Source organism: Chiloscyllium punctatum, chromosome 12, assembly GCF_047496795.1.
Source record: "Chiloscyllium punctatum isolate Juve2018m chromosome 12, sChiPun1.3, whole genome shotgun sequence".
NCBI lineage: Eukaryota > Metazoa > Chordata > Chondrichthyes > Orectolobiformes > Hemiscylliidae > Chiloscyllium > Chiloscyllium punctatum.
In genome coordinates, this window is record NC_092750.1 from 22032646 (window position 1) to 22092953 (window position 60308).

The window sequence follows — 60308 nt, forward strand, 5'->3', positions numbered from 1 at the left end:
TTTGTAACAGTTTATATTAATGGATACACGAGGGTGAATTTCAGTCAGTGTAATTAAGTTAAGCTTTATTTTACCTTTGTTTTATCTTTTCCCACTTGAACAGTTTACATTCTCCTCAATCACAAGCATGAAATGGATTATTTTGTGTCTGTGCCTGCACAGTCTGGCCCTGAGAGGAAGCATTTTGATTCATATTCTTCACTCACCAGTGACGGTGCAGTAAAATTGTATTGAGGTAGAAGATGAGCCATGATCTCTTTGAATGGCAAAGTACCTCCAAGAGCTGAGTGGCTTTCTTACATTCTTATTTCTTAGTACCATTCAGTCAGGGGAAAACTCTCCACAAGTTACAAAGCAACCAGATTAGTACACCCCACAGAATTAGCACTCCAGCTATCTCTTAACCATACTAAGTTCCACAAATTTGCTGACAACTGCAGATTGATTGATAAATTTAATTTCTTGCTTTTCAATTCTGTTATTTTCACTGTCTCACTTTACTTGGCAGTTTTACTCAGCTTTACACCCTTGTATTTGTCTTTCACATTCCTGATGGTGAATCTGCCTTCCCTGTCATTAGGCAAAAGTGAGGACTGCAGGTGCTGGAAATCAGAGTCTACATTAGAGTGGTGCTGAAAAAGCACAGCTGGTCTGGCAGCATCCAAGGAGCAGGAAAATTAGCGTTTCGGGCAAAAGCCCTTCATCAGGAATCATGTCATAACTTGATGAAAAACAGTTAAATAATGAGATTCTTTTTCCTGGAGCACTCACTGAACCCTTTGAATGTAATATCTTCATAAACTTCCCCAAAATCATTTCACCTGTGTTAGGCTTTACAATACTTGCTCAGGAGATACTTTTATTTCCTTTAAGTCTCCCCATTAGATTAGATTACCTACTGTGTGGAAACAGGCCATTTGGCCCAACAAGTCCACACTGACTCTCTGAACAGCAACCCACCCCCCCTCCTGTACATTTATCCCTGACTAATACACCTAACACTATGGGCAATTTTGCATGGCCAATTCACCTGACTTGCACATCTTTGGACTGTGGGAGGTAACTCACACAGACATGGGGAGAATGTGCAAACTCCACACAGACAGTTGATCAAGGCTGGAATCAAATCCAAGTCTCTGACGCTGTGAGGAAACAGCACTAACCACTGAGCCACCATGCCACCCTATATACCCTGGTTCCTACACTGTAAATCTATTTGACTTTAATCTTTAAATGTGCCTCTATCCATACCTAATTTTATTCTTTGTATCTATATTTTACCTAATTTTATCTAATAATAGCATCATGTTTTTACTCAGTAACTTGTAACAATTTGTGGGTGGCATGGTGGTACAGTGGTTAGCACTGCTGCCTCACAGCACCAGAGACCCGGGTTCAATTCCCACCTCAGGCGACTGACTGTGTGGAGTTTGCACATTCTTCCAGTGCCTGTGTGGGTTTCCTCCCACAGTCCAAAGATGTACAGGTCAGGTGAATTGGCCATACTAAATTGCCTGTAGTGTTAGGTAAGGGGCAAATATTCAAAGTTTGGGAAAGATTTGTAGCTCGGGTGCTCATTGTTGTGGTTCTGTTCGCTGAGCTGGGAATTTGTCTTGCAAACGTTTCGTCCCCTGTCGAGGTGACATCCTCAGTGCTTGGGAGCCTCCAGGTCGATGTGTTTGTTGATAGAGTCTGTGGATAAGTGCCATGCCTCTAGGAATTCCCTGGCTGTTCTCTGTTTGGCTTGCCCTATAATGGTAGTGTTGTCCCAGTCGAATTCATGTTGCTTGTCATCTGTGTGTGTGACTACTAAGGATAGCTGGTCGTGTCGTTTCGAACACCAACTAGCCACGAAACGACACTACCATTATAGGGCAAGCCAAACAGAGAACAGCCAGGGAATTCCTAGAGGCATGGCACTCATCCACAGAGTCTATCAACAAACACATCGACCTGGACCCAATATACCGGCCACTACAGCGGACAGCTGGAACTGACAACCAGAAGCGGCAGAGACAGGCCACTATAAATGCCGGAGGAAACAGCACAGAAGCGCTTCACAGAAGGCTCCCAAGCACTGAGGATATCACCTAGACAGGGGACGAAACGTTTGCAAGACAAATTCCCAGCTCGGCGAACAGAACCACAACAAGGGGTAAATATAAATGTAGGGTTAGGGGTATGGGTGGGTTGCACTTCGGCGGGTCGATGTGGACTTGTTGGGCTGAAGGGCCTGTTTCCACACTGTAATGTAATCTAATCTAAATCTAATATTCATTTGTGGGAATTGTATATTGCTGGCTGGACCAGCCTTCCCTCCTTGCCCATGAAAAGGTGGTGATGAGCTACTTCTTCAACCACATCAGTCTGAATGAGGACTAGGAATTGACACAGGCTTGGAATTTTCCTGTGTATTGTATTGCCGACTGTACAATAAATTCACCTTTGATCTGGTTTGAAAATGAATCTCTGCTGAGAGTCAAGGGGGGCTAAATTAGCTATTTCATTATAGTACGCTGTCTATGCTACAGACATGCCTTGTGACTGTGACAGGCATAAATGCATTCAGAGAATTTTCCAGCTGTCATAATGTTCTTGCGCCAATCCAATGCTATTTTATGCAGGATATGAGGACATCTGCTTCACATTGCTATCCATGAAAGATTATTCATCCTGGCCTAATGAGGATTCAGCTGTACACGTCTGTCTGCACATTAGCCTTTTCCCTCACTTGACTGAATAAATCTTTTTGGGTAGAAAAGATTAAGGCATATGATAGTCATGTAGCATGATGCTCTGGAAGCTACATCAATTAAGTTTATAGCAACAGATGGTGCCTAACATATGATAGAGTTGCATTAATCGCTCACTTGCACCCAATATTAACAATCTAATATTGTAAGGAACAACAAAAAGTGATACGGCAACCAAGTTTGGTAGAACAAGGGTATCCAAACTCTAGACCCAAATTTCTTTAAACACCATTGTATTAGTCCAATTTGAATTTTATGAGGTTGAAGCCATGGATGGAGGTGGACAGAGTACCTCCAAGGTGATATTGTGCCCTAAACCAGAGCCCCGAAATATTGTCAACAGCTCGAAATGGGTGGTAAATAAAAACCAAAAGAACTGCAGATGCTGTAAAACAGAAACAAAAGCAGAAATTGCTGGAAAAGCTCAGCAGGTTTAGCACAACTGAACTTTTGAGGAACAGTCAAATCACCCGAAATGTTAACTCTGATTTACCTCCACAGGTGCCTTCAGAACTGCTGAGCTTTGAAGATAAATCAGAGATAGCGTTTCGGGTCAAGTGACCATTCCTCAGAAATTCAGATATGCCAGGCCTGCTGAATTTTCCAGCGATTTCTTATTTTGAATGCTATTATGTGGAATTTGGATTCTTGTTTTATTTTCTATTAAGCTTCCTATTTTCCTATGAACATAAAAATAAATTTCTTGGGTATCAACTGGTAAAAATTACAATTAATAATGTTTCTATAAGACGAAGCGTTAAAACTCACTATTGAGTATATGCACCACCTGGATGATAAAGTGGTATTTATTCGAAAAAACACAAATTGCTTGAATATTGTTCCTGTCACATTTGACGCCCTACCAGCCTCGTGTCAAGATGTGCACGCCCTCTCCCCTCTTCTCACCCCAGACCACACCCCGAAGGCCTCGCGCCATTTTTGATACAGGTGGTTGGCCGAGGGCGTCGCTGGTTGTTCCGCCAGGCATTGCATTGCTAGTACGCATGCCCGCAATGCTCGGTCCAGAACAGGATCTCCGCCCCTCAGCACAGCCCCGCCCCTTCCCGCCCAAATATGATCTCCGCCCCGCCCCCTTGCTGCATCAAGCGCGTGGCCCAGCCCACATACTGGCCCCGCCCACATACGGACCCCGCTCCCGCCTCCTATTCTGCCTTCCCCGCCCCCGACTCTGCTTCACCCAACCCATCTCCAGGAATGTGGTAAACAAGCTGGTTCTGAAGATCCACAAGCAAAGGTCGACTGAGCGATGTCAACTTGTGTATTCGGCAACAAAGATAATTCGCTCACTCCTGACCTCTACCTACAAACCAGACTGCGGTGTGTGTCTCAAAGGAAATCTTCGCTTTCAACAATTTCCCTGTGTAGGGAAATTAGGTGTAGGGTCAATTAACAGAATTCAGAATAAAACTTAGTTCCTCATCGTTCCATTGTCAGAATAGCATCGTACAAAATGAAAATAATGCTGCTCTTTCTTTTTTTGATTTCTATCCCTGCGTTAATATCCTCTGATTACATAATAATGGAATCATACCGGCAGAAGGTAATCATTTATTACGAGTTTCTAAATCCGTTAATTTACTGCTTAAATGTAACGCTTCGAAATATTTGTAATAACTTTCTTAATTCGCTGCTTAATTTTGTTTTGATTTGAACAGAGGCATGCGAACTCTTTGTCAAATGATCAGAAACCAGCCGGAAGAACCCTGAAGGTTGTCAACCATCCGTGCATGTAAAAAGAAATGTGCATTTAATCAGTTGCGAAATGTTAACTCAGTAAAATACAACGAGCATATACTTTACATCGAGCTTTTAAGAGTTATTCTCACCCACTGTGATTTACAAGCTTCACACGCTTTTACTGAAACTATGTTGTGACCAATGCAAATAACAAAGAAATAAAATGCTAAATGAAATCCCGGACTAGATTAAACCGAGAGCGATATAAATGAATCCTCGTTAGGTTTCAGTTATGTAACCACTGTCTTGAATCGAATTTGATTTAAGGTTGGGTACTACTTCTATTCGCTGAGAGTTGTTATGTACTCGATTGATCAGCTGTCAATGCATAGAGGTCGATCTTTCCACTAAAGGATGAATTATTATGGTGTCTCTGTTGCAGGTTTAACACTAAATGCTTTGATTATCAATTGTCCAAGATTAATTTGACAAAGGAGCATCAAGAAACTGATAATGGAATGTAAACTAGCATTCTCGTGTTTGGCCAAGTGTTTCATAAATGGATTTCATAGAAGGTTTCGCTCCTTGAACGTTAATAACTTTTCTCACGCGATTCTCTGCTGCTTTCCTCATTAATTATATATCCGGTCTCCAGAGTGTAGCTCAGCACAATCTTCTGGTCAGCAGTAGTATAACGGCTCATTGGTTCGAGGACCCTCTGGTGCTCAAATCATTGTCTGAACACCAACTGGGCAGTGTTTCAAACAATGCTAGCGACGAACTTCTGTTAACATGTTACTGTGCAATTTTCAACGATGTTGCTGAGAAAGAGAAGTTGGCCGCCTACGTTATCTACAGGGACCTGGAGATCCTGATGGGCAGGGTTTTTTTATTTCAAAAATATAGTTTATTCATAAAATTATTTGGATCTCTATATAATTGGTCATGCCATTCTTGTGCACACATTACATTGCTTTACACACAGACATTGAAATTTATTTTTCCTATATACAAGTCTGTACATTTACTGTCCAGCTCTTCTGCTGAGGCGTCAGCAGAGCCCAAATGACTGGGTGGGCCCTCTGTTCTTCTTTAGGCAGGCAGATGTTACACAGTGGTCTTTCCACACCGCGCCTTGGCGGCAGCTGCCCCGAGCTTCAGCACGTCGCTCAACACGTAGTACTGGACCTTGGAATGTGCCAGTCTGCAACACTCAGTCGATGTCAACTCCTTCAGCTGGAAGATCAACAGGTTTCGGACCGCCCAGAGAGTGTCCTTCACCGAGTTGATGATTCTCCAGGCACAGTTAAGGTTCGTCTCGGTGTGAGTCCCGGGGAACAGACCATAGAGCACGGAGTCCCGCGTCACGGCGCTGCTTGGGACAAACCTCAACAAACACCACTGCATTCCTCTCCAGATTTCTTCTGCATTGGCACATTCCAGAAGGAGGTGTGTGACGGTCTCGTTCCCCCCTGCAGCCACTTCAAGGGCAGTGTGCAGTGCAGCAGAGAGTCCAGGCGTGCATAAAGGATCCCACAGGCAGAGCCCTTCTCACTACCAGCCAAGCCATGTCTTGGTGCTTGATGGAAAGTTCTAGTGCTGAGGCATTCTGCCAAATGACTTTGACAGTCTGCTCAAGGAACCGCTCGACAGGATCCGCCCTCTCCTTTTCCCAAAGGGTCTCAAGGACACTGTGTGCTGACCACTTCCTGATGGACTTGTGGTCAAAGGTGTTTTTCTTCATAAACTTCTCCACGAAGGACAGGTAATACGGAACGGTCCAACTACTTGGAGCATTCTGCGGCAGCGAGGCCAGGCCCATCCTTCACAACACCAGGGACAGGTTTTTTTTTTATTTCAAAAATATACTTTATTCATAAATGATTTGATGGTCTGTACATTGGATCATGCCATACATATGTCCATATTTACAAACACAGATTCGACTTTATTCTTGTCCTTTACAATCCTGTGCATTTTTTCAATCTTGTATATATACATATATTTGGCTGAGGCATCAGCAGAGCCCAAAAAAACGTCTGTATGGGCCCCCTGTTCTTCTTTCGGCAGGCCGATCTTACACGGTGGTCTTTCCCCACCGCGCCTTGGCGGCAGCTGCCCCAAGCTTCAGCGCGTCCCTCAACACGTAGGCTTGGACCTTGGAATGTGCCAGTCTGCAACACTCGGTCGGGGTCAACTCCTTCAGCTGGAAGATCAACAGGTTTCGGACCGCCCAGAGAGCGTCCTTCACCGAGTTGATGATCCTCCAGGCGCAGTTAATGTTCGTCTCGGTGTGAGTCCCGGGGAACAGGCCGTAGAGCACGGAGTCCCGCGTCACGGCGCTGCTCGGGACGAACCTCGACAAGCACCACTGCATTCCTCTCCAGACTTCCTCTGCATAGGCACATTCCAGAAGGAGGTGTGTGACAGTCTCGTCCCCCCCGCAGCCACTTCGAGGGCAGTGTGCGGTGCGGCAGAGAGTCCGGGCGTGCATAAAGGATCTCACAGGCAGAGCCCTTCTCACCACCAGCCAAGCCACGTCTTGGTGCTTGTTGGAAAGTTCTGGCGATGAGGCATTCTGCCAAATGGCTTTGACAGTCTGCTCAGGGAACCGCTCGACAGGATCCGCCCTCTCCTTTTCCCGAAGGATCTCAAGGACGCTACGTGCTGACCACTTCCTGATGGACTTGTGGTCAAAGGTGTTTTTCCTCATAAATTTCTCCACGAAGGACAGGTGATACGGAACGGTCCAACTACTCGGAGCGTTCCGCGGCAGCGAGGCCAGGCCCATCCTTCGCAACACCGGGGACAGGTAGAACCTCAGTACGTAGTGACACTTGGTGTTTGCGTACCGGGGATCCACGCACAGCTTGATGCAGCCACACACAAAGGTGGCCATCAGGGTGAGGGTGGCATTGGGTGTGTGTTTTCCCCCGTTGCCCAGATCTTTATACATCGAGACCTGGTCCATCTTTGATCTCCATATAAAATGGAAGATGACCCAGGTGACTGCAGTGGCACAGGTTCTGGGAATAGGCCAGACCTGTGCCATGTATAACAGCAATGACAGTGCCTCACACCTGATGACCAGGTTTTGGTGGTGAAGAGGGTGGCCATCCAGGAAAGAGGAGACAATGGCACCGGATGCTGTCAGCCTAAACAGAATTAGCCATCTTGGTCAGTGTGATGTTTACAGTCTGGAGGAAGCTGCAGCAAGATGGCAACACAGTAAATGACTTTCTGCACTCCACAGGGGTAAGTACCATTTCCTCTCTCTTTTAACCTCACACCCATTCTACCTTGCTACTGTACCCACATCTATCAAGGCTTATGACTGTTACTATTGCATGCAACATCTTCCCTTTTTAGCTCTGACCCATTATATTGCTCCCAAACTATGAACCCTACCTTGCACTCTTTACTCCCTGACACTTCACCATCTTTTCTGCACTTGATTCACCATTAAGAACTCCACCAGTCACTTTTATCTCACTCAATCCTTCCTTTGTCTCATTGCAGGAGAAAAAGTCCATAACAGGGCTGAAAGCACCAAGACAGCCAGCTGACATTTGTCTCTTCACACCACACAAGGACAAAATCCATGACCTTATGGGAGAGGACCATGATCCAAACACTGAGGGCTCCAAGTACCTCACAACCAAGTAAGCTTCATTGTGCTACACTGTTATTTTTTCCTATTATCAGCGACTATGAACATAATATAACGATGCTCAAGACCATTCCTTTGGTGAAATTCATACTTTCTCGTGTCTTATACAGGCTTAGTAGCATCAGGACAGCCTCTGCCAGTATCCAACATCCCTTGTTGATTTCAGCTCTTCCTCCAGGTCTGAGGAAGAAGATGCAGTTCCCTCAGAGGACGTACCAGCAATACTGTCTTCGGCACCTTCTACCAACTCTGATTATTTCACCACGGTCGGTATTTAATCTGGAGTACACTTGGGAGCACATTCTGATGAGCACATGACTGTCAGAGAACAAAACACCCACTCAACGTCAGGCAATGTCACATCACATGTCAGCCATTAATAACTTCACTCAAATGCAAAGACAGACACAGAAGCAACAGGTAAATTTATTTGAGATCCTCAGTAAATTGGATCAAAAGATTGGAGGAGTCCACCAACATTGTCAGTTCTATGTTGGCTGCAGGACCCATATACCTGTCTCCATGGACAGTTCCAGACATCAGTTCTGGAAGTCACTGCGACACACAGAGATCAGCACAGAAGAGAAAAAAATTGAAGGGAATGCAACCCAGAATTCTCTACTCAGTACACTCCAGACATGCCCAACCCCTCATCTTCCACTCTACCTCCAGTCCTCAGTTCCAGGTAAGTTGAAATCAAGGATGGTAAAACCACTGGGCAGGACATTCTCTGCATATCTGGGCTCTCTAGCTGTACAAACCCTCAGGATCATCCACCAAATCTTCAAGGCCAACAGATTTCACTACAGTTGAAAAGAGTGGCACTAGAAAAGCACAGCAGGTCAGGCAGCATCCAAGGAGCAGGAGAATCGACATTTCGGGCATAATCTCTTTATCAGGAAGGGATTATGCCTGAAATGATGATTCTCCTGTTCCTCAGATGCTACCTGACCTACTGTGCTTTTCCAGTGCCACACTTTTCGACTCTGATCTCCAGCGTCTGCAGTTCTCACTTTCTCGTAGATTCCACTTGTGAGCAGGCAGCCTCCACCTAGCGGCACACACTGGGCCTGCACCAGACTTTTGAGGGCAGGTGGATGGCATGGGTGACACTTCATTGTAAATTAACTATCACATATTACAGTGTGGGGAGTTGGTAGCTTAGTGATAGTGTCACTGGACTAGTAATCCAGAGTCAGAGTTGAAAAGTGTGGCACTGGAAAAGCACAGCAGGTCAGGCAGCATCTGAGGAGCAGAAGAGTCGACATATCGGGCATAAGCCATTCAGTTCTATGTTGGCTGCAGAACCTTGAATAAAGTAAATCAGAGTGCAAGTTTAATGTTCTGGTGATTTAAACACTAATCCCATCATGGCAGCGGCCCACTGCAGACCGTGATGACAACCAGCAGTCAGGGCACATGAAGGACTGCTGCACTGGTCTGTTGTGGAGAGTCCTTGGAGAGAGACTGTGATATTTGTCATCTTAACTTTGCTTCTTGGTTTTCTGCTCTATGGTTCTACGGTATATCATTGTAATGTAACATTTTTTCTTCCTTTCTCTATTCTGTAACTAAGGATTGTACCTAGGTACTCTGTACCTAAGATAGCACCATGTGTTGGTGACTTTGTTGCACTAACTAATCTTGTCACTGAAGACACTGTACCTAGGTACCTTTGTACCTAAGATGGCATTGTAAGTGGCAATGTGTAAACTTTTCACTGTACTCATATGAGTACTGTACATGTAACAATAAAGCTAAATAATTACTTCATTCAGTTATTCATTCATTCATTAGTCTAATGATGGTCATGTAACCAATGTTGATGGTTATAAAAACCTATGGTTTGCTAATGTCCTTTTACAGAAGGAAATTTGCTATCCTTTTAATCTTTGATGGTTAGATTAGATTCCCTACAGTATGGTAACAGGCCCTTTGGCCCAACAAGTCAACACTGACCCTCCAAAGAGTAATCCATCCAGACCCATTCCACTAACCTATATTTACCCTTGACTAATGCACCTCACACTATGGGCAATTTAGCATGGCCAATTCACCGACCTGCACATCTTTGGATTGTGGGAGGAAACCAGAGCACCTGGAGGAAATTCACACAGACACTGGGAGAATCTTAAGTCTTTGGAACTCTCTTCCTGAGAGGGTGGTGAAAGGAAAACCCCAAAAATATTTAAGACAGAGGTGGATGGATTTACATTAAGCAAGAGATTGAAAGATTATTAGGGATAGGCAGGAATACTGATTGGAGTTGACAGTTGGATAAGCCATGATCTTATTGAAATACGGAGCAACCTCAAATGGCTGCTCCTTGTTTGTATTGCTGTGCTTGTTTTATATATAAATTTTAGCTATAGTATTTCATGTTGTTTAACAGAGTGAATAAAAAAATTGCTGAAATTCTGTTTCCAATTGTGCATAATCAAGAAAATGTGCAATTTAACCCGAACGTGTAGACAATTCAAGCAACTAGCAGGAAGTTTTTTGTGTGTTTAAATAAACAAGATTGTTTTCTTCTCCTGGATAAATGTATACTGCAAGCCTAATAAGAAAGACATCTTTTACTCCTGAAAGATAATTTAAGTGAATTAAGCACTGAAGCCATTTCAGGATTCTCTAGAAAGGATAGATTTTCTGCAGGTCACAAGGTTAGTTGCTTGTTCACTCACTACTAGAAGGTCGGTTTGGAGCATTAGTGAACTTAAAAGAAAACTAGCTTGAGACTTTACAATTTGACATTCCTCCAATTCTTTAAAATAGATGTTTTTGCTTTTAAATTGTTGCTACTGCTGTCTTACTGCAGACAGCATTTAAAGATCAAATGCTGACAAACAATGTTGCCACACCATATGGCTTCTCACTATACCACAATTTCCAAATTTGGTAATTGTCTTAGTTGATTAGTCACATCCTCATTTATTGTTTGAAGACATTCATCCTGAGACAATTAAGATAATCTTTGCTCCAAAAAAAATGCATTAAATTTGGGAATGTCATTTGATGGACTTGATATGTATGTTTCTTCACCTGGACTCTTTTGTCTCTGATAAAGTGAATCAGCTTTTGAATATACAGATCAGATCATCATCGAAGCACATTGACATTTCGTGTGAAAAGTGAACAATTTCAAATAGTGCACATTAAAATAAACTTTATGTATTAAATGTTAGCATTTGACATGCAATTATAGGAAATGATAGTTAAATCACAAAGAGTTGGAGAGAGGTCTGGGGTGTGTACTAGTATTTTATTAAAATGTCCAGAGATCCTATTTATTGTAATTTATAATGAACTGTTCCAAATCAATAAATGTGAAATATACTCTTTAACTGCAGTGGTGCATGAGCCTCTTATCCGTGATGTACTGTTAATTCATAAAGTTATAGAACTAAATGTGAGACTATAATATCTACTTATGTTTCTTATTTCACATTAATCAGGCTAAAACCTAGTTTCTTCACTAACAAAGTGCAAGAATTATGAATAAAGTCTTACAACACTCTGAGCATTTGTATCTAGATAGGTTGTGCATTGAATACTGTACTTCGGACTTTACAAAAAAGTACGTGCTTAATATTATATTTTTACATGTATTAAACATTAATTTTATGGAATATAACTTCATTTTAATGCTGCATTTTCTAGTATGTATAACAAGTGCATTTTATTACATGTATTGGTCCTTCTTCTTGGCTGAGAACAGAAAAGGAGCATTGAGGAACTTGCCAAAAATGTAAGTTTGATTTCTCTGGTATTATTTATTTCAATGCGTTTTTACTGCAATATGCTAGGTGAATAAATGTAAGTTTGCTCGCTGAGCTGGAAGATTTGGTTTCAGACATTTCATCACCATACTAGGTAATATCATCAGTGAGCCTCTGGTGAAGTACTGGTGTTAGTAACCTGCTTTCTATCTATGTGTTTAGGTTTCCTTAGGTTGGTGATGTCATTTGCTGTGGTGACATTCTTTGCTGTTCTTTTTCTCGGAGAATGGTAAATGGGGTCAAAGTCGATGTGTTTGTTGATAGAGTTCTGGTTGGAATGCCATGCTTCCAGGAATTATCGTGTGTGTCTCTGTTTGGCTTGTCTTAGGCTGGATGTGTTGCTCCAGTTGAAGTGGTGTTCTTCCTCATCTGTATGTAAGGATGCTAGTGAGAATGGGTCATATCTTTTTGTGGCTAGTTGATGTTCATATTTCCTGGTGGCTAGTTTTCTGCCTATTGTCCAATGTAGTGTTTGTTACAGTTTTTGCAAGGTATGTTGTAAATTACATTAGCTTTCCTTATTGTCTGTATGGGGTCTTTCCAGTTCATCAGATGCTATTTTAGTGTGTTTATGGGTTTGTGGGCTACCATGATGCCAAGAGGTCTGAGTAGTCTGGCAATCATTTCTGAGATGTCTTTAATGTACGGGAGAATGGGTAGGGTTACTGGACACTATTTTTCTGCTTGTTTGAGTTTGTTGCTGAGAAATCAGCGGACTGTGTTCATTGGGTACCCATTCTTTTTGAATGCACTGTATAGATGATTTCCACTGCTCTTCATAATTCCTCTGTGCTGCAGTGTGTCATGGCTCATTGAAATAATATTCTAATGTAGCTTTGTTTGTGGGTGTTGGGATGATTGCTTCTGTAGTTCAATACTTGGTCAGTATGTGTTGTTTTCCTGTAGATGCTGGTTTGAACTTCCCCATTGGCTGTTCATTCTACTGTGACATCTAGGAATGGCAGTTTGTTGCTGTTTTCCTCCTCTTTAGTGAATTCTTTGCCAGTAAGGATATTATTGATGATTGTGAAGGTTTCCTCTAATTTGTTTCATTTAGTGATGACAAACACTAAATGGGATGGTTGGCAAACCTGTTTGTTTGAGTCTCTACTAAGAACCCTGATATTGGAGATCCCATGAGTGTTCTGTGGGTTTGTCTGTAGGTTTTGTTATTGAAAGTGAAGTGGGTGATAAGTCATAGGTCCACTAACTTGACGATATTGTCCTTGCTGATGGAGTTGGTGGTGTTTGATGTATGTGTCTTTGGTTCTTCTAATAGTGTAGTCAGTGTTTTCTTGGCCAAGTTGATGTTGATGGATGTGAACAGGGCTGTTACATCAAAAGAGACTATTATTTCATCCTCTTCTACCTTTGTGTCTTTGACGGTGTTCAGTAATTCTTGGGTGGAGTGGATGGAGTGGTGTGAGTCTTCTACTAAGTGTTTTAGTCTTTGGTGTAGCTCCTTGGCCAATCTGTACATTGGTGTTACAGGTCTGGGTCTGAGGGGGCTTCTGGTTTGTGAATTTTGGGTAATACGAAGAGGCGTGGTATATTGGATCCATTTGGTTTCATTTTTTGAAAGTCTGATTTACTTAATTCTCCAGATTTCTGAAGTTCTTTGAGTAGGGCTGTGATTCGGTTCTCTAGTTGTGGGGTCAGGTCTGTTGCCACCTGTTGGTAAGTGTCAGTATCTGCAAACAATGCATTCGCTTTCTCAATGTAATCTGTTCAGTTTAAAATGACCGTCAGGTGTCCTTTGTCTGCAGGTAGGATCAAAATGATTTTATCTTTTTTGAGTCCTTCTATTGCTTTCCTTTCCTGTGTATTAGTTGTTTCCTTCCTTTTTCCTGCTTAATGTTGGTGTGATTGTCTGTCTAATGGTTTGCCAGGTTTCTTCTGTGAGTTTGTTCTCTTTCAGTGTTGTTTCTAATGTTGCTAAGAAATCTTTCTTGTCCGCATCGTGGAAGTTGTAATTTAATCCGCTTAGATTAGATTAGCTCACTTACAGTGTGGAAACAGGTCCTTCAACCCAACAAGTCCACACCGACCCGCTGAAGCGAAACCCACTCATACATTTACCCCTTCTCCTTACACTATCGGCAATTTAGCATGGCCAATTCACCTGACCTGCACATCTTTGGACCGTGGAAGGTAACCGGAGCACCCGGAGGAAACCCACGCAGACACGGGGAGAATGTGAAAACTCCACACAGTCAGTCGCCTGAGGCTGGAATTGACCCCGGGTCTGTGGTGTTGTGAGGCAGCACTGCTAACCACTGTGCCACCGTGCTGCCCACTGCCACTGTGCCACCCACTAAGATGGTTTTTTCCATGTTTGTTAAGTGTCGATCAAATAAATTTTTTATCCATGCTTCTGTGTTGTCTGTGTTGTTATTTTGTATGAGTTTGTCTCGTTTTTTCCTGCAGGTCTAGCTTTTTTTTCATTTTCTGTGTTTGTCTCTGTCTAATGTCTATGGCTTGTTGTACTGTGTCTGTCCATTCATGGTCTGTTGCGTTAGTGAGTAAAGTTTTTTTAGCACAAAATTTCCCAGTTGTATTTACAGAGTTTGTTGTGGGCATAATTAATCATTAGTCTAAGCATTCTACAGCTGTTTTGCTCTGCTATCTTTTCGGCTAGTGGAGTGCTGAGGGGAGGTTTGTATTTCAGACATTTGGGTAATGCCTGTTTCCTTAGGCGTTTTGTGCAGGAAGTGACTGCCACACTACTCAGACCTTCTTGGCATCATGGTAGCCCACAAAAACACTAAAATAGCAGCTGATGAACTGGAAAGACCCCATACAGACAATAAGGAAAGCCCTTGTCGTTTACAACATATCTTGCAAAAACTGTAACAAACACTACTGTGACAAACAGGCAGAAAACTAGCCACCAGGATACATGAACATCAACTAGCTGCAAAACGATATGACCCAGTCTTACTAGTATGCTTACATACAGATGAGGAAGGACACCACTTAGACTGGGACAACACATCCATCCTATGACAAGCCAAACAGAGACATACATGAGAATTCCTGGAAACATGACATTCTAACTGGAACTCTATCAACAAACACATCGACTTGGACCCTATTTGCCACCCTCTGAGAAAAAGAACAGCAAATGACATAATCACAGGAAATGACATCACCAACCCAAGGAAACCTAAACTCATAAATAGAAAGCAGGTCACTAATATCAATGCTTCACAGGAGGCTCACTGATGATGTCACCTAGTATGGTGATGAAACATCCGAAATGAACTTTCCAGCTCAGTGAATGAATTTACATACACAACCTCAATCTGAGCTACAAATCTTCTCAAAACTTGCTAATGCTAGGTGAATTTTATCAGTCATGTTAATTTGTTTTCTTTCTTTGGTTATTTATAGAGACTATGATTTTGTGAAGTGTTTCTATGGTTAACATTTTTACAAAGTGATCTTTGAAAGTAAAAGTAGAAGCTTTATTACGTTGCACAAGAATAATACATAGCACTGATTTACTTTTGAGTTTGATCTGTTTGGATGTTTTAGTTGCTTGCATCAGTAATTTCTCATTAAAATGTCACTCCTCAATTTCCTTCAGCCTGAGAGGGAGCTTGAAATTTACAGTATGAAGATTGAGTCCAAAGTTACTTCACGATTTGCTCACAACGTGGTAATCAACCGAGTGGTAAATCGAGCAAATGAATCGAGGGAAGCTTTCTTTGAAATGGAACTACCTAAAACTGCATTTATTACCAACTTCAGCATGTCAGTATAAACTCCATTATTCAGTTAAATTAACTAATTAGCATGAAATAACTTTAATATTTTTGAATATATGTAATATATATAAATTATATTAATTGTATATAAGACTAAAGATTTTTTTTAACCTTGCTTGATTTTTATCCCAACAAATACATCTTGCTCATACAAAATTGGGATGTTCAAATGTTTGTTATTCTCTGTAAACTGACCATCATTCAAACTCTGCTGAACTTGTCTCAACTGCATCAAGTCCTGTTCATTTATCACCAAAACCCAAATAACTAGGCTGATTTCTGCATTTCAGAGGATTAAAGTCATCTGTGACAATATAATATTCTATAAATAAAGGCATAAACGACAAAAGCAAGAACATAATATGAATGATGAAATAGTTTGGGTCTTAAATGCAATATTGTGTCTTATTCTGGGCATCACACTTTTGGAAAAATATGGCATATTTATGGAGGGTGCCAAAAATAATTAAGAATGGTTCCAGACATGAGGGACTTCTGCAATCAGAATTGCTCTTTCGGAGAGGTGGTAGGAACAAGATTAAACAAATTGCCTTTTTCTGTTCCGTAAATATGCTATGGTTTTAGATTTTGTTCCTTGCAAAGTTATTGCTACTGTCTAACAAATTTAAAATTTAATTTTGTTAGACAGTAGCAAAGCCTTTGCAAGGAGAAAAATTTTTTACAACAATAACAATGACTTTTTTATAGTGACTTTTATGTGAAAACAGATCCATGGCTACATAACAGAAGCATTAAAAATCAAAGTAACAATGAGTGACAGAAAGAAATATTCAGCCAAATGGCCACAAGCTTGTTCAAAGAAGTCAAACAAAGAAGTTATTCGGCTGGAGGAGATCACAGAAAGGTGAGAGGGTAAGGCCAAGGAGGAATTTAAAGACAAATTTCAGAATTTTAAATTCAAGACTTTGCTTGACCAGGAAACAATTTTACTTTTAATATGCTTTCATGGGATGACTGAATTGCTGGCTAGGCCAGCATTTATTGCACATCCCTAATTGCCCAGAGGGCACTTAAGAGTTAACCATATTCTTGTGGGTCTGGAGTCACAATCAGGCCAGACCAGGTAAGGCTCACAGTTTCCTTTCCTAGAGGACATTAGTGAACCAGATGAGTTTTCCCAACAATTGATAATGGCTTCATGGTCATCATTAGACAGAGTTAAAAAGCACACAACACCAGGTTATATTCCAACAAGTTTATTTCGAAGCACTAGCTTTTGGAGCGCTGTTGTTAACCACCTGATGGACAAGCAGCGCTCCAAAAACTAGTGCTTCCAAATAAACTTGTTGAACTATAACCAGGTGTTGTGTGATTTTTAACCTTGTACACCCAAGTCCAACACTAGCATTTCCAAAACATCATTAGACAGTTAATTCCAGATTTCTATTTAAATCAAATTCCATCTTTGCCATGGCAGTGTTCGAACATTGGTTCCCAAAACATTTCTTGAGTCTCCGGATTAACAAGCCAACAATAATGCCACTAGATCATCACCTCCCCCTATATAGATCAGCAAGCACATGGTGAGAAATGAACAGGACTTGATGCAGTTGAGACACAGTCAGCAGAGTTTTGGATGATGGCCAATTTACAAAGAATGGTGTGAGACAGCAGCGTGTGGGTATATTCAAGTCTAGTGATAATGAAGTTATGAACAATGGTTTCAGATGAAGATGAGCTAAGACAGTGTGAAATGAGCTGATATAATGGCAATGGAAACAGGAAGTCTAAGTAATGTCAAGTATACACGGTCATAAGCTCCTCTGAGTGATGTGACACTGAGGTTACGAGCAAACTGGTTTAATCTCAGACATTGCCAGGGAGAGTGATGAAGCCAGTAGTCTGGTAACCACGTTTATAGCAGGTACTGAAATCAATAGCATTAATCTTTGCAAACTTTTATTGAGGAATTTTCTGCTCATTTACTACTGGATATCAGATTAGTCGTTCAATTGTTTAGCAACAGTGGAAGATATGGTAGAACTGGTAGTAAGTTACGTACATGTGAAAAGTAATACTAAGCTTTTGTAAGATGTTGCAGGGGGCAGCATGTAGATGAGAAATAGGAAGAACAAAAATAGACCCTTGGAAAATGCCAGACATAATACTTTTGGAGCAGCAAATGAAGTTGCTGAAAATGAATCTCTGGCTGCAATTAAATAGATAAGAATAGAACTAGGTGAGAACAGTTTTACCCAACTAATATCCGTGGAGAGGAATTGACAGAATAATATGGCCATACATCAAAGGCTACAGTCAGGTTAAGAAGGACAAGGAGAGAGGGAAAATGTACCTTTATCACAATCAAATTGGATGTCATTAATGACTTTAAAAAAAGCAGTTTAATACTGTTGCAGGAATGGAAACCCGATCCAAGGAATTCTAACATAGACTTCCAGGAAAACTGGGAACAGGTTTGGAAGACAATGACACATTGGAGGATGTGGAGAGGAATGGTTGTTTGCAAGGACAGTATGGCCACGGTTTGTTCATCTAAGATGAAGTGTAATAATGGCAGATTTAGAAAGAAGAGTGTCAATGCATTGAGGGATAGTAGTAATCAGCAAAGGTTATCTTGGGCCAGGAGAGGATGATGAACAGCAGCAATTTAGTGGGGATAGAATTGTGGGAGATGAACTCAGAGGACAAGAGGGAAGATAGAAAAGAAACTAAAGATGCAAATTTAGTGTTGGGGCATGCATTGGAAGAATTTTAACAAAGTAAACTAGTATAAGAGAGGGTTACACAAAAGCAATTGATTTGGGTGGTCTCAACTTTAGAAATTAGGAAGACAGAGAGCTTCTTGCACTTACTATTGGAGGTTAAGGTGGAGTGGGCAGGTTAGATAGATTTAAGCAGATGGTTTGCAGTAGGATAAAGAAGCCTAGATTTTGTTTTTGCATTACAAAATGATTCTGTAATGGTGTGCAATTTTAGTGATCGGGAGCTGGATCTGATAGGGTGTTAATTAGTCCAGCCAAATTTGGATGATTTAGCCAGTTGTCTTTGAAGTCTGTTTGTGCAGTTAAGTACAGATAAGACACACCCAAATCTACTTACAAATAAACTGTTCAGAATTCAGTGGGTCTGTTTGAATTTCCACAGTGACTGCATCCCTGATCTTATGATTTTCAGTGTGAACAGTGGACAAGAGAAAAATAGCAATGGGAACTAGGTAATAAACTATTTTTGAGAAGAAGTTACCCCCTCAGATTCAGCCAGAGAAAACTTAAGCACAGAAATTGGCAACATTAGGCAATGCAACAGATATGAAAGAAAAATTAATCTTCTAACTGGCTAACTTGTAGCTATTAGTACAAAATAATTTTATGTTTTCATTTTTCATCAAGATGGAAAACCTTCACAGCACAGACGCTGGTCATTCTCTCAAGTTCACTCATCTCTTTTTCAAGGAATCCAATCAGAGCCATTCCTTCACTCTAACCCATGATCCTACGTTGTTATTTCCATGAAGTGCCTATTCAAAGTCCTTTGAAATAATCTATTGTCTTCCTGCCACCACTGTCTCTAAACAGCATGTTTCATTCATCTTTTGAGAATTTATTGGCTTTACTTTCTCTTCTAAGTTCCTTTTTGGTTTTAAAATCTGTACCTTTCTATTTTACATGACACATACTGAATATTGAATTAAATCGGTTTTGAATACTTGAGCATCTGTTCACTTGCATTATCCTTGACAAAATAATTATAATCTTCCTTTAGATTATGCCTGCTTCCTGAGATGTTAAATGATATCAAGATTTTGGTGCTTTTAATACATTTTACACTTGATTAAAATTTTGGTTGAATATAGATTAGACTTGAGCAGTTCTGCGTTCTTTACTGGAGCTTTTGCAATTGATATCAATTCCTACAGCCACACTTGCCATTCTGCTGAGTTGTCTCTTCCATGGTTGAGTTTTTTTTTATTGTTTTAGTTCCCTTTAAGACCCCATTCTTATCATGTGCTTTCTCTCTCTGTAGGACTTTAGATGGAGTGACGTACGTGGGAGCAGTAAAAGAAAAACAAGTTGCCCAGCAGCAGTACCAACAAGCAGTTTCACGAGGCCAATCTGCAGGGCTTGTAAAGTAAGAACAATTTCTAAGCATTTACCCAATGACATCCATTTTTTCACTGGTTTATTCCCCATGCTCCTTGGAAGAGTGTCCACTTCAATATTGACTGCAATCCCTTAAAATGGCCACCCAAGTGGGCAGGGTTGTTAAGAAAGCATATGGTGTTTTGGCTTTCATTAATAGGGGTATTGAGTTTAAGACTCGTGAGATCTTGTTGCAGCTCTATAAAACTGGTTAGACTGCACTTGGAATACTGCATCCAGTTCTGGTCACCCTATTATAAGAAAGATGTGGATGCTTTGGAGCGGGTTCAGAGGAAGTTTACCAGGATGCTGCCTGGACTGGAGGGCTTGTCTTATGAAGAGACGTTGACTGAGCTCGGACTTTTTTCATTGGAGAAGAGGAGGAGAAGAGGGGACCTGGTTGAGGTATACAAGGTAGTGAGAGGCATAGATAGTGTCGATAGCCAGAGACTATTTCCCAGGGCAGAAATGACTAACACGAGGGGTCATAGTTTTAAGCTGGTTGGAGGAAAGTATAGAGGGGATGTCAGAGGCGGGTTCTTTACACAGAGAGTTGTGAGAGCATGGAATGCGTTGACAGCAGCAGTTGTGGAGGCAGGGTCATTGGGGACATTTAAGAGACTCCTCAACATGCATATGGTCACAGAAATTTGAGGGTGCATACATGAGGATCAGTGTCGGCAAAACATCGTGGGCTGAAGGACCTGTTCTGTGCTGTACTGTTCTATGTTCTATGTTCTAAAGGAGCAGGAATAGCTACATGAAACTCCAGTGGTAATGTCCCTTCTACCACCCCAAGACTGTCACGTATCTATTTATCATCATTGCTTGCCAAGGTAGTTTTCAATCCACCTGGTTAATGTTTCACTAATTCAATGCAGTCTTACCTATTTACAAAGTTTTCCAGAATGAAGGGATCACTATTGCTCTGAGAACCCACAAGCTAACAGAGATTGAAGATTCAGAATCTGGGGGGTCACAACAAATACCTGCACACATTGCTGGTAATGCAAAATTGCAGAAAGATCTCATTCAATGTATTAAGTGGTTTCTGACAAGTTTGTTATTCATACTGGATAATGTCATTTTATATTCATAAGAATGTAAAAATAAAAAGATTTTTTTTAGAAAATGGGAGAATTGATAATGGAAAACAAGGAAATGGCAGAGCAATTAGACAACTACTTTAGTTTTGTCTTTGAGAAGAGACAAATAACATCTCACAAATGCTAGAGAAATAGTATGTTAGCCATCATTGCAAGTGGATTTGAATACATGAATGGCTGAGAAATTAGAGTATGAGAAGGCTAACCAGAAATATAAAATAGGTAGTAAGACCTTCTATAAATATTTCACAAAAAAATGTTTACAAAGTGATCTATAATGATTAAAAAAGTAAGCCTGAAGAATTAATAATGGAAAATAAGGAGATGGCAGGTATTTTACATCAGTTTTCACTATAGAAGATATAACTAATGTCCCAGAAACAGCTATAAATCAGGAAAAGGAAGACTGGAAGGTGCTTTGGAAAATTACAATCACCAGAGAAGTAGTGCTGAGTAAATTGTTGGAGTTGTGAGCTGATAAGTGTTCATGTTCTCATAGACTTTATCCTAGAATCTTAATTTGTCTAGTAAATTGTTAATGCATCCTAGCCCAGCATGTGAAAATCAAAACTTGGATGCAAATATGTAATTAAGAAAACTAATAGAATTTTAATTTGTATTTGGTTATGCATTATTTCTACTAGGCACTGGTGAGACCACATCTAGGGAACTATATATTGTCTTGGTCACCTTATTTAACAAAGGATGCTAATGTACTGGATACAGACTAATACCTGGAAAGAGCATATTGTCTTCTGAGGAAAGATCAGACCGGTTAAGCTTATCTCCACCGGAGCTTCGAGTAAGAGGTGACTTAAGTGAAACATACAGAAATCCTGAAGTATCTTAATAGGCTGGATGTGGGTACCTCCTTATGGGAGAATTATAAGCTAGGGCTTACTGTTTAAAACTAAGGATTACTTGTTTAAAACAGATGAGATGTTTTGTTTTTGCTGGGGGTTGTGAGGCTTTAGAATTCTTTTCCTAAAAAGATGGTGGAAGCAGTGTGCTTGAATAGTTTGAAGGCAGAAGTGGATGATTCTTATTAAAAAGTGGATAAAACATTTTCAGGGTTTGCAGGGATGTGAATTTGAGGTTACAGTTAGATTAGCCATGATTTTATGGAGTAGCCCAGAAATCATGAGATTCCGAACAGCCTACTCCTGCTCCTTGTTCATATGATGGATGGAGGAGGGTGACCACAATATCATGATTTACTTGAATAATTCATGATTCATAACTGATTGAATTATATGTTGATAATATTTTCTGTGTTTCAAACAGATTATCTGGTAGGTTATTTGATTGCTGTTTTTTTGGATCTTTTAGTATGAAAGTTGGTTGCTAACTATGCACTACTCCTCCACAGGTAAAGTGATAAAAGAGCAGCACACTGGAAGCTTGTGATTTCAAATAAACCTGTTGAAATATAACCTAGTGTTGTGTGACTTCTGACCTTGTTCACACAGTCCAATAACAATATCACCACATCATATTCAAAAGTAATTCAGAGTCTGATAAATGGTTAAGGATATCCTGAGGTTGTGAAAGAGACAGTATAATGGCAAATTTTTCATTTGCTGTACCCATAATTGGTTATTTGTAATTCATTCCTCATCATAATGATGTAGGTGTCACAGTGCAACAACAAAAGGTCTGAAGAAGTCAATGACATTACCTTTACTTCAATATATCACCAAGATTCCATCATCTTCCATGTATGAAAGAATAATGTAACTTGTGTTTTTATGATTTCCAAAGAGCATCTGGAAGGAAAATGGAGAAGTTCAAGGTGTCAGTAAATATTGGACCAACGAAAAAAGTCACCTTTGAACTAACATATGAAGAATTATTAAAACGTAATCTGGGGAAATATGAAATGAATATCAGAGTAAAACCTGAGCAATTTGTCAAACATTTCCAGGTATTCTTCTAAAGTAGTAACATTATTAAAATCTTTTAGTTGAGACAGTTCCTAATTTTCGTATGTAATGACAATTAACTTTTTCTACATTTGGAATTGCTGTTTCCAGATAGATGTACTTATTTTTGAACCGCAAGGCATTGCCTTTCTAAATGTTGATGCAAAGTTCCTAACAAATAATCTGACTTCAATTGTGAAAAAGACTCTTACTGCAACAAAGGTACGTGGCTTTGCATAAAATAAATTTTAGTTTATCAATAACTATTAAAAATTAACATTGAGTCACTGCTTTGTTCAGGGCCATGTTTCTTTTAAGCCAACTCTTGAGCAACAACGCAAATGTCCTGATTGTCATGAGACTATTCTGGATGGAGACTTCATCATAGTATATGATGTCAATAGAGACCTGTCTGCTGGTAGTGTTCAGGTAATTCAGCATTATATTTAAAATGGAAGTTTCATAGGACAGTTTATTCTGGTGATCTTTTGATTTTATGTGATGTATTTTTCAGGTTGTAAATGGGTATTTTGTACATCATTTTGCTCCTGGTAATCTACCTAGAATACCTAAAAATGTTATATTTGTGATTGACCAAAGTGGATCTATGACAGGGACTAAAATGCGTCAGGTAAGAAAAGTTTTTGGTCCTGAATGATATAGATGGAAAGATAATTTTTTCTTGCATTTTAAAATTTGTGCATCTCCTTCTGACATAGAACCAAGTGTCTTGACATTGAGCTATAGCTGATCATGGAATCATAGAATCCCTACACTGTGCTAAACTAAAAATCATTCCATGATTGTTCTGACTTGAAAACAAGCTAATGGTCCCTACTATGTTTATTGTACCTGTCATAAATATCACTTTTCCATTAACACACCATGGGCTTGCAGTCACCTGCTTTTTGACACAAATTGGATTGTGTCACTGTTTGAGTTAACTATCTGACCTAGTGAAAACATTTCACAAAAGTAACCAACATCTGTATATCCTTATTTTGACATTTAATGGTTACGAAACATAACATTGTGTATTAGGAAAGAAAGATTGGAAAGAATCTATCTGCAACCCTCAATATTTGAGTCCTTGCTCCATCTTGCATTGACATCAAATCACAGTTCCTTATGCTCAGCAGCTATTGTTAGATGATTAGTTATTTTGAATCCACAAGCATACTTCCTGCAGGTGGGAATGTGGAACAGTCTCAATAATCACTAGCTTCAATGTACTGCAATCCCAACACATAGCCGACTCTGCCATCTCTAGTCTTTTTTATTTATTTACTCAATGTCTGAATTTTTTTCATATAATCATAGAATCCCTACAATGTGGAAGCAAGCTATTTGGCCCATCAAGTCCACTCCAGTCCTCCGAAGAGCATCCTGCCTGAGGATGGAATCAAACCTGGGTCTCTGACACTATGAGGCAGCAGTGCTAACCACCATGCTGTCCCCATGATTATTTTTGTAACAGTCATTTATAGATATATTAATGAAGTAATTTACGTAATCCAGGTATTAGTTCAGTAAGGCAATAAATAAATTACCCCAGCAAATAGTTTCTAGAACTATTGTAAGCTGAATTTTGTGGCCAATGCCAGGCATATTTGAGGGAGGTGGGTGCATAAAATAGGTTGGGTGGCTAGCCTACTGCCTTCCTGCTCATCTCCAAGCTGTCACTCATAACATAGTGTGCAGGATAAACATTAGATAGTCTGCTTGCCCTTTAAAGTGCCTAACTCCTCCTTTGTCCATAATACAGTCAGTTTAGGAAGACAGAGGAGACAGAGTCATCCACTATTACACCAATTCTAGTAAAAAGATGGAAAGACAGGAGCAGTACCCACATCTGTACGATTCACAGGCACCTAGCCCAAGATGTTTCAATCTTTTAGCCTCCAAACCTGAGGGGAAAAAAGAAAGCTGAGTCTTGCCCAAGTACAGCATCCTTGTTGTTTAGTGTACACCTGCTGCAGAGTTTTCAAGGGTGAAATATCAATTTCATGGGGGATGACAGTGCACTTCTCACATCATTAAGGCCACCCAATGTTTTATTGCTACAAGGCAGCCTTTATAAAGCCAGTCAAATATCGCTACCATGAAGAGTGTAGAGAGTGTGGAGTGGAGGAAGTGTGTAACATGCTTCTTGAAAAATTCAGCTGCCTGTCTCAGAGATGCAAACAAACCAAAATTCTCACCAACTGATCAGCTACTTGCTGTCTTGTACCATCACTCTGACTTGTGTTGTCTGACCTTTGTTGCTTGTAACCCCATTTCTCATTTCTGACCCCCAGTTGTCTGCTGCCCTGAATGCTTGGGTCTGTTTCCCTTATCCTTCACCTCTGTCCCACTTTCACTGGTACTTTCTCTAAATCATTCAGCATTTAATTACACTTCATATGGACAATCTTCACAACATAGCAATATGGCAAGAAAAATGATGAAGCCTGTAGTAGTAATGTATTGGTGTAATTTGTAAAGTTAATATGTTCACAGATGCAGGCTGATGTTTTGACTCTTTCAGACAAATGAAGCCCTTCTAAAAATTTTGGATGATATGGGTACAGAAGATCATTTTGCCATTATTACCTTTCATAGCTCTTTTAAAATATGGAAAAATACCATTCATCAAGCAACTTCAAACACTGTGACCAAAGCTAAAATGTTTGTGGAAAATATTATTGCCAAAGGAGGTAACAATTGTTACTTTAATCAATAAAATGAGAATTTCTTATACTTTATTTTCTAATAGTAAAGTTGCCATAATCTCAGAGTGCTGCAGTCTCAAAACTACTGAGGATCACCTCAGGCAAGGAGTAAGGTTGAGAAGATGGGATCCTGATGGTAAACTCAGCAAGTACAGGAATTCAACCTGCATTCTTGGCATCACTCTGCATTGCAAGTCAGCTAACTGGGCTAACAGAACCACATATCTTTCAATACCTGTTCATCAAAGCAATGGCCTAACAGTATTATCACTAGACTATAAGTCTAGAAACTCAGCTCGGGGACCTCGGTTTGAATACCATCATGACAAATAACTGAATTTGAGTTTGATAAAGAATCTGGAATTTAGGCTCTAATGATGACCATAAAGCCATTGTTGATTGTCAGGGAAAATCTATCTGATTCACCAATATCCTTTGCGAACAAAACTGCCATTATTTTTCTGGACTGGGCTACATGTAAAGTAAAAACAATGACTGCAGATGCTGGAAACCAGATTCTGGATTAGAGGTGCTGGAAGAGCACAGCAGTTCAGAGAGCATCTGAGGAGTAGTAAAATCGATGTTTCGGGCAAAAGCCCTTCATCAGGAATACAGGCCTGAAGGGTGGAGAGATAAATGAGAGGAGGGTGGGGGTGGGGAGAAAGTAGCATAGAGTACAATAGGTAGTGGGGGAGGGGATGAAGGTGATAGGTCAGGGAGGAGGGTGGAGTGGATAGGTGGAAAAGAAGATAGGCAGGTAGGACAAGTCATGGGGACAGTGCTGAGCTGGAAGTTTGGAACTGGGGTGAGTGGGGGAAAGGGGAAATGAGGAAACTGTTGAAGTCCACATTGATGCCCTGGGGTTGAAGTGTTCCAAGGGCTACATGTAACTCCAGAACCCCAGTAACATGGCTGACTCTTAAATGCCCAATGGGCAATTAGGGATTGGCAATAAAAGCTAGCCGAGCCAGAAATGCCAACATTCCATGCGTGAATTTTTTAAAAAGGTGTTACTTTTTATTTCCTGTTCAGATCTCTTTTCCTTTACTCCATCCAGGCCATCAGGTCACAAGCTGGCCACTGGGTGATAAGATATGAAGAACAACATGGATAGGTTTGATGAGCAACTTTGGTAGAGTTATGTGTAAAACACCCATGAGGTGTTTAGATGGTACCTGTCATTGTTGGATATTAAATGTAAGCTGGAAATCTGAGAAAATGAGAATTGTAATAGTGGTGATATTAGGAAATGCAAAGGAGATGGACAAAAATCCTGATTTTGGGAGCTTGAGCAGAATTTGGGAAGGAGTAACATTCATGCCATACAATTGTCAGGCAATGACTATCTCCAACAAGAGAGAATCTAAGAATTGTCCCCTGATGTTCAATTCCATTATCATCACTGAATACCCCAATACCAACATCCTGGGCTTATCATTGCTCAAAAACTAAATCGGACCAATCATATAAATACAGTGGCTACAAGAGCAGGTCAGAAGCTAGGAATTCTGTGACAAGTAACTCACTTCCTGTTTCTCAGATGCCAGTTTACCCTCCATAAGGCATAATCCAGGAGTGTGATGGAATACTCTCCACTTGTCTGGATGAGTGCAGCTCCAACAATAATCAAGCTAGACATATCCAGCACAAAACCGCCCCCTTGATTAGTATCTCATGCACCACCTTCAACACTTGCTCCCTTCACTATTGGTGCACACTAGCAGTAATTCACCAAGGATCCCTCAACAGAATGAAGTTAAGTCTAGACATCAACCATCTTGAAGGACAAGGGAGTAATTGAATAGGAGTATCACCACCTGCACATTCCACTCCAAGCCTCTCATTTCAAACTAAGCCACCATTTTTTCACTTATTCTGGTGTCAAAATCTGTGTAATATCTTTCTAACAACAACATGGGTGTCCTCACATCCCAGGGATTTCAGCAGTTTAAGGAAACAGCTCATCACTTCTTTCTCCAGGGCGATTAGAGATGGTGATAAATGCTGGCCTAGCCAGGAGTACTAGCATCCACAGCAATCTCTTCCCTGGCAGCAGAGATGTCTCTTGGAGTGATTTCTGATCCAAATAAAATTGCCTCCTTATCCTATCCAAAGCCTTAATACAGAGTTTGGTTGATCTCTCTGGCTGACTGTATTTATCCAACTCTTGTCAACCCCCCTGGTGCATTAGGGCATCCCTCCCCTATCCTGCCTTAACTGAGTAGATTTAAAACTTTAAATGTAGCTGCATTTATGTTTTCTTTTTAATAAATTTCAATAGCCAGTGATCCAATGCTGATCAATATTGGTGACAATGATCACATTTTATTCGGCAGAACTGAAACTTGCGACATTGTTATCTGAGAAGCATTTTATGAAGTAAAATTGAGAGTTATAATATGCCTTTTATGTTTTTGGTTAAAGTCGCAGTAACAGTGCCTGAACCCCTGCCCAAACACTTGACTTTTCCTCCAGATGTCTTTTCAAATTTTTTTCTATCTGCTTCCTATATGTACTGTGCTTCTTGTATTTTGTTTAGTAATTCAAAATGACTAAAGTTCACTAAAGCAGTTATTGACTGACACTTCTCATCTTATTAACCAATGACAGAAATGTCCTGCAGACTATTTCATGTATGGTCTAATATCCCTTAAATTACATTTCTTTCTCTTGTTGGAGATATTATAGGATAAAAGAGCATCTTTTTATACTGACTGGCAGCATCTTCTCCTATCCAGTTTTAAACTAAGGCACACTTCTCTCTTAATCCCCATCACATTCCAATTCATGGTCAGAGTCCCATGGAACATAGGGGTCTTGAAGTGCAGCACTAGTTTGCCTACGTCCGGGCTCAAGTCCCACTTGCACTAGATGTGTGTTATAATATGTCCTCAAAAATTGATCCAAAATAATTTCCAGTGGAACATAAATGCCACTGCTAGCCTTTGTTTTTCTTATTGTTGCTGCTCTTTTAATTTATTTTTAATTAGCCATAATCTTGCACTTCTCTTATCCTGACTACACAATAGTTAACCATGCCTGCCAGGCATAAATGTTTTCAAATTAGTAAATATGGACACAGGTAAATATGCACACATGTTTATTGACATTCTTGAAATTATAAGGCAATAACACTTAAATGTTTTCCCTGTAAGGCAATTTGTGAATAAAATTGAGGACTCCAATTAGCTCTATCAAATTCATTTTCCCACACTTCGCAATTTTATCTAAATGAACTTCTCTTGATTGTCAAATAAACAGTCAGTTGACACTTTAACTTCTGAAATTTAGTTGTATAATTTACACTTTGCGAAACCAAATATATTTTTACAAGACTATAACATTTTAAAAGACCAGGTATTCTTTTTTCTCTTTTGCAGGAACAAATATAAATGATCCAATGTTGAAAGCAGTAAACCTTCTAAATAAGGCCCATCAAGACAAACTTCTGCCTGAAAGAAGTGTCTCTATGATTATTTTGTTAACTGATGGTGATCCAAATGAAGGTTAGTAAAAATAAATGCCTTCAATTTCGGACTTGTGAGCTATTGCCCATAATACAGTAGGTGGGTAAAACAGCTCTGTCAGTTTGCATACTCTAAGAATAACTGAAATCCCTAATTTCACCCAGCCTCCACAATGCAGTGGCCAGTAGAAAATGGGGAACTCAGAGGGCTGCTTTCCCATGAATTCGAGTGAAATGAATGAAAAGAAGGAGTGGTATAATAGTAAGGAAAAGTTGCTGCAACTGTACAAAGCATTAATGTGATCACAACTGGAGTACTGCTACAATTTTGGTCACCTTACTCGAGGATGGATGTGGCATATTGGAGGTGGTTCAGAGAAGGTTCATTAGATTAATTCGAGAGTTGAGGAGTTTGTGTTAGGAAGAGAAATTAGGCAGTTTAGACCTATACTCCCACATGTTTAGAAGAATGAAAGGAGATCTAATTGAAGTTTATAAGATAGAGTTACAGAGTCATAGAGATGTACAGCATGGAAAGAGACCCTTCGGTCCAACTCATCCATGCCGACCAGATATCCCAACCCAATCTAGTCCTACCTGCCAGCACCCGGCCCAAATCCCTCCAAACCCTTCGTATTCATATACCCATCCAAATGCCTCTTAAATGTTGCAATTGTACCAGCCTCCACCACATCCTCTGGCAGCTCATTCCATACATGTACCACCCTCTGCATGAAACATTTGCCCCTTAGCTCCCTTTTATATCTTTCCCCTCCCCCCCTAAACCTGTGCCCTCTAGTTCTGGACTCCCCGACCCCAGGGAAAGACTTTGTCTATTTATCCTATCCATGCCCCTCATAATTTTGTAAACCTCTATAAGGACACCCCTCAGCCTCTGATGCTCCAGGGAAAACAGCCCCAGCCTGTTCAGCCTCTCCCTGTAACTCAGATCCTCCAACCCTGGCAACATCCTTGTAAATCTTTTCTGAACCCTTTCACGTTTCACAACATCTTTCCGATAGGAAGGAGACCAGAATTGCATGCAACATTCCAACAGTGGCCTAACCAATGTCCTGTACAGCCGCAACATGACCTCCCAACTCCTGTACTCAATACTCTGACCAATAAAGGAAAGCATACCAAATACTTTCTTCACTATCCTATCTACCTGCGACTCCACTTTCAAGAAGCTATGAACCTGCACTCCAAGGTCTCTTTGTTCAGCAACACTCCCTAGGACCTTACCATTAAGTGTATAAGTCCTGCTAAGATTTGCTTTCCCAAAATGTAGCACCTTGCATTTATCTGAATTAAACTCCATCTGCCACGTCTCAGCCCATTGGCCCATCTGGTCCAGATCCTGTTTTAATCTGAGGTAACCCTCTTCGTTGTCCACTACACCTTCAATTTTGGTGACATCTGCAAACTTACTAACTGTACCTCTTATGCTCGCATCCAAACCATTTATGTAAATGACAAAAAGTAGAGGGTCCAGCACTGATCCTTGTGGCACTCCACTCATCACAAATCTCCAGTCTGAAAAACAACCCTCCACCACCACCCTCTGTCTTCTACCTTTGAGTCAGTTTTATATCCAAATGTCTAGTTCTCCCTGTATTCCATGAGATCTAACCTTGCTAATCAGTCTCCCATGGGGAACCTTGTCGAATGCCTTACTGAAGTCCATATAGATCACATCTACTGCTCTGCCCTCATCAATCTTCTTTGTTACTTCTTCAAAAAACTCAATCAAGTTTGTGAGACACGATTTCCCACACACAAAGCCATGTTGACTATCCTGAATCAGTCCTTGCCTTTCCAAATAATTGTACATCCTGTCCCTCAGGATTCCCTCCAACAATTTGCCCAACACCGAGGTCAGGCTCACTGGTCTGTAGTTCCCTGGCTTGTCTTTACTGCCCTTCTTAAACAGTGGCACCACATTTGTCAACCTCCAGTCTTCCGGCTTCTCACCGTGACTATCGATGATACAAATATCTCAGCTAAAGGAGATTAACAAAGTCAAATTAGAAAACATGTTTCCTTGCATAAGGCAATCTGGAATGAGAGGTCATAGTTTTTAGGATAAGAAGTAGATGACTTAAAACGGAAATGAAGAGGAACCACTTCTCTCAAAGGTTTGTGGATCTGTGGAATTCACTACCGTGGAGTGTGGTAGATGCTGGGACATTGAGTAAATTTGTGGATGAGTTAGACAGAGTTTTAATTAGTAATGAGTTGAAGGGTTTTGGACGGCAGGCAAGGAAGTAATGTGGGGGCTGAGATACGATCAGCCATGTTTGTATTAAATAGTGGAAAAGACTTGAGGAGCTGAATTGCCCAATCCTAGTCCCAGTTGTTATGTTCCTTTTTGAGAGGGTGTTCTATGCACATTGTGGCACTAAACTCCAATATTTTGCCCCTCCCCTTATTTTGTACCTTTCCCTTTGGCCTCCATACCCTGGCCCTATACCTGTACCTACTCCTGCAAGCTCCTTAATTCCTCCCCACCCAAATCTAAAATCCTTATAATTGTCTTCCTGCAAACTGAATATAATTCCAGCAATGCCCATTGGTGACTTCTTGACGTTGGGACTTCCAATTCCTAAGGACTGAACTAAAGTTTGAAACTGAACTGAGACAGGTTAGACCTGAGATTGATGGTATCAGGCCTTACATTCTGGTGCTTCCTTTTCTGCTGATTTAAAAAAATGTGATGATTTCATGTTTCATAACCAATACCTTCAGGTAATTAACGGATGCTTTTAGAGAAATGCCTAACCAGATGGATTATCTATTTCACAAATTTGGGGAATTTAGAAGACTCCCTAGGTCACTTCCTTAAGTAATCTGAATTAATTCCAATTGCCTTCAATCTGTTTATGCTTTAATGGGACCCAAAAGTATGAGAGCTGCCTTTCTGAGTACACTTGCAGCTCTGAGAAAAATTTGGCTGGCCTTAATACCTTTTCATGCCCACAGGATTTCTATTAGCAGTTAATAAATAATTAATTATTTCTGAAATTTAGTCACTGCCAATTACCTTCAGACAGATTCCTCAAAAAAAGTTGTTTGTAATCATAAAATCTGTTGTTTTGTGTTGGTTGAGAGACAAAATTAGTCTGGATAACAATGAGAATTTTCCAGTAATCCATATGCTTTCAGCACCTTATCGATACCCACTAGCCATGGGTCAGATATTTTCTAAACAGCACTGAAGCAGGTGGACCTTGAACATGGGCCTCCTGGCTAAGAGATAAGGTAATTACTACTGTGCCATGAGGGCCCTCACTTTTAATCATCACAATCAATATGATGCCATGGAATTTTTAACACACCTGAGGCAGTTTATTATCTCACCTCAAAGACAACATCTCTAACATTGCATTGACAGACTATATTAAGGTGCTTCCATCTCCAGAGTGTGATTTAAAGCCACAATCCTCTAACTCAGAGGGTAGAAAGTTCCCATTGAGTAATGTGTACCACCTTGTATGTGTGTACTCCCTCCCTTTTTCCAGAGGCAAGTTGAATCGATGCTGGGTTAGGCAGAGTTTGACTTTAGCCCAAACCTGCTTTCGACCAGGATATTCGAACATACAGACAAATGTGGAGGTACTGATGCTGGACTGGGATGGACAAAGTCAGAAGTCACACGACATCAGATTATAGTCCAATAGGTTTATTTGAAATCTCAAGTTTTTAAGTCACTGTAGAAGGCACAGTGCTCAAAAAGCTTGTGATTTCAAATACAGAAAATGACATGATGAGAGTGCCTTGCATTATCACAGAAGGATTCAGCTGTCAAAGAGAAGTTGACCTATTGAGGAACATGTCATGAAATACCTGTCTCAGTAATATAAATACTGCACATATGACTTAGTAATTCTATAAATGGGGTCAATCTTCTAAATAACCCAAGACAACCACCTTCTGCTTTCTGACAGAACAATTGAACAAGTCTGTGAAAATAGGAATACCTGCATAATTCATTATCAAGTCTTAGAATTGGATCAAGTTTGGTCTGAGAACACAGTTCTCCGAATGTTTGGCTCAAAAATAAATTATATTTGCTTTTTTTTTATTATAGGTGTATCAAACCCAACAACAATCCAGCAGAATGTGAAAAGTGCCATCAATGGCAGGTACAATGTGTATTGCCTTGGGTTTGGTTTTGATGTTAAGTACAGTTTTCTGGAGAAAATGGCACTGGACAATAATGGTGTAGCACGGAGAATTTATGAGGATTCAGATGCTCCCTTACAGCTTCAGGTAAAATAATTATTAAATATTTAAATATGTTGGCTTATTTAGCATGGCCCAGGATTACCCCAGAGCTATTTCCACTGCTCTCACAATTTCAATGCAAATGCAGCCAGTTGATGCAAATAACCTGGATTATAAGCACACTTCTGCTAGTTAAAATAGCAGAGTGGGATCATCTCTGAGGGAAATTAATCTAGATGTTAATCCAGCCAGGTAGCACGAAGGCAAGTTTGTGATGGACACAGGGTTTATAGCCTGACTGATTTTGCTCACCATTATTTTTAATGTTGCACACAATTGGATGGGAAGGATTTGCTTCATAACACCATCATAACAGTTCAGTACGGTAACAGTTTCACTTAGATTTGTATTTGCGCCCTGCTGCAATATATAGTAAGTTTCAGACAATTGTAAGATTGGGAGAATTCTGTGAATAGGACAGCTATCATAAAGTAATGCAAATATGAGGAATGATTTTGTGGTAAGTGTACTTTGGACAATTATAATTTTAGCACTTATTTAATTTTATTCTGACATATTTCTACAGGTTTGCCCTCCTGTTCCAAAGTTGAATCCAGGGTCTCTAGATTTCATTGCAGTTTTCACACTGTCAGCTGAAACTGACTAACAAATCTTGTCCAAAGATGTGCAGGTCAGGTGAATTGGCCATGCTAAATTGCCCATAGTGTCAGGTGCATTAGTCAGAGGGAAATGTGTCTGGGTGGGTTACTCTTTAGAGGGTCGGTGTGGACTTGTTGGGTCAAAGGGCCTGTTTCCACACTGTAGGGAATTTATCTATATGTCTAATCTTACAAATCTTCAATATTAGGAGTAAACAGACTCACAAGTTCATTTGAACTCATGTTTCAGTGGTTTTTTTCAGGCTCTTTAATGTCATAATTAGTTAAAAAGTATGCCAAATTCCTAAATTTTCTGATTTTTTTCACAGGGCTTTTATGATGAAGTAGCAAACCCCTTGCTTTTGGATATTGAATTGCAATATCCTGAGAATGCCATCTCAGATTTAACTCAGGCAAATTTTAGGCAGTATTACAATGGGTCAGAAATTGTAGTGGCTGGCAAGATTTCAGACAATCACCTGGATTTTCTCACAGCAGAGGTCATTGCTCACACTGTAAGTACTCACTATCAGTTATTCCAATTAACTTATTGACGTTCTAGATCAATCATATATATTGCAGTAGGAGGTTGTTTTGCTCATTATGTCTGTATTCACCCTTTATGAGAATAATATGCTTAACTCTATTTTCCTCCTAATATAAATCATGGCTTTACAAAAGTATTCTTACATTTATTTATCTATTTCCTTTTTTTATTATCATGAATTCTGTTTCCAATGCCTCCCCGGGAGCTGTAAGAGGTGAGGTGAGAGTGCCTGCCCTTGACATAGTGGCAGCATTTGACTGGATATGACATCAAGGAGCCTGAGTACAACTGGAGTCAATCTCTGCACTGATTGAAGCCATACCTAGTACAAAGGAAGGTAGTTGTGTTGGAGATAAGTCATTTATGTATCAGCACATTGCAGGAGTTCCTCAGGGTGATGTCCTAGGTTCAGTCATTTTCTGTGACCTTCCCTCCATTATGAGAAGTGGGGATGTTCACAAATGATTGCAGAATGTTCAGCTCATTCTGTGACTTCTTATGTACTGAAGCAACCTTGCTTATATGCCGCAAAATCTGGACAATATCTAGGCTTGATAAGTGGCAAGTATTATTCACACCATACAAGTACCAGGCAATACAGAAATTTCTAGAAAAGCTCAGCCGGTCTGGCAGCAGCATCTGTGAACAAAAGCAGAGTTAATGCTTACTTCTGTTCTGAGGAAGGGTCAATGGACTCAAAGCTTTTCCAGCAATTTCTGTTATTGTGCTCTGCAATGATGATCTCCAACTAGAATCTCCAACTATTGCCCCTTGATGTTCTATGGTATTACTAAACCACTGTCCCCTCCATTATTAACATTCTGGTGGTGATCATTGACAAGAAGCTGAACTGGACAATTGAGACAAATTCTGTGCCTACAACAGCTAGGCAGAAGCTAAGAGTTCTGCAACAAGTAACTTGCCTTTCATTGTCTCAATGTCTGTTCACAAGGCAGAATCCTTAGTGGGCGGCACGGTGGCACAGTGGTTAGCACTGCTGCCTCACAATGCCAAAGACCCAGGTTCAATTCCCGCCTCAGGCGACTGACTGTGTGGAGTTTGCACGTTCTCCCCGTGTCTGCGTGGGTTTCCTCCGGGTGCTCCGGTTTCCTCCCACAGTCCAAAGATGTGCAGGTAAGGTGAATTGGCCATGCTAAATTGCCCGTAGTGTTAAGTAAGGGGTAAATGTAGGGGTATGGGTGGGTTGCACTTCGGCGGGTCTGTGTGGACTTGTTGGGCCGAAGGGCCTGTTTCCACATTGTAATGTAATCTAATCTAATCCAGGAGTGTGATGGAAACTCTCCACTTGTTATCATATTCTTGTAGTATCTTTCTTAATGTAGAATTACCACCGTCATACTGGTTTGGTATATACTGCAGGTTCAGTTTACTTGAAAATTTCAAGCTGATTTACTTAACAGACAAACTGATAACTTGCAGTAACAGAACAAGTTGTATTCAAGCACTTTATCTAGCACTCTGTAGTCTGGATTTCTCCTGGTTGCTGGTCATGTGGTGTCTCCCTGATCCTTAGCTCATGGAGGCAGCTCTGAAGGCAATAATAAACAGATGCAGCTCCAACAACATTCATGAAGGTTGACACCACCGAGGTGAAAGTAGCCTGCTTGATTGGTACTACATCCACCACATTTACTTCCTCCAACATTGACTCAGTAGCAGCAATGTATACCATCTATAAGATACACATAGGAATTCACCATGGCTCATTAGTCAGCACCTTCCAAATCCATAACCACTACCATCTAGAAGCGCAAGGGCAGCAGATGCAAAGGAACACTAAAGCCTGCAAGTTCTGCTCCAAGCTACTCACCATTTTGACTTGGAATTATATGCTCTTTTTTCATTGTCTGCCTTCCGAATAATACTGTGGGTATATGTACACCCCAAGGAATACAACAGTTCAACTTCAAATTGTAAGATTGTTACAGAACAAAACAAACAAGGCATGATGTGCCTTCCCAATCTTTTTACTGTAAGTTTCAACCTAACACCTTAATTCTTCAACAGGCCAATGAAAACCTAACTCTAAAAGCTGAAGTGCAAGTATCAGAAGGTGAAAATGTCACTCAGCAGCAGCAATACATTTTTGGTGACTTCACTGAGCGACTGTGGGCTTATTTGACTATACAACAGCTCTTAGAGAAGCGGTAAAGTAACAGCAGTCATCTGTCTATGAATGTAACAACATGAAGATGTATTTATATACAAGCAATAATAGCTAGACTTATATTGCTGGCCCATTACCACTTGAAACGTAGAATGACATTGTGCAAAATGACTAATAACAATTTAGTCACTTTAATTATCTGTTTTGATTATTTGTAGAGGCAAAATGTATGAAGAGTTAAATGTGCTAACAGAAATATTTGTTTAAATCACAGCACAAATATTTAAGCGCTGGATAACAATACATTGCACAATTAATTGTTGCCAATTGTTACCATCAGGGTTTCTGCAGAGACAAATGAAAAGGGAAATCTAACTGACAGAATTCTGGAACTGTCACTGAAGTACAGCTTTGTAACCCCATTAACATCAATGGTTGTTACAAAACCAGAGGAAAATAAGAATGAGCGCTTTGTGGCCGACAAATCAACAGAAGATGGTAATGTCTGAATAAAACTACTTTTCATCCAGCCTTGATTTTAAAGTTGATATTCACCCTTTATATCAGTCAGTATATTTGATTTAAAAGGCCACCTATTTTGCTGATGCAGAGACTTCATTTTTCAGTTAATTGTCAATTAAGATCTCTGAAGTACTAAAGACAAAAGTAAATGCAGTGGATGCTGAAGATCTGTAATGAAAACAGCAAGTGCTAGAAGAGGTCTGGAAGCATCTGTGCAGAGAGCGATAGAGCTAATGTTTCACATCTAATATGATTCTTTGGAGCATTACTAAAAAATAAAACTAACTGTCTGAAAAGAGATAACCTTAAAAGAAAAATTAGTAATTAAATTTTACAAAGAAATTAAATTCTGAACCGTGCAAGGTTTTCCAAAGGCAATGAAAAGCAGCTAAGAGATTTAGTTATATTGAAGAAAGATAACTGACCATCCAAGTTCATTAGAGGCAAGTACATTGTTTCATAATTGAAAAAAAACGAAACACTATTATTAGACAATAATGTTGCTATTTTGTTCTGTGGATCACCAAATGACATCAGAAAAATGTGAGTCTCCATTTTCCTTTTTTTACTTTACTTTCTAATTATTTTTTGAAGAATATATTTTCTATTCTTTCTTTCATATTCCTTACCGCACAAAGAACTTCTGCTGTTATATAGATCATTGAGTTCAACTCTAATTCTCTAGCTCTCTCTCATTGTGCATCAATTTCAAGTGGCTGAAATTGATGATGGACTCAGTATTAGATTAGTGGTGCTGGAAGGGCACAGCAGTTCAGGCAGCATCCAAGGAGCTTCAAAATCGACGTTTCGAGCAAAAGACCTTCATCAGGAATAAAGGCAGTGAGCCTGAAGCGTGGAGAGATAAGCTAGAGGAGGGTGGGGATAAGGAGAAAGTAGCATAGAGTACAATGGGTGAGTGGGGGAGGGGATGAAGGTGATAGGTCAGGGAGGAGAGGGTGGAGTGGATAGGTGAAAAGGAGATAGGCAGGTAGGACAAGTCCAGACAAGTCATGGGGACAGTGCTAAGCTGGAAGTTTAGAACTAGGGTGAGGTGGGGGAAGGGGAAATGAGGAAACTGTTGAAGTCCACATTGATGCCTTGGGATTGAAGTGTTCCGAGGCAGAAGATGAGGCGTTCTTCCTCCAGGCTTCTGGTGGCGAGGGACCGGCGGTGAAGGAGGCCCAGGACCTCCATGTCCTTGGCAGAGTGGGAGGGGGAGTTGAAATGTTGGGCCACGGGCCGGTGTGGTTGATTGGTGCAGGTGTCCCGGAGATGTTCCCTAAAGCGCTCTGCTAGGAGGCGCCCAGTCTCCCCAGTGTAGAGGAGACTGCATCGGGAGCAACGGATACAATAAATGATATTAGTGGATGTGCAAGTAAAACTTTGATGGATATGAAAGGCTCCTTTAGCACCTTTAGAAGTGAGGGAGGAGGTGTGGGCGCAGGTTTTACAGTTCCTGCGGTGGCAGGGGAAAGTGCCAGGATGGGAGGGTGGGTTGTAGGGGCGCGTGGACCAGAGCAGATAGTCACGGAGGGAACGGTCTTTGCGGAAGGCGGAAAGGGGTGGGGAGGGAAATATATCCATGGGTGGTGGGGTCTGTTTGGAGGTGGCGGAAATGTCGGTGGATGATTTGATTTATGCGAAGGTTGGTAGGATGAAGGTGAGCACCAGGGGCGTTCTGTCCTTGTTACGGTTGGAGGGGTGGGGTCTGAGGGCGGAGGTGCGGGATGTAGACGAGATGCGTTGAAGGGCATCTTTAACCACGTGGGAAGGGAAATTGCAGTCTCTAAAGAAGGAGGCCATCTGGTGTGTCATTTCAACTGCCCCTCCCACTCTGCCGAGGACATGGAGGTTCTGGGCCTCCTTCACCGCCGGTCCCTCACCACCAGACCACCGGAGGAAGAATGCCTCCTCTTCTGCCTTGGAACACTTCAACCCCAGGGCATCAATGTGGACTTCAACAGTTTCCTCATTTCCCCTTCCCCCACCTCACCCTAGTTCCAAACTTCCAGCTCAGCACTGTCCCCATGACTTGTCCGGACTTGTCCTACCTGCCTATCTCCTTTTCAACCTATCCACTCCACCCTCTCCTCCCTGACCTATCACCTTCATCCCCTCCCCCACTCACCCATTGTACTCTATGCTACTTTCTCCCCACCCCCACCCTCCTCTAGCTTATTGCTCCACGCTTCAGGCTCACTGCCTTTATTCCTAATGAAGGGCTTTTGCTCAAAACATCAATTTCAAAGCTCCTTGGATGCTGCCTGAACTGCTGTGCTCTTCCAGCACCACTAATCCAGAATCTGGTTTCCAGCATCTGCAGTCATTGTTTTTACCTCAGTATAAGATTGGTACACTCATTAAAGCAGGCATTCTACCTACTATTTATGCGAAATTGTTTCCAATATAGTAACATGGAACTACTGTCAGCAAAGGATTTTAAATTGCAGAATATTGGTCACCATTGTCCCAAGGACAAATGAGCCACCTGCCACCTACAGCACCATTAATTTGGTAACAGAGAAGATGCTGAAAATGTGTTGCTGGAAAAGCGCAGCAGGTCAGGTAGCATCCAAGGAACAGGAGAATCGACGTTTCGGGCATCAGCCCTGAAGAAGGGCTGCTGCACTTTTCCAGCAACACATTTTCAGCTCTGATCTCCAGCATCTGCAGTCCTCACTTTGTCCTCCTAACAGAGAAGATGACAGACTCAGTAGATACTTTGAATGAGCAGAAATCTAGCAGATGGGGTACTATGTGGGAAGATTCAAGGTTTTCATTTTGGTAAGAAGAATGAAAAAACAGAACTGAGAAAGTTTGTGGAGTTCGATGATGTAGATTTTGGATTTTTTGGTGCATAATTCATAAAATGCAGGAACAGCACATAATCCAAAAGCTAGTAGTATACTGTCCTGTATTACAAGAGGAATTGATGTAAAGTTAAAATTGCTATCCTTTGGTTATACAGCTAGATCACATCTTTGAACACTGTTTGCAGTTTTGATTTCCTTGTTTGAATAAGGATATAAATGCATTTGAGGCATTTCAAGTGAAATTTACTAAATTTATACCTGGAATGAATAGGATGAGTTACGAGAATAGTTTGTACAACATGGGTTTATTTCTATTAGAGTTTGTAAGACCATGCAGGACTTGATTGAAACAGTTTGAGGCTTCAAAGGCCTACTTTTACTGCTGTTAGGTATGCTTGCATTCCTCTGGTTGGAGCCTTCCTATTCTATTTCCTTTTTATTAACCACTCCTCAGTCGGTGCCAGTATGTTATCCCATCCAAATGATCTAATTGTAACGCTGCAATGTCTCCTGTGCATTGTTGTGTTCAAATCAATTCACAGTTGTACACTTCCCTACTCCTTCAGTCCTACGATCTAATGGGAACTTAACGTGCCTCTGAAGTCTTTTGTGCATCTACCATCTTCTTGGCCCATCAACAGTATGTCCAAGCTGTCCAAGCACTACTCTCAAGAATTCCCTCCTTAAATCTCTCCACTTGGCCATATCCTCAAAGAACTAAATAAAATCCTACCTTTTTGACCTAACATAGTTACATGTCCCATTTCTGCTTCTTTGGATTTGCATTCATTTTTGCCAGATTGCATTCCTGTAAGATATATTTTACGACATAAAAGGTTCCATATAAATACAAACAAATTGTCATTTATCTATTTCTGCCTCCACAGTTTCTATGAAGAATGCCTGAATATTTTCTGTTTTTCTAAAATATATATCATTATTCTAAAATCAATATTCTGTAGATATCATGTGCTCTTTCTCTTGCTTTCTTTTTCAATATGTGTCTCTTTTCTATATTTGTTTAAATCTCTCTTCCTCTTGCATATCATGTGGTCACAGACAATTGACTAAGAGCTGTAAACAAAAAGGGTCTACTTTTATAAAGTACGTAATTCTTTAAAACATGGATCCAACAACATTATATGGATACATGTTGGACACAGGTGCACTTTTTAAAAATATGTAAGTATATGTGTTTCACATTATTTTCCAGAAAAACCCAGCGCACAAAAAACACAACATGGTGCTCCAAGATATAAAAGCCGTAAGTTTTTGGAAACCAACATTAATCTTATTTTAATGTGTACCTGAGAAATACGGTAACATGCCATTGAAGTGTGTGAGGTTCTTTGTCGAAAGAAATACGTGAATGAAGCCAATGCACTTCCCTCACCAAAATATAAAATCTTCGTTGTGGCAACTCTGTAAACAGAGAATGACAAAGGAACATCTGCCAGAGCCAAAGTGCTTCTACAATCACTACTAATTTCATCCCTTTACCCCAACAATTGGGCAGAATTTAATGCCCTTCAGTAATGAATTTGGAGTTGAGGATGAGTTTAATCAGGCAGGTGGATGCAGGGAAGGAACATCAGGTCATTCCTCCTCTGCCTGTTTTAGTCCAAAATGATTTGTAGAATGTTTTCCTGTCAAATTATTAATGGAGGTCTTTGACTCATCTCAGCAGCAGACCAGACCAGGGAATCAGTATGTGGGAATACCAAAGCTTCAGGGAAAGGGGTTCTTATTTAAAACTCTGCTGCAAAGGCTGAAGAAGTACAGTTTCACTCTAAGCTCACTATTCTATAGATCAGAACATAACTGGAAAAAACATTTTTATTTTACAAAGTCAGATTTTGAATTTAAAAAAAATCAATCAACCAGATTTCTTAATGAATCCAGTTATGAGTTTGTTGCAAAGCACATACTCTCTTCTCTTTTCTCTTCTGTTCTCTTTTCTCTTCTTTTCTCTCTTCTCTTTCTCTCTTTACACTCTCTCTTCTCTCTCCCTCTCTCTATTGCCTTTCTCTGGGAGAAAGCCTGTGATATACCTAAAAATTAGCATAAACAGAGAGAGATCTGAGTAGTCTGCAGCTTGATGTTTGTTTTTGCAGTGTGTTTTTGTGATTTGAAGCCTGTGTTCAGTGATGTTCTTCAGAGATCAGTTTTGGGGCCCTTGCTGTTTCTGGTCTACATAAATGATTTTGAATTGAATATAGAATGGTTGATCAGAACGTTTGCAGATGATATGAACATTGATAGGGTGGTAAACAGGGAGATAAACTTAGATTACAGAGGGATATAGATAGGCTAGACAGATGGGCTAATCAGTGGCAAATGGAATTCACTCTGAATAAATGTGTGATGATGTACTTGAGCAGGACAAACAAGGCAAGGGAATACATGACAAATAGCAGGACCTTGATTGCATCAAAGATCAGAGGGACCTGAGTCCGCATGTCCACTCATCCCTTAAGGTACTGAGACAGATACCTAAAATGATTAGGAAGGCATATTTTCCTTTGTTTGCTGAGGCATAGAGTTTTAAAATCAGTAAAGTTCTGTTTAAATTGTATAAAACATTGGTTAGGCCAAAGCTAGAATATTGTGCGCAGTTCTGGAATCCATATCATAAGACAGATGTGATTGCATTGGAGAGGAGATTTACCAGGATATTGCCTGACCTGGAGAGAGATTTAGTTATGAAGGAAGGTTGGATAGAATACAATTGCTTTCTTTGGAGCAGAGTAGACTTTGATTGAAGTGTTCAAAATTGAGGGGCATAGATAGGGACAACAGGAAGGATTTTTTCCCCTTGGTGGTTGCATCAATAAACAATAGGCATACATTTAAGGTGATGAGGAGATTTAGAGGAGATGTGAGAAAAATTATTTCACCAGAGCATGGCAGAGATTTAGAACTCACTGTCTGGAAGGGTGGTAGAGGCAGAAACCCTCAGAACATTTAAGAAGTATTTAGGTATGCACTTGTGATGCCAAGGCATACAAGGGGAGGAGCTATGTATTGGAAAATGGGCTTAGAATAGTTAGGTGCAAATCTTTGACCAGCGGGCCCTTTTCTGTGCTGTAGACCTCTCTGACTCTTTTAGAAAATATATTACACTTGGCACTGCAAACCTGCTAGGCTCACCTGTTTCAAAATTGGATCAATGCATCTAACTTTAAATATACAACACCAAATCATATAAGGAGCTATTAGCACAGATGACCAAAACTTTATTTTGAAGTGCCTTAGAGGACAATAATGTGGAAAAAAGAGCAGTTAGGGAACACAGGATTTGTATTCCAGTGTTTGGAGTCTCAGCAACTGAAGACATTACCACCAATAGTGGAGTGTATAAAATTAAGGATGCACAAAACACCAGAAGCAGAGCAGCACAGATATCTTGGATTGTGAGTGTGGAGGAAATTAAAAAGGTGGGGAAGGGCAAAACAATGGAAGGGTTTGCAAATGAAAATGAATTTTAATATGAATTACTTGCAATATATATTTTAATTGACACATCCAGCAAGTATATTCATTTCTATGCCACTCAGAAGACATTGCAGGGAGCTTCTGCAACAAAATACTTGAAGCTACTTTGATTGTTGATTGTACATTAATGTTAATCTTCTTTTCTGCAGGTGTTCGTGCCTTCACATCTGGTAAGACACAATTTAAGCATTTGTACTTTATATAGTAGTATTAATAAAACTTCCAACTTTTTACATTTAATATTTAAAATTGATGGACTCAAAAAGACCATCAAGCGAACCCCATATTAAATGACCACAATATCATTTTAAACACTTCCTCTTCACCTCTGAACTTGCAGCTATATAATCTCTTGGGACAAGGAATGGAGAACAAAATTTCCCTAGTGTCCAGAAGGCCGTATGGACAAATATATTACGACACTTTAGTCAAACATAGTACAGTCTGTACCCCAATGAAGATCTGGCTCGCTTACACAAAATTACACAGTTATTGTGGGATTTTCCCTCATTTCCGTTGCTGGCTCTGAGAGGTATTTGCCATCTTTGCCAATATGTAGCATTGTGTAAGGGTTGTTTGAGGCAGTGCACTACCACCAATTATCCTTTGTTTATATTATCCTTAGAATCTATGAAGGGGATACTCCATTGTAGCACCTTTATGACAGAGGTATTTGTCTTGATATACAAGACAATTTATTACATGATAGCAGTAAGTGCAAGTCCCATACTAGCCAAACATAGTGACTAAGGACTCTCAGGACTTGTATAAAATATATCTGCTCCATGCAAAGGTTCGTGTTTCAATCCAAAAGCTCTGTGATAACAGAGTGGGTGAAACAAATGTAACTTTTTCAGAACCATTACCGAATACAACATCTCTTTATTTTTTCTGTCTAAAGTTAATACACTATACAATCCTGTGTAAAATTTTATTATCTCCACCGCAAACCGATCTTCCATCAAATTTCCAACTTCACAAATGCAGATAGTCTGGACATTTTACAATTTTCCTAAAGTGCACTCTTTTTGGACTTGGGGATAAATAGTAGATCTTTTGCTTAAGGATTGTTGACCTTGGTTCTGATCCATGTATCATTGAATGTAATACTGAGTACTGAATATAATAGCGTATTAATGTGCTCATTAGACATTAGTCTTTCTCTGACCTTTAATTTTAGTAAAATTAGCATATCTCCTTACAGTTCTTCTCACTCTGTTTATTAATTATTATAAAATTGTTTTAGATCTGTATCATATCAATGTTGCTTCTGATCTGCTGTTCTTTCAGTTTGCTTTTGTATGCATCAATTTTTAAATTCCATTGTTGTTGAGCTTACTAGACTCTGTGCAGTATTTTCTTTGACAATCTTTTTTAAACTCTATTATTGCAATGCTGCATTGAATTATTCAATCAAGTATTAAATTATATTATTGGCTGTGAAATTTTAGCCTGTTTATGGAAATAACAGTACATACCCTAGCTCTAACAAGAAGTCCAGAAATAAGTTGTATAGTATTCAAGTTTTCTTCCTTTTCAGTGCTGACTTTGCATAACAAACATAGATGAGATTTTAAACATAATTAATTCCAAGTTTGTTTGAATTCCATTTTACTTTAGAATTGCTTATCTGTTTCCCATGTTTTAGAACTTTAATTCCCAAGTATAAAAGTTATGTGAAATACATTATGAACTAGATATTCACAGCAACATTGATAGCCTATCAGAAGCCAAAGTCCAGTAAGCACATCATCGGATTAGGTGTCAAAGTCAATTGCTTTTAAGCCAGTCTCCCTGCCAAATTCTGATCACATGAAAGAAAGTACTTGCTTACTTTGCTGATTGTTTTGCATCTGTAAAAAAGAAATGTGAAGTTGATGCAATATGGACTTAAAACTTGTCTTAAGTAGAAGTGGCGATGATTTAAATGTTCTTACAATTTAATATCTTTTTCAAGTTGACAGTGATCCTCATTTTATCATTTCAATAAACGACCACACTGATGCTATTTGTTTCAACGTTGATGGTAAACCAGGAGCAATTCTAAATCTGGTCACGGATCCATATAAAGGTAGGTGTAACCTGTGTCACAAGAAAAGGAAGGTAGCTGTGTATTATTACCAAACAGAACCACCTCATATTAACAATAGCCTTAAAGCTGACCATTATGCAAGTCTTCTGGTTGACCTGCCCATCTCCCTGCCTTATGAAGGAAGATTCAAGTGAAATGTTTACTAATTTAAAGGAAAAAATGTGAGGAAATAATAATACCAAAGTTACTTTTAGTAAACAATAAATCAATGATTCAGATTTATCATGGTGCTTTTCCACATTTGTGTAAATGACAGATGGAGCCAGGATTTGAACTTGCAATATTTATAATGAACATTTTAGCATCATGTTTCCAATTTTATGAAGTGCCCTATCCAATTTTATTTTATTTTGTGCAAGTCTTATGGATATTTCACTAAATATTTCCTCTATTTCATATTTCCCCACCCTTACTCATGGATTCTCTGAAGTAACCACCCATTGCTGAAGAATATTGGGTATGGCTCCTTATATCTACATTTAAAAAAACAGTTTATTCCTGATATCATGGCCATTTCATTGAAGATTAACATCCTTGTTGTCTTAAAATTCATTGGATATTATTGTTGTCTGGCTTTTATTAAATTAGTTATAAATCAAGGAGCTCTTTCTGGAAGTATTACAGGTGCTGTACTGAAGAATTAAAACATCATCATAATGTAGAATATCAATCCCTTTTTTCAGCTATCAATAAGTTTGTTGGTTCATATGATAACCCGTTTGCTGGTTACTCGCTATAGCAATTATTTTCATTCATCATTTGTTTTATATAGATGTGATTGTCCAGATTTTAATTTGAATGGGGCATGATTATGGTACATTAATGTTTTTAAATTTAATTAGATTTTGTTGTCAATGGACAGCTGATTGGAGTAAAGGAAGTAGAAAATAGCCAGAAAATGAAAACTTACATTGGAAAGCTTGGAATTGCAAGTAATAAAATGGATATAAAAGTTGAAATATCAACAGAAATGATTGCAATCGTTCATGGAGAAGATGAGATTACTTTCCCCTGGTCACAAACAGTGTCTTTAACAAAAGAAAGGTACAGTTCATTTAGTTATACTGCAGCATTCCATTTATGATTCAGAAACAGTTGGTGGTGATATCAGTATGAATCCAGCCAAAAAACAATGTTCAACTATTTTAATTCTCACAAAATGCTTGTAATGTCAAAATGCTTGTAATGTCAAAACGCTTGTAATGTCAAAGTCTTTTCACTAATTAATGGGTTGCTTTTACAGTTATGTTTGTTCCAATATGTGAATACAAAATATAGGTAAAGACTAAGATATCATCCATCAGACAAAGGAGAATACCAATATTAGTGCAATAAAACATAGGTAAAGATTCATAATGGTGAAATACTTGAAGCAAAGTTAGTTTCATTAGCATTAATTCAAAATAGAAAGGACATGAAATGAAGATAGTTATAATGCCTTGTTATAATTATCACATCAGAATTGATGAAAAGTGCCTTGCAGGCAACAAGTGGTTACTTCTGCTACTGAAGGTGGTCAGGCCTGTTTGTCAGTCTGTTTGTAAACAATGTGTCTCAAAAACCTAACAGATGGATTTCAATGAAACTTGACACACAGAGTATGGTCTCTGGAAGAACTGATTGGTTTTATGACAAAGATGCATGATTTTGTAATGAATCTACAAACATTGGAAAATACAGTGAATTAACATTTTGTTAAAATTATATGCAGTTTTGATTTACAATCTTGATTGTTTTAAAACTTTTTGGATTGTCTCAACTGTTGTGATGGAATTTATTATAGCTGTCAAAATGTGAGCAGAAATTTTAGATCAGGTTGGTGGATGTGGATTAACTAGAGGCCTCATCAGGGAGAAAAACCCTTTTAAATATTCTCTGTTTGGAATTATATTAACCAAACACCATTCAGATTGGGAAATGCTTCAAATTCTTCCACAGCCCATACTCTGTGCATTAAGTTTAATTGAAATCCATCCATTAGTTTTTGAGACAGATGGTTTACAAACAGGCCTGCCCATCTTCAGTGGCGTTCGTAACAAGAAAAGCCAAGTAATTGTAATAATGTAAAAAGGAACACAGCACAAATTTGAAAGTTTAAAGAAATATTTTACTTGATTAAACAATTTTCAAGAATCACCTTTTCCGAACATCAGCTCTACCTATAAAGGAACAGAATGTGATGGCTTGCTTCAATCTAAAGGAGAATCATTAACTGTTCCATTCATTGTCCAATAAGTCCTCTGCAGGAAGATATATGATACACTCTAATAAATTGCATGGGAGGGATATAATTCCAGAAGAAGGGCTCATGCCTGAAACGTCGATTCTCCTGCTCCTTGGATGCTGCCTGACATGCTGCGCTTTTTCCAGCAACACATTTTCAGCAGAGATATAAATGCAACCTCAATATTGTGTAAATCCAATCAAACTAGCTTAAAGGGACCAATGTAGGGGACAAGAAGCAGTTAACTACTCAAGTTTAGGTTTCCAAAAGTACACTTGGCCTGGAAATGCAGAATTTCAGTTGTTTCTCCCACAGATTGTGGCTAATGGATTATCCAGAAATCATTAAATCATTAAGCAGGTAGCTTCTATGCCCTTTCCAATCTGCTGAATAAAATCTATCAAAAGTCTAGTTTCAACCTAAATACTCAATTGGCTAGAATTAATATCGTGCATTGCAGCAAGAAATACAGTGGCCAGATTCACTTAATGGTAGAACAGGGCCCAAATCAGTCTCTCAATGGCCATAAAACCTCCCTTGTTTAAATCAGAGGACAGAAGGGGCTAATACAGGCTGCAAGCAGTGGGATATTAGTTATGCTTATTAATGATCTAATTGATACCCATTGTTCTTGAATCCAAAATAATTTAGTTCCCTTTTCCGACAACACCCAGTTTAAGGTCAACATCCCATCTTCACTACTCTTTGTTCTCAGGTCATATGGTGATCTGGAGCCTCTGATGTTGATCTCAATAGACAAACAAGCAACTCTCAGCAATCAGGGCTTCTACCTGGCTGTAGTGGGCTGGTGAATTCCAGCCAAAAATTGGATGTACTTTAACGACAACAAAGCTAATGTAGAATAGGAACTCAAAAGGAAAATAACTGTTCTAGTGAGTGCACATCCTTTTAAGTTCTAATCCAAAACCAACCATTGCTGTGATGTTGCCAGGGTTGGAGAGTTTGAGCTACAGGGAGAGGCTAAATAGGATGGGGCTATTTTTCCTGGAGAGTCAGTTGATAAGGGATGGCATTATATAAATTTATAAAATCACGAGGGGCATGGATAGGGTGAATAACCAAGTCTTTTCCCCAGGATAGGGGAGTCCAAAACTGGAGTGCATAAGTGTAAGGTCAGAGGGGAAAAATTTAAACCTTTTAATGCAAAGTGTGTTTGTATCGAATGAGCTGCCAGAGGAAGTGGTGGTGGCTAGTACAATTACAACATTTAAGACATCTGGATGGGTATATGATAGGAAAGGTTTAGAGGGATATAGGCCAAATTGCTGGCAAATGAGACTAGGTTAATTTAGGATATCTGATTGGCATGGACGATCATTGTTTCCATGCTGTACTAGTCGTTCTTTGTTTTCACTACAGAGACAAAAAAAATCAATGGAAAAGGCAACCCTAACTTGAGAAGTTGGACAATCCAGAAATTTAATGTAAATCTGGATTTGGCTTCCATCCCCACTCACAAGTCCAATTCCAAACAAAGAATAAATATTAAGAATATCTATTTTTAAAGCGTTGACTCTGACTCTGCCTGATAAGGAGAATGTCAAGAATGTTGAGCTGAAACAGGAAATCAATCATAATAATTAACAGATCAAGGCTTTAGAGGTCATCTGTCTCATTACCCTCCTTTCTTTCCGTTTCTACCCCTACACCCATCGCTACCATAATATTGAATGGTTTTTGATGAATTGTATGCTTATTAATTATCTAAAGATGTTCAAAATAGATAATTAGAATGGACAAATTTTAAAAAGTATTATTTGTATTCAACATTCAGGATATCAAAGATTAAGCATGGCATAATTTATCATCTGTAACATTCATTTCTTAGCTTCTCAATCTCAATTATGAAAGAGAAGAATCTCACACTAACAATGGGAGATGATGCAACATTTGTTATTGTGCTGCATCATGTGAGGAAAAACCACACTGTACACAGAGATTTTCTGGGATTTTATACACTTGACAGCCACAGCTTGTCAAATGTGACCCATGGATTGCTTGGTATGTAGAGTATTCACTTCATTAGTTGCCCAGTAATTTAAAAACTCTTCTACTAATGACTGTACCTTCACTGCTGAGACGTGAAACTCTCAGCTAAAATGTTTCCACATCTCTCTTTGGTTTCTTTCTTTAAGCCATCCTTTAGAACCTAACTCTTTGACCAAGTTATCATTAACTACCTTAATGTCTCTTTGTGTCATGTCTTGCTTTATAATGTCTCTGTGAAGTCCCTTTGGATGTCGCATTAAATTAAACATACTGTATAAATACAAATTGCTGTTGGTATTGTAAACATTGAACATCACTAACAGGATGTATATTTTTTGAGTAAGTTTTACAAATTCCTTTCTAACAAAATCTAGTAGACTGCAATACTGTATTCAGTAATGACTGCAGGATATATGTCCCAATTTACACCCTTAACTGAAACTGGCGGTGAATTTTGAGCCATCTATTCAGTTTTTGCCAATGGATAGAATCAAGAAATGAAAAACTTGCACCAGTTCAGTTACTCACTCATGAAATAAATTGTGAAGAAGAATACTCTACCCTGTTTTAAGGAGATTTAAACTTTGGAACTTATGATTAATGGAAATTATGTGTGTAATTCCCCCCTCCACCCAAAATGAGGGAGATGATGGGAAGAACAAATAATTGGGCAAGTTGGACCCTGGAGAGATATTTGCTCCATCTCACCCTCCCAGGAATTAAGCGCTAGGAGAGAAAATCTATTGCTAGCAGTTAAGTCTCTTAGTGATCAATGGACACTGAAGGGCCTCAACCTACCAGTGACCTGAAGACTTATCTTCACAGCATGTGAGAAAAAAGGGTATTTTCTTGATTGAGAAACCAGGTTACCTGGCTCTTCCATTTACTCAATCTAGGGCTAATTGAAGCAGGGTTAGGGAGTCAAGAGTAGCTGCAGAAAGCCTCCTCTCCTCTTATTTCCAGATCCTTACCCCATGAGATGCAAAATAATAAAAATGTACCTTCTCGACATAGGATTCATGAAGACTAGGCCTCCAATGACAATCTGCCCAATGACAGCTGGTAGTTTCTGGTCAGGTGATACCCCAATGTCATGACCTGTGATTCACTGAGAAGCTCACCGGTGAGCTCTTAAGCTGATTGGCACTCTATGTAGTGAGCTTTCCTCATGGTGGGGGAGTCAGTGCCACTGAAAACACCTACAAAATCTTAGCCACAATTCTGCCATTTTTGAAAGTACCTGTTTGCATGAAATGTAATGGTCATGTGAGGGAACCTATCTATCAGCTGGAATGCTCGTGGCAAACCCTGTGGCCTTTTCAGGAGGCCCATTGGTATTTGACTTACAGTGGTGACCACTGCCAGTACCACTGTGTATGCCTCATCAGGGATCAATAATGATACCCCGGAAACAGATAAGTGGGAAAGAGTCTGTTGGATGGAAGTCATTGTGAACGGTTTGAGTTGGTAGGGAAAAAGGGCCAATTTACAGGGTGAAGGTGGATTTTGTCCAGGGTCCCTCCATTCTGGCTGTTGACTGCCTCTATCATGCACAGAACCTCTGATGAGGAGGGACCACCAAATCAGCCCTGAGGACTAGCAAGGAATACAAGGGTATTCTTTGCTGTTCCCTTTTGGATTTGCCCATCTATAACTGAATATTAGTGGTTGCAGAATGAGGCTTGTAAGTGGCTATTTAAGTGCCTCAAATGGCCTTCAGGATGTAATGCTGCCTTCTAGCTTGCCCTTCTTCACGAAATTAGAGGGAAGCAGGAGCAATTGGATCTCTACCCCTTTCCTTCACAGAACACATCCCAACCTTCAGCTGCCTCTGAACCCCTTTCCAAGGAGTTAAGCATTAATTTCCACTCTGTATTTAAAATAAATCTTAATTGAATTATCAAAAGTAACTATTAATTTTATACTAAATTACTAGTAAAGTATTTGTACAAGGCAACGCATTACAAAATGAGAAAACTGAAATTTTTGGTTTAACTTTATAGAAACAATTCCTAAATCTATTCACCCTTATGAGTCCCCACTGCTGGATAAATTAAATTTTCTTTATTCTCCATGCAACCCTGCACTTATGACACACTAAATTTAATATTCCAGTCAATTAATTTATCTTTATTTTGAAACAGGCCAGTTTTACAATGAAGTAAATGCTGTGATACGTAACTTTAGCCCTCGCTTACATCAAGACAAACTTCGTGCAACAATGATTGTAAAAGGTCACAAACTTAGGGTAACAAGGTAATGTTGAAAACCCTTGTGATACTTTCAATCTATCCTACTTAATGGTTGTCTGTACATTTCTTCCATGCTCTTTATTGATTTTTCTTTTCATTTTTAGGGTGTACGAGAAAGATTACAGGCTTGATTCAAACCGAGGCACCAATATCCCATGCTGGTTTATTCGCTCCAGTGGGAAAGGATTTATAGACGGAATTGCCACTGACTATGTCGTTTCTTCTTTATTTGACTCACTGCATTCATAATCTGAGAGCAGATGATGAAAGTTTAACCTTTTTGTATCCCTGGCATGACTTTATTATTCAGTCGCTGATATGATGAATACATATAGTTTAACAGTTATAAATCTGCAAGTACTTCAATTATGTATTTCCACATTTGTAATTTACTCGCCTGTGTTATCTGGTCAGATTTGATTTGTATATGTCAAAAATGGAACCAATTGTTACAAGGTGAATTCCATGTTGACCCAATAGAAATTGAATCTTGTAGTTTCTGAAAATGTTTTGGCCTTGGTATCCAATTCCACCTTCCGATCATATTCATGGAAGGAGCAGGATTTCAGGTGCAATCTCACAGGAGCTGGTCAATTAAGCACATTTCTCTGAGATCACAGTTCAATTTGAGAAAGAAGGCAGCTGGAGGAGGTGAAAGTGCTAATCATTACTTGCAATGTAATGACAGCCAACAATCCATATAGTTGCAGCAAGAGAACGCTGCTGAACAAGTTGGGGCATGAGGAGCAATGTAGTGAAAGGGAGGTGAGACTAACGGCACCAGAAGATTTCTGTAAAGTTTCTCTGTTGTGGACAGCAGTCTTCCTGTGAGACTACTGCATTGCATCTATTAATACTAAAGAATATGGAGGAGAAATTAAGTACCATCACCATCACTAAAGAAGTAGTATTGGACAAACCCATTGAACTAAATGCAAACAAGGCCCTTGAATCTGATTGCTTGCATCCTAGAATCCTAAAAGAGGTAGCTCCAGAGATAGTGGACGAGTTTGTTGTACCAGAGGATTGGAAAACTCCTAATGTGACACCCCTATTCAAAACGCGGGTGGTTATAGGTTGATTAGCCTAAGCGTCTATTATTGAAAGGTATTGGAATCAGTTGTTAGGGAAGTAATTTCAGAACATTTGGAAAGTCATGATCTAATCAACTGGAGTCAGCATGACTTTATGAAAGGTAAATCGTGTCAACAATGTTTTAAATTAGATTCCCTACAGTGTGGAAACAGGCCCTTCGGCCCAACTAGTCACACCAACCCTCCGAAGAGTAACCCACCCAGACCCATTCCCCATATTTATCCCTGACTAATGCATGTAACTCTATGGGCAATTTAGCATGACCAATTCACCTAACCTGCACATCTTTGGACTGTGGGAGGAAACCAGACCACCCAGAGGAAACCCACACAGACACAGGTAGAATGTGCAAATGCCACACAGACAGTTGCCCGATTCAGTTACCCGGGTCCCTGGCGCTGTGAGGCAGCAGTGTTAACCACTAGGCCACGTGCCACCCAATATTAAGAGCTTTTAAGAGTTTTTTGAGAAAATCTCAACCAGAGTGGATAGGGCAAAACCAGTAGCTGTGTTGTATTTGAACTTCCAGAAGATTACAGGAGGTAGTATATTGGTTTGGATAGATAATTGGCTCACAGGCAGGAAACAGCGAGTGGGGGTAAGGGCTTATTTACAATGCATACTAGTGACCCGGAGGAAGGAAGTGAATGGACTATAGCTAGATTTGCAGACAGTGCAAAAGTAGGTGGAAAAGCAAGTTGTAAGAGGGATACAAAAAATATACAGAGAGATACTGATAGGTTGTTAGTGTGGAAAAAGTTGGCAAATGGAGGGAAAATGTGGAAAAATGTAAAATTGTTCATTTTGGAAGGGAGAACAAAAGAATGTGGGAAGCTACGGAAGTGATTGTGGGTCCCCAGCTGAGATATTTGTATCATCAATAGCCAAAGGTAAGCTGCCAAAATCTGGAGGTTGACTAATGTTATGCCACTATTTAGGAAAGTTGGTAAGGAAAAGCCAGGGAGCTACAGACTAGTGAACCTAACATCAGTGGTCGACAAGATGTTGGAGGGGATTCTGAGGGATAGGATTTACATGCATTTGGAAAGGCAAGGACTGATCAGGGATTGTCAACATGACTTTGTGCATGGGAAATCATGTCTCACTAACTTGATTGAGTTTTTTGAAGAAACAAAAAAAAAGGATTGATGAGGGCAGTGTGGTGGACGTGACCTATATAGTCTTCAGTAAGGCATTCAACAAGGTTCCAACAAGGAGACTGGTTGGCAAGGTTAGATCATATGAAATACAGGGAGAACTAGCCATTTGAATAAGAAGTGGTTCAAAGATAAGAAACAGACAGTGGTGGTGGAGTATTGCTTTTCAGCCTGGGGGCCTCGGCCAGTGGTGTGCCACAAGGATTGGTGCTGGGTCCATTGCTTTTCATCATTTATATAAATGATTTGTATGTCAACATAGGAGGTATGATTAGTAAGTTTGCAGATGACATGAAAATTGGAGGTGTGGTGGAGAGCAAGGAAGGTTACCCCAGAGTACAACAGGATCTTGATCAGATGGGCCAGTGGACTGAGAGTGGCAGGTGGAGTTTAATTTAGATAAATGCAAGTTCCTACATTTTGGAAAGGCAAATCAGGGCATGACTTATACATTTAATGGTAAGGTCCTGGGAAATGTTGCTGAACAAGGTAACCTTGGAGTGCAGGTTCATAGTTCCTTGAAAGTTGAGTCACAGGTAAACAGAATGGTGAAGAAAGCGTTTGGTATGCTTGACTTTATTGGTAGGTGTAATGAGTATAGGAGTTGGGAGGTCATGCTGGGCTGTACAGGACATTGATTAACCACTTTTGGAATACTGCATCCAATTCTGATGTCCCTGGTATAGGAAGGATATTATAAAACTTGAAAGGGTTCAGAAAAGATTTACAAGGAAATTGCCAGGATTGGAGGGTGTGAACTAAATAGGCGAGGGTTATTTTCCCTGGAGCGTCTGAGGAATATGGATGACCTTATAGATGTTTGTTAAATTATGAGGGGCATGAATAAGGTGAATAGCCAAGGTCTTTTCCCTGGGATGAGGGAGTCCAAAGCTAGAGGACATAGGTTTAAGGTGAGAGGGGAAAGATTTAAGAGGGACCTGAGGGGTAACTTTTTCACACAGAGGGTGGTCCGTGTATGGAATGAGTTCCCAGAGGAAGTGATAGAGGCTGGTATAATTACAACATTTAAAAGGCATCTGGATGGGTATATGAATAGGAAGAGTTTAGAGGGATATGGGCCAAATGCTAGCAAATGGGATTAGATTAATTTGGGATATCTGACAGGCATTGATGAGTTGGACCAAAGGGTCTTTTTCCATGCCATACAATTCTATAACTCAATAACATTAGTCAAGTAGAGAAAAACTGCAGAAAGCTACAACACAAAGGGACTCGGGGCTATTTGGTCCTCTCATTATAAGGAAAGATTATTTCATTGGAGGCAGTTCAGCGAAGGTTCACTCAAATGATCACTATCAAGGGATTGTCTTATCGTCAAATGTTAAACAGGTTGGGTCTCATTGGAGTTTAGAGAGGTGATTTCGCTAAAACATCTTAAGGAGGTTGACAAGTTAACTGCTGCGAAGATGTTTCCCCTCACAGGAGAGTCTAGGACCAGACAGCATACTTTCCAAATAAAGGGGTGCAAATTTAAGACTGAGATGAGGAAGAATTTCTTCTCTCAAAGCATTGAGAGTCTTTGGAACTCCTTGCCACAGAGAGCTGTGGTGGCAGAGTCCTTGTGTATATTTTAGGATGAGATAAATTCTTGATCAGTAGGTGAATCAAAGGTTACGAGGAAAGGGAAGGAAAGTGGAACGGAAGGCATATTGGATCATAATCCTATTGAATGGTGGAGCAGGTTCAAGGGGCTGAAAGGCCTACTCTCATTCCTATTTCTTATAATTTAATGATCTTAGGCAGGCATGTGCTAATTGCCATTTTTTGTCATGCAATGATCAGGTGTTCTGGACCTATCAAGCTGCTTGAATATCTTGATGTGTACTCACCTCCTGTGAACTGAAGGAAATTTGTGTGTCTTCCAGGCTAAGCCAGGCTCCATTTTAAGGTTTTGCATGGGTTTTAGTGACTGTATAATTGTAATGCTGAATAAAGTTACCAACAAAGTGCTTAATCACTGAAAAATTGTTATACATACAGAATGTACTATTTCAAATTTACACAAATAAATCAATTTTATTTCAAATTCATTTCTATCCGTACGTGCTGTTGTTATTGCAACACTTGAGTCTGCATTTTCTGATTTTATATTCAATTCCATTATATTACAATGAATAGAATGGTAGCTCCCTATTTCTGTTGTGACAAACATTTTCAACTTTGGATTAGATTTAGTTCTCCTGCTTTTTTTCTTTATATGTGATTTGGTATACTGGTTTCATGTTCTGCATACATGAGTTCCTGTATTGCTAACTTGTTTGATTTCTTTTTTTTATTCACTGAATGTTTCTCTTCGCTCTTAATTCTCTCTAGTCTACTTGTTAATCGTATTTTTTTCACAGCTGTTTCTAAATTAAATCTCGCATGCATTTATTGCCCATTCTTAGTTGCCCCTGAGATGTTGGCGGTGAGCTGCCTTCATGTACAATAGTACACTCACAATGCCATTAGGGAGACAATTCCAGGAGTTTGACTCAGCAACAGTAAAGGAACAGCAATACATTTCCTAGTCAGGATAGTAAGTGACTTGGTGGGAAACATGCATGTGGTTGTGGTGTCATATATCTGCTGTATATGTCCTTCTAGATGGAAGTGGTCATGAGTTAGGAAGGTGCTGTCTAAGGATCTTTGATTTCCTGAAGATGGTACACACTACTCCTACCAAGCATTAAAGATGGAATATGTGGTGTCTATCAAGTAGGCTGCTTTGTCCTGGATAATGTCAAACTTGGGTGTTGTTGGAGCTGTGCTCATCCAGAGAAGTGGGGAGTATTCCATCACACTTTTGACTTGAGCCTTGTCGAGAGTGGACAGATTTTGGGGAGTCACTTGAGGTGAATTACTTGATCCAGGATTCTGAGCCTCTGACCTGCTTTTATGGCCATTGTGTTTACATAGCTAATCCAGATCAGTTTCTAGTTAATAGTGACTTCCAGAATGTTGTTTATGGGGGATTCGGTGATGGTAATGCCATTGAATGACAAGGAGGGTTGATGATTAGATTGTCTGTTATTGGAGATAGCCGTTATCCAGCTTCTGTAAGGCATGAATGTTGCTTGCCAGTTTGTTCCGCCCAAGCCTGGATATTGTCCAGCTCTTACTGTGTTTAGAAATAGACTACTTTAGTATCTGAGGAATCTCTTCATGTCATTATCATTTTTATTTGTTGATTTGCATGATATGGAAATTGCTAACAATTCCAGTATTTGTTGTCAATCACTAATTTCCCTTAAGAAGGTAACAAACGAGCAGTGTAAGATTTTGGAGTTCAATTTAACTTTATATTGTAAGATGTAAATCAATTTTTCCAGTTATAGTCTAAGCTGACGGAACCAATCTAAATGTTTACTAGTCCTATTTACAAGACCTATTTCAGATACAAATATGTTTTCCCAGGTTTCACATAACTTTTAAATTTATAAAGTCCAGAACAAGTACAGAAGGAATTATGCTTAATAAGAGCAGTGGCTCCTTATTTCTTTTTCATGACATACTTTCCGACCTTTCTTGGTTTCAATTACAAATTTAGCTACCAGGCCTTCACTATCCTAATTGAAGTAATTGGTGTAAATTGTGAGAAGTTGAGGTCCAGCAAGACTCTACTCGTCAGATCCTGCCAATCTGACAAACACCAATTTACATATACCATTTTCTGTCAGCTAGCCAATCTTCTCTCCATGCTGCTATGTTACCCCAAACCATGAACTTTTGAATTCCACAAGAACCTTTTGATGTGTCACCTTACCAAATACCTTCTGGAAGCCCAACTATAGTATATCTGCAAGCTCCCCTTGTTTCCAAGAATGTTACTCCTTTAAAGAACTCCAATTAACTGCTTAATCCATTTCTCAAATCCTTGCTGACTTCTCCTGATTGCCTTGAGCTTTTCTAAGAGCACACTAGTGACAGATGAAGTTTAATTCAGATAAATGCGAGGTGCTGCATCTTGGGAAAGCAAATCTTAGCAGGACTTATATACTTAATGGTAAGGTCCGAGGGAGTGTTGCTGAACAAAGAGACCTTGGAGTGCAAGTTCATAGCTCCTTGAAAGTGGAGTCGCAGGTAGATAGGATAGTGAAGTATCTTTGGTATGCTTTCCTTTATTAGTCAGAGTATTGAGTACAGGAGTTGGGAGGTCATGTTGTGGCTGTACAGGACATTGGTTAGGCCACTGTTGGAATATTGCGTGCAATTCTGATCTCCTTCCTATCGGAAAGATATTGTGAAACTTGAAAGAGTTCAGAAAAGATTTACAAGGATGTTGCCAAGGTTGGAGGATCTGAGTTACAGGGAGAGGCTGAACAGGTTGGGGCTGTTTTCCCTGAAGCGTCAGAGGCTGAGGAGTGACATTATAGAGGTTTACAAAATCATGAGGGGCATGGATAGGATAAATAGACAAAGTTTTTTCCCTGGGGCCGGGGACTCCAGAATTAGAGGGCATGGGTTTAGGGTGAGAGGGGAAAGATATAAAAGAGACCTAAGGGGCAACTTTTTCACGCAGAGGGTGGTGCATGTATGGAATGAGCTGCCAGAGGGTGTGGTGGAGGCTGGTACAATTGCAACATTTAAGAGGCATTTGGATGGGTATCTGAATAGGAAAGGTTTGGAGGGATATGGGCCAGGTGCTGGCAGGTGGGACTAGATTGGGTTGGGATATTTGGTCCACGTGGACAGGTTGGACAAAAGGGTCTGTTTCCATGCTGTACATCTCTATGACTCTATGACTGATTCTAACACTTTCTTCCATGACAGACATCAAGCTAACTGTCTTATAGTTTCCTAATTTCTGCCTCCCTCACTCCTTGAACAGGGCAGTTATACATGTTACTTTCTAGTCCAATGGAATCCTGCCTGAATGCAAGTACTACCTCATTAGCAACCTCTTGTAAAAGGTTCTTATCTTCTTACGACGTGTCTTGCTATTTCTTTCTCACCATGAACTTTCATTTTTCCTTTAGTTTTCCTGCTAGTTTATGTTGCACAGTTAACCAGAATTGATTTCAGTCTTAATTTATAATAGGAGATCTTGTGGCAGCAATGATAACCCTTCCTAAGTCAGAAGCACTGAGTATGCATCCCACTATGGAGTTTGTGTCATGCAAAGTACTGCGGCCAAACAGGTTGATTATCTAGTACTTTCAGTACATCTATGACAGGCTGTAAGAATTGGGGAATCTCATGGTTAGCCATGTGGCACCATTCAAGCTATAACTTTTTATGACAGGCTAGAGCTCTGATCCAGGAAAATCCAGCAAAGTAAACAGACGTGCATGCTTTATCCGTGTCATGCCACAGTAGGCATGAGAAAAGAATTATTATTCTAATGTACATTGTTGTGTTTTTTTTAATGTTGTATTGAGGATCATGGTGAGATTAATAACATTTACTGTAAAGATACAACAAATTGATTATCAACTTCTGTAGTGTGCAGTTTGTGCAGCGAAATGTGAAAATCTGGAATTTGCAGTCCATGTTTCCCTGTTCCCAAGCATTCTTTCTGATAATAGCACTTCATCCTTTAGTCTCAGTATTGGGTCTGATGTAAGGGTGTGCAGTTGTAGTACCTGCATGCTAATTATCCACAAACATACCAGTTCAAGTTAGAGCATGAACAGTCAGGAGTGAGTGAATTTTTAGAAGTGTGCTAAGTGATCATTCATTACATCAATATTTCTAAGGCCTTCCTGTCCAATATGCCAATTAGAATGTTTTCAAGCGATTTAATTTACCAAGTTAAAGTTGGACGACATATAATCTCTTTGCTATGAAATTCTAAGACACTACATATGATGTGTGTGGGAAAGGCATTCAGAATTTTGCATGCCTGAAGCAGAACTATACTTTAAAAGAGCATAATCAACTGTGGGATAGAGATTATAAACAGAAAGAGACATGGTACAAACACAATCAGAATGACCTAGTGATACCACAGTGTACGTGCAGCCTGAAATGGCCAAATAGTAAGTGGGTAAGGCTTGACTCTCTTCATTATTCTATCTGCCACCATGAATAAGTGTGGTGCTGGAAAAGCACAGCAGGTTAGGCACATTTGAGGAGCAGGAGGCTCGAT

General features: G+C 39.8%; 1 protein-coding gene across 1 annotated transcript; it reads left to right on the forward strand.

Moving 5' to 3' along the window:
• The first annotated feature begins 3938 nt into the window (after positions 1–3938).
• On the forward strand, positions 3939–56268 carry LOC140483684 (inter-alpha-trypsin inhibitor heavy chain H3-like). The gene is made up of 22 exons (XM_072582060.1): positions 3939–4314; positions 4430–4483; positions 11840–11869; positions 15490–15656; positions 19676–19780; positions 22659–22821; positions 22931–23041; positions 23120–23248; positions 23334–23450; positions 25347–25515; positions 28911–29036; positions 33087–33268; positions 34212–34397; positions 36458–36597; positions 36898–37055; positions 41106–41156; positions 43537–43557; positions 45345–45458; positions 46322–46523; positions 49553–49725; positions 51858–51969; positions 52070–56268. The coding sequence occupies exons 1-22, from the start codon at positions 4225–4227 to the stop codon at positions 52212–52214; spliced, it is 2745 nt and encodes a 914-aa protein (XP_072438161.1). The 5' UTR covers positions 3939–4224; the 3' UTR covers positions 52215–56268.
• The last annotated feature ends 4040 nt before the right edge of the window (positions 56269–60308 follow it).

What these genes read in the sequence shown, in the direction of transcription:
- LOC140483684 (XM_072582060.1), top strand. Translation starts at nt 4,225, where the DNA reads ATGAAAATAATGCTGCTCTTTCTTTTTTTGATTTCTATCCCTGCGTTA. An exon ending in CAGGGACTAAAATGCGTCAG is followed by an intron (nt 23,451 to 25,346) that starts GTAAGAAAAGTT and finishes TGACTCTTTCAG; the next exon opens with ACAAATGAAGCCCTTCTAAA. An exon ending in GTGTCTTTAACAAAAGAAAG is followed by an intron (nt 46,524 to 49,552) that starts GTACAGTTCATT and finishes TTCATTTCTTAG; the next exon opens with CTTCTCAATCTCAATTATGA.